This window comes from Nicotiana tabacum, chromosome 19 (assembly GCF_000715075.1).
Source record: "Nicotiana tabacum cultivar K326 chromosome 19, ASM71507v2, whole genome shotgun sequence".
Lineage (NCBI taxonomy): Eukaryota > Viridiplantae > Streptophyta > Magnoliopsida > Solanales > Solanaceae > Nicotiana > Nicotiana tabacum.
Genome location: NC_134098.1, coordinates 109,800,046 through 109,872,134, shown reverse-complemented (window position 1 = coordinate 109,872,134; position 72,089 = coordinate 109,800,046). Strand labels below are relative to the sequence as shown.

General features: G+C 41.6%; 1 non-coding gene and 4 pseudogenes across 1 annotated transcript; 2 read left to right on the top strand and 3 right to left on the bottom strand.

Annotated features, from left to right (window-relative positions):
- Positions 1–9,518: 9,518 nt before the first annotated feature.
- LOC107815811 (large ribosomal subunit protein uL2mz, N-terminal part-like) lies at positions 9,519–10,430 on the bottom strand (annotated as a pseudogene).
- A 20,432-nt stretch (positions 10,431–30,862) lies between these two features.
- Positions 30,863–31,920, top strand: LOC142173826 (ATP synthase protein MI25-like; annotated as a pseudogene).
- A 3,585-nt stretch (positions 31,921–35,505) lies between these two features.
- Positions 35,506–37,367, bottom strand: LOC142174047 (18S ribosomal RNA; annotated as a pseudogene).
- A 15,030-nt stretch (positions 37,368–52,397) lies between these two features.
- On the bottom strand, positions 52,398–52,471 carry TRNAW-CCA (transfer RNA tryptophan (anticodon CCA)). Its single transcript has one exon. It is a non-coding gene; the product is annotated as a tRNA-Trp (tRNA).
- A 14,227-nt stretch (positions 52,472–66,698) lies between these two features.
- Positions 66,699–72,089, top strand: part of LOC142173651 (small ribosomal subunit protein uS4m-like) — a 14,232-nt pseudogene continuing 8,841 nt past the window's right edge.

Sequence of the window (72,089 nt, the reverse complement as noted above, 5' to 3'; positions counted from 1 at the left end):
AATGGGCTTCGTTTTTCACTCGTTCACGTTGATAGCCCCGGTTCAGTTCAAGATGTTGTGAAAGAATTCGTCGAAGTGGTGGAACGAGCATTCATATTAAAAGTTGCTAGGTGAATCCCTATAGTAGATTAGTTCAATCAGCAAGAACCGTATCCGCAGCATTGGAATCAATATTTTGCTTGGCATAGTTGCAGTACGAATTTCCTGGTCTATTTAACTAACTCAAGCTAGCCGAGATCGAGAGCTTTCTTATCGCGCAACTCCTGGATTTAAAATAAGATGTTAGGCCAAGGCATAAACTGCAAGACAAAGATGAGCTATCTGGACTCTTACGTAATTGAGTATAGAAAGAGGAATCGTCTTAAGTGTGGATTGAAGTGCGTGATAGAGATAGATGCTTCAGTAAGTTTACTTTTTTAGGAAAGATAAATTCTTTGTCTTCTAGGGGGGTCAAATCTTAACTTACTGATGTATTATAATATCAACCAGCTGAGAATAAAAGCAAAAGAAGATTTATTGAAAAAGCTAAAGTACTATCGATAGACTTCATGAAACTGGCTTTCACTTGAATCTTTTTCAGTTATAAGGTTTTCTAGTCCTTTATCTTTTGACTCTCAACTCAATGCATCACAAACTGACGAGTCTAAGATAAGTTAGAAGAGCTAATAGAACTTGGCTTACTTCTTACTGAATGTCGTACTTAACTGAGAGTTCCCCCGGTCCTGAGAGAACCCGGAATGTTAGCGATTAGTAAGTCCGAGTCCAGCTAGTCTTGCACTTCACTTTAAGACCGTTCCTTCAAACAAAGGCTTAGTAAGCATAGATTCCCTAGAAAGTGAGATTTCCTCTCTTACCCAAAATACGAATGCTTAGCTAAGACTGAATTTTTCACCTTCTCGTTCATTACATTAGGTTAGGAGATCTAACCAAGCACTCGAAATGCGACATTGACTCAAGAAAGTCAATAAAAGAAAAAGCCAAACCTTAGAGTTCGTTGGCAGTACAGTGCCTATTCCTTATGACTTCTAGGCCTCTTCTAGGCTTTCCGCCTCTAAGAAAACTGAACCCACGGATCTCCCTTTGCTTTGTCTCGAGATCAACTCAATCAATGATAACCACAACAAAATGATTATGGCATGCCAAAGCAAGGTAAGCGATCAATTCTCTTTCCCAAAGTCAAATGCTATTGTACTAAGCCAAAGCTTCATGCCCTTCTTGAATTGCAATCATTGAGTTCAGATTCAGAGTTGACTGAATTGCTTCATCTTAATGAATAGAAGAATTCCCTCTTACGATTGGCTGAGTGGGAACTTCTGCCAATTCCATGACTTGACTGACTTCAGACTAGAATGAACCATCCAACAAATCTTTCGCCCTAATTAAGGTATAACTTGCTTTCTCTCGGGATTCTCTTATATGACCAACCAAGCCAAGGGAAAGGGTAGCCCAGCTATTCGATTCGAGCTATAAAGAAAGGCCCAATTGGACCAAGGATCAGATAGGCAACTGAATTTTAGTTTTAAAAAGGTAAACATTTCACAAGAATGAGGTTCAGTTCAAATCGGGTGGAAGAGAGCAGTTTAGTGGCTTTGGGCAGTCCATTGCATCAAGAGTATAGATATTGAATGGGACCAAGGACCCTTTTAGCAAAGTAGTAATATAGTTAACAAAGAGGTATCGAAGTTACTCCTTTCTTCAGGCTTGGCAAGGGGGAGGGGCGTACAGACCACTCTTTCAGGACCCAAACTTATGGGCTGCGTCGGGCACCCGGTACCTTACTCAACCGAGTATCAACATAATGTTCAAGCTGCCGTGAGATAGGTAGAATACAACATGTAATACCAACTTATACATAAGACATATGGGCCTATAAGGCTCGGTATATATATAACTTCTCTGCCGTAGTAGGCTCGCTCACAGGCACTCGGCCATACTAGGCTCTATATCTCGACCAACTTAGCTCGTTCATAGGCGCTCGGACACAACAGGCTCGGAATATAACTTACCATCTGATCAGAGGTTGCCCAATAGGGGCCTGCCCATCGATTATAGCTCGATGGTAATGAAAATACTGTAATACTGTATATATAGGCTCTCTGCTCTCTGGACTGGAAGAAGATAATACTCAATTAAATATGAAGTCCCGATAAGGAGAACACTATAATTTATGAGACTAGGATAATGTATATAAATTCGGGAGTATGAACTTTTCTTTATGCCTCGTTATCAAACACATGTAATTACGAGATCATGCCCAAATGAAGGAAGGGCTTAGCCTTAACATACTCGGAGTAGGGAAAAATCCGTATGAAATTCTTGGAAAAGGTTGCACCGTACTCCCTTAGAATCGTAAAATCTCACGTTGCTAAGGTGCTAAGAAATCTCGTTGAAATTTTTGTTTCAAGAAATCTTGTTGAAATCTTGTTTGTTTGAGGTTGCTAACGCTGGAATCCTTGTAGGAATTAGTTGAAGATGTTATGAATTCTCACGTTAATAAGTTAGAGACGTCTTCTAAGTAAGTTGAATTTGAAGATCTCCGTTATTAAGTTAAAGAGATCTTATAAGTAAGTTGAATGGGTGTGGGCCTCATTTTATGTGGTGGCTTAACCACATAACCCGTTAATTGCCACCTTATTCTAATGGCTTAAGAGTCATGAATGTTGGGGTGGCTTGCTGCCATGAGGGGGAGGTTTTAATCTCACCCAAATTCTTTAATTAATCACCCAATCAATTCCTTAATTAACTAGGTAATCTCCCATTACCCAATAATCAACCAATTACCCATATAATTAAGAGTTATCTCAACTTACATAAAATACTACTCACTTTTAACATACCTTGTACGCCTTATTGTCATGGCCATGTGGTACCTTGTATGGTACTAGTCCATAAATACCGGGCATTTTAGCTCGGGTCGTATTTTATCCCAAAATGTCAAACTTCCACGAAATTCATTTTCTTCGAGATATTAACTCTTCCGGGAACCAGTAACGCGTAAACCATGTCAAACCAAGACCAATCAATATCCGAACGGAACGGATTCGAACTTCTCCTAGAATAGTTTCCGGTGCGAAATGAAATTCATAGGATATATATGAGTAATTCAAAGGATAAATATAAATATTTGATAGGATTCGATTCATTTTAGTAATGAACAAAACAAATAGGATTGATTATGTATCACAATTTCATCACTACATCGAAGGCTTTTTTGTAAATATATTGATAAGATAGCTTGGTATCCAAACATAAAGAATTATGATCCTTCTTGTGTACATAAGAAATTGGGTGGGTATAGGGCATATAACAAAAAGGGTTTCCTCGATCAGGTTTTGGCTCCTTATACAAGCAGGTTTTGGCTTTTTCTCAATACCCTAATTCTATTGTTGGCTTTGATACCATGAAATAAAATAGAGAAAAAGATCTTTAAGGTAATAAATAAATAAAACCATTTTCAAGAGACAAACTACAGTGAACCCCTTTCCTCCCATTCATTGCCCTATTAAACAAGTCAAAATAAAAAAAGAATCTAATGCTCTAGTCGAAGTGAAGACTTTCAACTCTCATGCTATTTGAAAGAGTTTTGAACCTTGAGTGGAGACTCCATAACGTACACAAAGAGTAAACGATCTATGAAAATCATCCCAATTCAGGTCTTGTTCCGCACTTAAATGGATAACTCAAACCCTTACCTTGACCAGTTTGTAGTGGAAAACCTCAATGACATAATCTTTTATAGTCACTCACTAGAGGTTTGGAACCCTGAGTACAGTGTTCCGGGTGTAGTGGGAAAAGAGGCTTTACATGAAAGAGTACTCAGAAGAAAGTGCTATTTCTTGGCCATTGGATTAGCAAGGGTGTGATTCAGATGGATCAAGAGAAGACCAGGTCTATTGTGGACTGGGAAGTGCCAAAGAAGGAGAGAGCAGGCAGCAGCGGTGAAGTTGGATGCTCAAAGTCATTTTAGATACGTAAAGACATCTCAGGAGGAGTAGAAAGTTTCCACAACCTAGGAGGGTTTATAGGAAGCCAAAAAAACGTGAGCCTTTTTACATACTTCATAAAGGGGGACAGCGCCAGGAGAATATTGAGACGCCATCAGTTTGGAGCGCTATGCCAGCAGAGCTTACTGCAGAGGAGATAAGGCTCAGCAGAGGGGATCTGGTAACAATTATGAATGTGGAGGACTGGTGCATTTTTCTCGTTACTATTCCAATGTTTAGACGGACGAAGGCTGCTAGGGGAGTGCTGAATAGACCAGCTGGAGATGGAAGAGTGAACGTTGTTGAGCCTAGAGCCTGGGAAGCTCTAAAGGTATGTTCAAGTCGGAAACATAGCGGGGGTTCTCAAGCTTAGGAGAGGAGAGAGTTTTGATGTCGTTAGATTGTGTGGCAACATCAACAGAAAGGAGGAGAAGACGGAAGGCTGTATTCAAAAACTATGTCTGAATTGTCCAGTGCAAATATAGTCATTGATGCTCGGAGTTTGGATAGATGGTAGATTAGTTGGGGATAGGGAAGTTAAAGCAAGATGTCTGTTGCGACGTCTTGCTTATAGACATATTACATATCCTACTCATAAGATCTTGGTAATACGAGTAGGGTTCTACCTGCATAAAGAGAACATCGCTTTATTTTTAACGGGAAACGCGGTTATTGCCATTAGAAGACTTTGGTTGGCTAAGGATAAATGGTGTTTGTTGGCATACCATTTCTAGACGTGGGAAAGAGTCCATAGAATGCTATGCCTTGATAGCAATAAAGCCAACTAGCAGAGCCGATTCGGGGATCGGTGGGATGCCGTAGCTTTAAAAGATAGGGGCGGAGGCAATCGGAAAGGCTTTTTAGGAATGAGGCCACCTCCCTACTATGTTGTAAAAGGGAAGTGCAGATCTTTATCTTTCTGCGAGACTCTTCCAAATCCACAAGACCCTGCTTGATTACCCCCTAAGATAAAAGGAGGATATAGAAGCAGACTTAGTTGCAGGTAGGAGCAAGTCTACCCTGCAAAACAGCTTCTCGCTTATCCCCATTTTCAAATGAGGAGATCCGACGTCAAGTGCAAGAATTGCTGTCAAAGGGGTGGGAGAGTCTCAGTCCGTGTTCAACGCCTGCTTGACTAGCTCAAAAGAAAGCAGCTGGAGTGTGTAGATGGTCTTTGAATAAGAGTTGGGTGATTTATTTCCAATAATGCCAACGATGGATGATATTATGGATTATTTTCCTATCGGGAGCGTGTTATTTTTCAAAGCTTACCTTATATTATTAAAGAAAGGGGAAAGAGCTTTTTTTTATAGAAAGAGAGTAAGGGGGGTTTATGGGGCTTTGAAGTAGGGCCACTTATATTGCAAAACTTTCTATACCCGCCTTAATTCCCTCATTCAGGACAGATGGAAGCAGGTTATGGATCTGTTCAAGTTGGTCGATCAATCCCTCCTTTCTTTCCCCTGCCTCCGGACACCTTAGAATAGATTTGATTGGAAGGAGGGTGAGGAACGAACACAGTGGTTTGACTGCTGGGATCCCAATCGGCCTGCATCAGCGGAAAATGGAACTATCGAATCACGGGTGACTCGCTTTATCGGGATGGGAAGAATTGCAACATCGGCATTTCTTTCCTTCCCTAAATCGATCCACTAGTAGGTAGCGGTAGGAGAGATCCATTATGGTGGGATGGACCGTTCTCGAATTCCGGCCGGCATTTCTGTCAATCGGCGGAAGACTCACGCATACTGGGAGGGTACGACTTCAAGGGATGGACTCGATCGAACGGCCAACCACTTGCTATTTTTGTAGGAGATGAAATCCAAAAGACCATTATTAGCGTGTAGTAGATTGGCCCGAGTGCGTAATAGGCCAGTCGAGAAGAAAGAAAATCAATAGATTGAACGGTAGATAAAGGATCAGAGGATGAGAGGGGTAGATCTACCCAATATGGACCGATAACGGATGGTCCCCGCCAACTGCTTATCTCTCTTCCTCGCATTCCATTCATGACCTAACGACTATCCCTCTTTCGGGGAGGGAATCACTTGCTGGATCGAACCCAAGGATAGGTTTGATCGGCCGGGTGTTGGATAGAATGAACATTCAACCGCTTCATCATGACAGCAATGGATGTCCAACATTTCGATCTCTTCTTTCTCAATAAAGGCGGGTAAGGAAAGTCTGAAGGCTAATCCGGCAACTGCTAGCTAGAAGGCAAAAACTGCTTTTGCCAATCAAAGCCCCAAAACTAGTAAGGGCACTCGTTCCCCAGCAAGCCACCCCAACCCTACCGCCAAAGCTTGACTTTACTAAACAAGCAAGAAAGGCTCCTTCTATCTTATTAGTCAAGCGCTAACGAGCAAGAAAACGGATATGCCCTAAGAAGCAACTTCATGCAGCTGTTGCGCCCTTACTTTTTGCTTTAGAAAGATTGGTCGTTAGCTAAGTCATTTTCAATAAGGCTCACGCTAGGCGCTAGGCCCTAAGAATGTTTTCTCGTACCTCTTGATTCAATTCTTTTCCAAGAATGTTGAGCCGGCTCCGAACCCTCGATTCGATTGTTTTCCAAGAATGTTGAGCCGGGTATGTAAGCCATGTATCTGGGAGGAACTTAAATAAAAGAAGGGCTTTCGGTTTTTTGCACCCCGTTTTGGTCTTGCAGCTATTTTTAAAATATATATATAAGAATCCCTTTTTTAGAAGAAAGATTATATATATGTCCAATCTCTAGTGGTGGTGGAACCAACCAAGATGTATGTCGTCCGACCCGACCTCAGACTCTTTCTTCCCGACCTATTTGACTCTCTGGCCATAGTTATTTAGGTGGTATTCCGAGATCAAATTCCTCCCAGGAACACACGAAACAAAGATATTAAGTGGGTAAATATAAATGGAAAAGAGATGTTTCTATTTCATCCAAATTAGAAGCTCTTTCTACATCCATATGATCTACTAAAGTAGATTGGTATTGACCATATAAAAAAAGCAGATCTTGGTCGATGGAGTCACAAGAAGGTAAGAAATCCAACCTGTCCGATGCTTCTTCAGCCAAATACGATATACAAGTGGGAAAAAATGCTTCTTTTTTCCGGTTCCGAAACAACTTGGGCGAAATAGGGTTCTACTGGGAAACCATGGATTTTTTAGTTTTCGCCGTTGGTTACTGGTTGAGCCACTGGAATAGAATGAGATAAGAATCCCTAGAGATCTTTCCCTTCCACTTACTCGTAACAGGATTTTCTTCTGTAGAAGACATCTTCCGAATGGCATAATTGTTCGACACTACGTTCCTCGATCTTCAAAGAAAACTGACTCCTCCTACTACTCCTTCTCCTTTAGGATAGGATCCTCCTTGGTCCTTCTTTCACTAATGGTCTCACCATTTTCTAGTAGTAGTAGTTCATACAAGGGACTCTCCTTTCTATTGCTTGACCTTGCCGTTCACTATCATTTGGTCTCTTTCTTCTATAAAATAAAGCGAAGCAAAGTGCATGGCAAAGAAGCAGCCAACTGACTGCCCCCTTCCAGTCAGCCTTTCTTCGTTGTGTGAATAAGGTCTTAGTCTGTATGGGCATTCTGGGCAGGTTGCAATAAGTCGCTAGTTGAAGGTTTAGACCAATCACAATTCATCACCATCTTGCCCGCTTCCAAGTGATGGCTGGCTATTATATAAGTGTTGACCTAAGCCCTTACGCAGGGGCTCGGCTCCCGAACTATATGTGATCTGTCTCATAAGGCTCTTCCTAATAACTTGAAGCCCCCTCTCTCTAAATAGAAAAATATTCATTTACAAGACAGAAAAGACTTTTTCAAAAAGCCTTCGCCCTCCTATTTAACGGGGCTATTAGAGAAGCAGCTTCGTTCCTTGACTTCTTTTCTCAGTCAAGCTTCCTTGTTCCTTAGTTTAGTCTCGGTCCATAGTTGTTGACTCCATTTCTTATAGCCTAGTTTATATCCACAGCTGACGTGACTCCGTACCGACACCTTTCCCTTTGTATAGTATACGGTTAAGTGACTTCGTAACTTCAACGTACTTTTTTTCTTACTGTAGCATAGGCCTTCGTTGGGCTTTCGTCCCTTTGCCTATAGACAACGTCTTGGCTTCGCTATTGCTCATGACTTGGTATAGAGCCATGTAGTCGTCGGTTTTACCTCCAGAATGCCTATGAGATAATGGTCGGCCTTTCGAATGCCTTTTTCCTGACTTTTCTGAGAAGCCCTTTACGACTATACTATAAAGGACAGGGGGGTGTTCACCTTTGGAAACTTAGCTACTTAAGTCCTTCTCAGAAAGTCAAAGTAAAGGCAAACGACATTCTGTTCTACAGCTACAACACTGAATATTTCTTATTAATATTAAACATCTTAATAGTAGAACTACTTTCGTACTACTAAACAAGGCAACCATCAGTTCCCTTTGTTTGAATACGCACCGCTTATTTTAGATTACATTCAAACCAAAGTAAAACAAGCCTAAGCGGTCACGACATCTTGTTGATATTGATTGGGGAGTTTGATGGAGTTTAGCTGACTGAATCTATAAACCTAGAAAGTCACTGTCACTGGTACCTTTTTATTTAAATTTTACTCTATATGTAGGTATCAGTGGGGCTTGCGTAATGTAGTTGTAGGTAAGGCGGAAGTAGCACTTTTTACTTTAGAAGATCTACTGAAATACCAAAGGCAAACTGGGCTCCCATGCCAAGACGTCTGGCAGAATGCTTGGCCACCTGCACTGGAAGCGAGACTCAAAGGGTGAGCTTATGGTGGTTAACTTCTAGCACTAAATAATAGGCATTAGGCATTATGAGCAGAAAGGAGGCAAGCAAATGATGGCAGGCATTATGGGCCGACTACAAGAAAAGCAAGGCTTCGTAGACTCAGTAAAGTTGCTTATAGAATGCCGACGAATATTTTCCACTTAATTAATAAGTGAAGGGGAGAGGGAAGCGAGGCTTAGCGATCTTCATAAGGCAGACCACTACATAAGCAGCTGGTGGAGAGAGCTTCCCTTCATTCATTACTAAGCCACGGTCCCAGGTCTTTGAGTCTGCCCGCGCTTTTTCAAAGAATCCTGCACCCATGGGCATACGGCCTGGCAGGCCTTCCCTTTCTAATATCTGACTTATATACAAGTCAACATCAGATATTTGGATGTGATCTATACTCCCCGAGGAGCCAGACGGGCATATGGCCTTGCCACTTGACCACTTTTCCCGCGTGACTAGGAATGCTCAGTGACAACCTCTCGATTGTCACCGCCTGACCTCTTTTGCTACCACGGTAGCACAGTGTGCTCAACACCAATCGTGTTCGGGCAAGAAAGCTTAGACTCATTCACATTGGTTCATCATGCTATGCTTTGGGCCTTTTTCTCTTGTAACGTAAAAGGTGGTCGGCCATTCGTCAAGGCCTAGGAATCCACTAGATATATCGGTGGTGGAATTTGATACCTGCATCCGATTAAAGTTTCTTTTTAGTGCTCCCCTAACATAAAGGAAAGCTTTTTCTATGTGGGTCACTTCGCACAAGTCATTTCTTAGGACCAACGGTCCACACGACAGATGCACGATCTACTTTGCACGTTCCATCCTTCAGCCCTTCGCCTATCGACTTGGCAAGCAAGCTACCTCGATCCGTCTTCTGCTTTGATTCGTTACGCTCAGAAGCTCCAACAAGCCCTAAAGTCTCTTGCCGCCTAAAACTCTGCCAAGAGAGCACTGCTTTATGTTTGATCCTATGTACCCATAGAATGCTATGCGTTCTCCATTTTTCGATCTCGCAAAGGGAGAATGTATTTTTTCCTATAACTTTCTCTCTCATTCGCGGAGCAAAGAAAGAGGGCTTTTCCCTATTTACCACTATCCTTGGGAAACAAAAATAGCTACCGAAGGAAAGGGATGCAGTCTCTCCCGTGGCCTTTGGAGAGGAGAGGGCAGAGAAGAAAACGTCCTTCGCGAAAGTTTTTTTGCATCCTGCGTCCTTACTAGTAAAAAGGGGGCTCTTCGACCAAGAAGGCATTCTGGTAGGAAGGTTGACCACTACATAAGTCTCAATCTGTCAAGCAGAGAAGCAGGCTACCTTTCTTTGATCCCCCTTCCCGGGCAGGGAAGAGAATGAAAATGGACTGCAGATGGTAGTCGTGGTGGATTCGAGGATCTTACGTGGCAAAGCGAACTCTTCTATCATGTTGCATTTTCTCTGGCGGACCCCCCCCCCCCCCCCGGTCCATCGTACTGGAGCGATTCGAAAAGAACTATTAGGCTCTTATTCTATCCTTTCTACAATGCCTATAGATGAAGTGTTTCGTTTCAAATCAATTCTTCACTGCAATCGCTTCGATCCACCCACTCGGTGAAAAACCATAATACGCCCTGAGGAATTCCTACCATCAGACTTCCCTATACTCAAAGCGAATTGTATAAGTGCTCTACTTTGTCTCATTGTTTATCTCGTAATCATTCGATTCCGCCCCTAAAGCTAGCTCCTACTCCTCCTCCTTCTCCTTTAGGATAGGATCCTCCTTGGTTCTTTTTACATAACATTGTCGGCCGCCCAAGAGGACTGGCTATCTTTCTCTTTATATGCAATATCTTCCGAATCGGTTAAATACCTATAACAAAAAAAGGCCAAAGCCTGCTGAAGCACTGGAAAAAAGGTTGACCACGATTTCTAACGCTTTTCAAAAACCATTTGCTTGCAACGCCTTGAGTTGATAGATGGATATGGCCACAGGATCCTTTATACTCTTACTAAATTACACTTAAGACTCAACCAATCTTGAAAGTTCCGTGGACAACTGGCATACCTTGAATCTAGCCTGTAATCTGTTCGCACTTCTCTTATCAAATTTCTAGTTAGAGAGGGAGCTAACTGCTACCAAAATGCAACAATTTTCTTATATATGATAGCACCCTCTTCCCTCCTTGTTCAAATAGTTCAAGAGCGATAGGGCGTAGTGAAAGAAGGGAAAGATATCTTTTAAAGATATTCTACCAATAAAGGCAGTTCTCTTATATGGCAATACTAGATTGGCAAGACAAGAAAGAAAGCTTAGAAAGTAGTAAGCTGTCTATGGGGCTTGCCTTACAGGTAATGACTATACCACTTACATATCGAACAGATCTTACTCTCAATTGAGTCATTTCGATATGTCCTAGGAACTTACATAATGCCGAACTTGGATAATCGGTAGAAGATTGATTGGCTAGATCATTTGGTTTACTGTGGAAGATCCCCTTGCTGCACTACGTCCCCAATAAAAATCCATCATCCTTGTGTCGCTTGTTAGCCACACCAGACCAAGAAAAGGAAAACTAATCAACCAAGACACAGTGACGACCTTTGTAACCTCAGGGCCACTTTCTTTCCTACTGCTTGCAGCCATTATCTTCGCTTTTCAGATATGGTGATATTACTTGTATGGGGGGAAGTGCCAGATCTTTATGGATCATAAGAGCTTCAGGTACTTGATGACACAGAAGGAGTTGAACCTTCGCCAGAATGGCAGACTTTTATTCCGGGGACGAGTATGTGTTCCTCGGGACAGTGACATGTGCCATGATATCTTGGAGGAGGTGCATAGCTCACATTTTTTCCTCCACCCAGGGAGCACGAAGATGTACAGGACAATCCGCCCACACTATTGGTGGAAAGGTATGAAGAGGGATGTCGCTGATTATGTGGCTAAATGCTTAGTGTGCCAGCTGGTTAAGCCTGGGCACCAAAGACCAACAGGACCCCTACAGCCAGTCCAGATACCACAGTGGAAGTGCGACGAGATAGCCACGGTTCACTTCAGCCTTGTGGCAGAGCCTACAAAAGGCTTTGGGTAGCAGAGTGAGTCTTAGCACAACCTTCCATCTTTAGACCGATGGCCAGTCTAAGAGGACCATCCAGACATTGGAGGCTATGCGGATGTAATCCCTTGATTTTCGAGGTTGTTGGTACAGTCATCTACCCTTGGATACGTTCGTCTATAACAAGAGTTCTCAGGCGAGTATAGGCATGCCACCTTTTGAGGAACTCTATGGATGCAAGTGCAGGACTCCCCTATGCTGGGATGAAGTAGGGTAGAGATAGATTCTTGGGCCAAAGATTGTACAAGAGACCTCTTCCTTCAGTCCGGTAAGTACATGGTTATGTTGTTTACCTTGCGCCTATCTATTCCTTTAAGCTTATATCTTATACCATTGCAATCAGACTCATTGGATATGTTCCTTTTCTCTTCTACTATCGAGAGTCGTACGGGTGAGGAGGTGAGCTCTAAGCGTATACACATAGATAGATCTGGGTAAGCGACCATCAGCGGTATGGGTAGCAGCTACTATCAGTACGCCAGTCTAAGGCTGTTCGTAGAGGTAGGTCGTAGAGATCTATGAAGGGCTATCTTTAGCATAAATAGCATGGTTAATTATAGAATAGCGTGATGGCCGTAAGAAGATCATAAATAAGGTAAATAGTCTGGAGTGGATGTCTAGATCAGGGTGTCGGCATCACACATATAGCATGTGTGCCGTGAGTGAGATGGGTGGTCGTAGATCAACCCTTAGCTCTACTTTTGAAGTTATCGAACATGATGACTTATCGGCTTGAGGCTTCTTTTCATTTCAAGATGAGTAGAAATTCCATAAGATAAGAAAAGTTCACAGAAGGTTCTTCAATAGTATGCCCGGTTCACGAGGTTCTACCACTGCAGGGCCCAGTTTCCATTCTCCCATTACTCAAGTCGTCCAAGAGACACGACCCCCGCACTGTAAAAAGTTTCCTTCTGGGTTTTAATCTTTTTTCTGTGCATATCTCGATTTTAATAACTTCTAGGTTTATACCAAATCGACCGTAGAGAGAGTTCATTAGTATCTTGTAGATGTATACCATAGCTGCATCATCTTTATCTTTGCTTCTTGTCTTCTAGCAAAGATGTCTGATACAAATCCTTCGAAGGACTATTCTTTTTCTCATACAAGTAGCCCATTAGCGGGAAAATTCTATAACCCACGTTTCGGGCATAAAATAATTCTTCGCTAAAATAGACGCCTATGAATCTACCTATTGGGAAGGTTAAAGCATCATGTCTATCCTTATAAGGTAAGAAGGCTTTCTCTATTGTAGAGAGGACACACTAAAAAAGCCTCAATAAAGCAAAAGAAATTATCCAATTCCGCCTTTTCTAAATTATTATGCCAGACGTCTCGGCTTGGGAGCCCCGTTCACCTGGCTTCGGAAATGTTTTCATTATAAAAGGATATAAGGAGTTTACATCATAATAGTCTAAATTTTAACCATAGGGCTTATAGACATCGGCATGTCCTCCATAATAACCACGCCGAATGAAGCGTTCTTGGTTTCAAGTTGGTATATGGATGGGCCAACTCTTTGGGTCGTAATAGTGCATACGAAAGATTGATAGAGCTAGCGATGACAACGTTATTGTATCAACGATGTCTATTTTTTACAGATTCTAATAAATCTCTTGTGCCTTCTGCATAACGCCACCAAAGATATGAATACCTTGTTTCAAATAAACCAACAATTATTGACCTATCTCCGGAAGATACTCAAATCGTAATCTCTCGGGAGGGAGAAGGTAGGAATCCCTTATACGGAACAATAATTTTTTTTATTTCCACGATAGACTTTTAACTCGTACATTTTATGCTTTCTCATCACCGTTTGGAATGAGTACTTGCCGATCTAAGATGTAAAAGCTCTTGTTACTATAATTCCATCGTATCGTGAAAAGTTATGGATATATACTGTTCGAATTTCTTTTTCATCTGATACAACAACCGCTAAATGCTCTATAAAGTGAAGCATCATACGTTCACTTAAGTTTATGAAATCTGATATTGAGAAATAGTTATACACGAAGCGGGGGTACTTTTGCATTATCGGCCTTTATTAAAATTTCTTTTCCTGCTTTAATGTCAGCTCGTTCGTTATTTTTATGTATCATACCATAATGGATAGTGAATTTAATAGACCAAAATCTGCTATTGTATGCATATTTCATTAACAATATCATTACCGCTAATGAGATAACTTCAATTTCGACAAATTTAAGGTAAGGTTTTTTAAAGCGGAATTATGTTATTCTTATTGACTCAAGGGGGCTATGATATTTTTCCTCAGCGATCAACTTGTAGAGAAATCCAGACTGGAACTATTGATAATTCTACGTTATCTCTAAAGTAAGAAGACCACTTAAAAACCCTCATCGGATAAGAAAAGATATACCAGATAGAGCGCTACCAAGTCCATTTTTGAATGAGAAGGCTAAATCATCACCTTATTTGAGGAAGTAGCCATGGAAGATTGGGTCTGCATGGCTTCCTTGGGTCGAAAGATCTTCCTTCAGCCTTGAAAGTATGTTGCTACTATAGCGCGAAAGAAACCATTTCTCAGTCTTGAGGTTGGTAACCTAGCCCAAAATAATGCTCATGGGAAAAAAGTATGGGGAAATAAAAAGAGACCTTAATTTCTTCGCCCTAAGCGCATGCCAAGAAACTCATTCCACTCATGATTTCCATGACACGAATCTTACTCTAGGGATCAAAATAAAAGGTAAAATATTCCTTACTCCTAATTAAACCCACTAATCATCATATCTTTTTTACCATGTTCAATTTGCAGAATGGGGATATTCGAATCTGGTCCTTCTGACATTTCTGCTTCCCTATGTATAGTAAGAGTTTTTCCAACGAGGAACTTCATTATTGTATAGTTGACTCAACTCGAATGCCCTCTTAGCAATAGCATTGTGGGAATAAGCATTGCAGAATAGAGTCTGCTGTGGGAATAAGCGCTGCAGAATAGGCAGCTATTGACTCCCTCTTGACAACTTGCTTATGTTAGAGCTATTGTGTAACTGTCCTTCTCTACTTTCTCTGCCGATACCGAAGAGGGTAACGAACCTCTTGACTAAGGGCTTGTTTTGTTTACAGAGTGAAAAAAGGAAACTTGTCAACTAGACGTAGCGGAATGTCCAGGGGCAAACCGCTCATTAAGATAGAGTCGGTGTCGGTAGCAGTTCTTGCTTAGCGGGATCAGGTCACCAATCGGTGACATAGTTTAGGAATAAATATCCGTAACACCCATTCCAGTACTTAAACGGACAAAATGGAATAAACAATCAAGACCTGGCTCAAGGCTAACCCCTCCACACTCAGGGTCAGGAACGGGAAAAAGAGATTGAGTAAGACAGGCTCGAGGTCAATTCTTTCTTTTAGGAGAGATCCCACCCCCTTCTTTAGCGCTTGTTTGTTCTATAAGACTTCCTTCTCATTCTCGGTGAAGGAATCAGAGCTGCTATATAATCAACATCTTACTCTTTAACGGCAAGCTCAATGACGAGAAGTGTTCCTCTGGTGGAAAGCAAACCTTCACGGATATGGGAGCTTACTTCGCTATTGCTGGTTTAGTAAGCTAAGCATTTCCATCCTTTATGATTATGAAAAATGAATGGATAGAGAGGAAGGCTCCAGGGTTTGTTTCTCTTGGTGTCAACATAGGAATGGGAACAGTTTGAATGGATGCCTTTTTCCCTTGTTGAATCAGCCAAATCAGTAGCCTTTCTTTTATGCGGTATTGCTTGTTGATGCAAGGAATAAGGGTTGGCTTGATGCCAAGAAAAAGATGGTGGAGGAATAACGGCAACTAAATCATCTGCTGCACAGTAGTACATATTAGGCAAATGGGATTTTTCTTTCCTAGGCTGAGGAGCGTAGTTAGAGGTCTTTAGTGCCTGAATGATTGACTTAGATCTTAAACTAGGGGAAATCCAGCAACCATTTCAACTGGATACAATCAAGAGGTCAAGAGAGGAGGAGCCGATGAAATTCGTTTGGAGTTCTTCCCCGCCGACGTCTAAGCTCTCAAAGACTTGGATTAGTCAACAAGAATGAAATCTAAGAAAGCTGGTAGCTCGAGCGAGGAGCGAAACCTATCCCTATAGCTATAGGCTATATAATATTCTATTTCCTCTGCTTTGAATAGTTAGAATCAAACTCATTGATCATTCATTAAGAGCTCTTGTTGGTAAAGTACGTCTAGATCGAGAGAGAGAATTTGCTTTTCGAGAATCCGCTGGAGTCAGATCAGTAGGGGAGTTCACTCCAGAACTTTCTTAATCGAGAAAGAACCCATACCCTGAACCGGGGAAAGGCGATAACGACCCAGGAAATGGTGAAGTACGTGAATCGACTCCCTCTTCGAGTCCAGACCTTTTAATATAAAATAAAGAATAAGGGACTGACTTCTTTCTTGACAAGGATCCTGAAGAAATCACACATGCTCCAAGGACTTCACGGAATCAGGAGGCACATAGGTGGGTATACCAAGAGAAATGCAGGTAAGCGAGAAGGGAAATTGCATCAACAAAACAAGTTTTTATTTCCAGAAAGATCCCCACGTTGAGGGATGAACCTCGCCAAATGATCTTATGGATCACCCATCCCATCGTTTAGGTTCCATTTGGGAAATATGTATCCCACTGGGTATGGCTCATGGTAAACCTCTATAAGATAAGGAGGATCATAGGGTAGGTAACCTTTTCACCATTCTAAAAGAATGGTACCTTCCCGCAAGCAGGTCTCTTTAAGCACTTCCAAAAGAAAAGAGAGAATTCAATTCATTTTAGCCTCCGAGCGAGGATACTCTAACAAGAATAGCCTAACCAGGCCCTTGAGATAACAGCCCATACCATAGGGTACCCCTATAGAGCCAAAATGAAAGGCCTTCATCATAGGCTAGCATAGCAGACAATAACGAGAAATCCAGGAAGGGGAAGGGGAATGAATGCCAAATCTGAAGCAAACCTGAAAGCTAGTTCCCGTGGAGTGAGTCTAGTGCTTCCCTTTAACCTAGAAGCACTCAGTGAGCCTTCAACAATGTCCTTCCTGGCCTGTTGTTTGAGTTGACCGAAGGCGGCGGGTGGAGAGAACCAAAGACGTTGACGATCGATTCCTTCCAAAGGGAGCTGTTGCCGACCCTTACACCATAAAAAGAAGACCAGTTTCCGATCGGACAAGAGAAGCAACTAGAGTTTACTTTTTTGTTAGACCGACACTCAAGACCCAGTTGCGAGCAATAGCGTCTTACACTTTCCCAAAGACCAATACACAAGTGATTCGCCATAGTCTAATCGATTGAGGAGGACAGCCAATGACCGAGCTTGAGGTGGGAATAAAGAGAATCTTCTATAAAGAATCTTCCTTTTATCTCCGCAGAAGGCCTGATTTATGCTTATTATCAATCCTTGTGGGAGCTTACCCCTATGGCTTTAGCACGCCCTCCCTCTTCTAAGGATAAATACCCATACTATTGAACTAGAGCTCCCCTCTACGAGATGAACTCAACAGAGAAGAGGGGAGGAGCGCATATTTCTTTTATATTAAAAGAAAGAAAGCTTTTTTAGTTTCCTTGCAGCCAGTTACAGGCGAGTCAGAAGCCCTTATAGCAAGTGCTAGCTCTATTTATCCTATTGGGATTGGAGCAAGAGTGGAATGGAAGAAAGAAAGTTGTCCTTAACTTCTCCTTCAACCGCTACCTCCTCCCGACATGAAGGAATGCCCAATAATCCTTCGGGGGCTGGTATGTCCTTTCACTTCTGGTCTAGGGAAGGCCGATCAATGAAAGGACTCTTATACTGTCTGGTGTTGATTCGGAAATTTGCGTCTAGTGGGGAGCTTCGTCATCTCAAAGAATAAGCAAATCTTAATCTTAAAGTGGTGGATCTCCTGATGGAGGCTAGCTGCTTTCTGCTCTCCTTATTAGTTTAGTGCCAACTCCTCTAGGTACAGGTAGGGAGTCTTCTACAACTCGCATTACTGGTCAATGACCTGATTTTGGAAGCAGTTGAGATGCCATTGTTGGGGGAACCCTTCCTTGCATTCTTTTATTGTATTCTCTTCAATCGCCCATGATTGAGACAAAGGTAGATGCGAAGAAATTCGTTTTCTTTCATAGTCTGCTAATTTTCTTCTTCTTGCATCTCGTCGATACGATAGGTTGATTTACCTTACTAGTCATATACCCTAAAGGTTTACTGTGTGGATGGTACTTTTCAATAGATAAGTGAATCAAGCTCAAGTGGTGGTTGACAAAATATCTAATCCTCTTTTTCCCTGTCTGGTGTGGCCTTAGATTTCGCTGTCCCTTTCCTCTTCACGCAATAGCACACTACGAAGCAAGTGGGCTTCGCCGGTAGTAGCCTCCTGGATTAGTCGACTAGATTCTTTCCGGAAAAGCTTACCAATCCTACACTCCTTTCTTCTATGTCTGGTGGAGCTATTCCCAGACATCCTGAGAACTGAGTGAGGACCTTATTAGAGATGCTTTTTGTCACGCCCCGAACCTAGGAGCGAGACAAGCACCTCGTGCCTCACCTAACCTGGCGTACCAAACTGCGACTAAGGGACTCTGAACACATAATGTCATACTTTGGCCATGGGGCCACCTTGCAAGACAATTTGTGAAGCAAAATATAAAACTGAATGGAAACTAGCACTAACTAAATATCAATATAAAGCTAGGCCGACAAGGCCGTCATAGCTACTACAGCTGACAAACCACCAATTTATACAAACCCAACATACTGCACTAACCAACAGGATATGCCTACAAGCCTCTACTGATAGATGTACTGTGATCGGAACAGGGCCCCGACCTACCCATAACATATATACAGATATACATAAGATGTACACAAAACTCTAGACCTGGCAACTCCGAAAGACGTGGAGCTTACCGATCAGGCGGAACTCGGGAAACACCTACTGAGGAGGTCTACCCGTCTGTCTGTCTGAACCTGCACGCATGAAATGCAGCGCCCCAAAAAAGGGACGTCAGTACGAAATAATGTACCGAGTATGTAAGGCAATAAAATAACTGAAATCTGAAACTGAACTGATAATATGATAACTGAAATTAACTGGGAGTCAAAGATGATCTGGAGATATACTTACCTGCTGATACTGACTCAACTCCTTCAATATAGTAAGTAAAATAATTGTACGGCCTTATAAGGCTCGGTATATATAACTGCTCTGCCATAGTAGGCTCGCTTATAGGCGCTCGGCCATACTAGGCTATGTATCTCGACCATGCTAGGCTCACTCATAGGCGCTCGGCCACAGTAGGCTCGGTATATAACTTTCCATTTGATCAGAGGTTGCCCAATAGGGGCCTGCCCATCGATTATAGCTCGATGGTAATGAAAATACTGTAATACTGTATATATAGGCTTGCTGCTCTCTTGACTGGAAGAAGACAATACTAAAATTGAATATAGAGTCTCGATAAGGAATAATATTGTAACTTATGAGACTAGAATAGTGTGAATAAATTCATGAATATGAACTTCTCTTTTTGTCTCATTACTAACACATGTAGCTACGAGATCATGCCAAAATGAAGGAAGGCTTAGCCTTAACATACCTTATCACAATCTTTCCAATCACCAAGTTGAACTCACCTCTTCGCACCTTAATCTACAAGAATGATAATAATACTATCGTTAAGTTACGAAAGGTACAACTATCGCACAACGAACGACAAACCTATTTTGTATTAAAACGGGCAGCATCTCCCCTATAATATGCCCTTCCTCCAACTTCAAGATAACACCAACAATACAATAACAGAACAATAACAACATATATACATCATTTTCCAGCCCTATATACACCATCAAATACTACAAAACAGCCCAACACACCCCAATCTCTTCGTACACAAAACGACCACCGTAGTAGTGTCAAACGACCCGAAAATGTTATGACGAACGACCAGCCAACCACCCTACATTTATATGGTGTTTATAAACCCCCTTCCTCCTCCAAAACTCCACAAAATAGTAATAAAACACGCAGCCCAACAGCAACACAAAACAGTCCACAAAACAGTCCGCTACAAGTGAATAACTCGAACTCACGGCTTCCGATCACCGTCCCGTGAGTTCTTACAAGTATAGAACGACTTACCATGAATTTACAGCAGAAAAAATGGATGAAAGAGAGCAGTAAACTCACCTTATTTGTTGGATAACTCAGCTCCTATCTTGGTTCTTCAAACTCTAAGTTTTTACCTCCAATTGGAACTTGAAAGGGAGAGAAAATCAATTAGGGTTTGTGGGAAATTTTTGGGAGGATTCTTTGCAGAGCTTATGTCTGGTTATTATGCTCTATTTTAAGTCTAATATATGAAGAAAATAGGCCCTTAAAAGGCCTCTTTGGACGACCCGAAATGGCCCATTTTTGGGCTTTCATTTAAGCAAGTAGGTGACACACCTACTTGTCACCTAGCAGCTTGCGCAGTATCGCAAAAATGCACATATCTCTCTACTCCGATGTCGTATTGAAAAATGGTTTAATGCTTTGGAAAATAGACTCATAGATATTTAATTTGATGGGTGGAACACACCATAACTCTAAGTATATTGGGAAAAAATTGCAGTTACATTTGACCCAAAGTTTCAGTAAAACTTATGAATGTAACTTGTGATGACTTTCATCGACTTTTGTTCCACAACTCTCTTGACTTAAAAACATTACACACGGATGTAATACGACTAATATAAATCATAACATAATCTCTTTATCATGTTAATCACCCTAGTCTCACCCCAAAGGTACATGTTATAACATTCCCAACTTGTCGACTTTCGATGAAACATTGTTTTATTTAATTGCTTTAGCTTCTGAACTGTCCAACCCTCTTTGTACTTGTTGTTCATGATCTTCAATATTTGTAACCTCAGAGGTAACATGATTAACTTACTTTATATACTTTTAAATATTATCTCATTTTTTGTCCTACATTAGTTTGCTTACGACGCATTTTTACGTACGAAAATATAGGGTGTAACATCACTCCCCCTTGGGAACATTCGTCCTCGAATGTTTACTCTTGGAGACTTTGGAAACTTTTTCCAGAGTATCCTTCGTACACTAGGTTAAAACCAACCTGCACGTAGCCAGAAACATACTATGCATGCCACACATGGCCAATCTTTATAAATAGCAGCAATTTGCCTCACCGACCGTAAATCATAAATATTGAAAGTGAAAAATAAAAGCTTACCTGATGACCTGCTAGCCTACATAGAGCTATGTTGTAGCGTCCCATCTCGAATCATATCTTCATTTTGAAATAGGTGGGGGTATTTAGACTTCATTTCTTCCTCCGATTCCCACGTCATCTCTTCTACATTCTTGCTCCTCCATAAAACCTTTACGGAAGCTACCTCCTTATTTCGTAGATTGCGGATTTGTCGGTCTAGGATGGCAACTGGAATTTCCTCGTATGACAAGTCCTCTATAATCTGTACATCCTCCGTGGGCACCACTCGGGTAGGATCGCCAATGCACTTCCGTAGCATAGATACGTGAAAAACCGGATGGACAGACTCCAATTCTGAGGGCAACTCTAACTCATAAGCTAGTTGGCCCACTCTCCGAATGATCCTATAAGGCCCAATATACCGTGGGCTAAGCTTTCCTTTCTTGCCAAACCTCATCACGCCCTTCATAGGTGATACCTTTAAGAATACCCAGTCATTAATCCTGAACTCTAAGTCTCGTCACCGCACGTCAGAATATGACTTCTGACGACTCTGAGCTGTCAACAGTCGCTCCCGGATAACCTTTACTTTCTCTATGGCCTACTGAACCAGGTCTGGCCCATGTAACCCAGATTCTCCAACATCAAACCACCCTATAGGAGATCTGCACTTACGCCCATACAAAGCCTCGTACGGAGCCATCTGGATACTGGAGTGGTAACTGTTATTATATGCAAACTCGATAAGAGGTAGATGTTCATCCCAACTTCTTTTAAAATCCAACACACATACTCGTAACATATCCTCAAGCGTCTGAATTGTGCGCTCGGCTTGTCCATCAGTCTGTGGATGAAAAGCTGTGCTGAGATTCACCTGAGTCCCTAGACCTCTCTGAAATGACCTCCAAAAATGTGCTGTAAACTGAGCCCCACGGTCAGATATAATAGAAACTGGTACTCCGTGTAGCCGCACTATCTCCTTAATATATAACTTTGCATAATCTTCTGCTGTATATGTAGATCTGACCGGTAGGAAGTGAGCTGATTTCGTGAGCCTATCGACTATCACCCATATGGAATCGAACTTACGATTAGAACGAGGTAAACCCATGATAAAGTCCATGTTTATCGCCTCCCATTTCCATGTCGGGATCTCTATAGTCTGCATTAGCCCTCCGGGCTTCTGGTGTTCTACCTTCACTTGCTGGCAACTAGTACATTGGGCGACAAACTCAGCAATGTTCTTCTTCATATCATTCCACCAGTACATATCCTTAATGTCATGATACATCTTCGTCGATCCAGGGTGGATGGAATACCATGAATAATGTGCCTCTGACATAATCCTGTCTCGTAGCCCTGCTACATCTGGAACACACAAACGACCCTTGTATCTGAGAACCCCATCTTCATTGAGCTCTAACAATGGCTTCTTCTGCTGCGGAACTTGCTCTCTCAACTCGACCAACTCTGGGTCCTCGTACTGCCTTTCCTTGACTTCAGCTATGAGGGATGATTTTGCAGTGTTTTGGATTACAACTCCACCATCCTCAGAATCTACTAACCGAACCCCCAACGAAGCCAATTGATGAATCTCTCTAGCTAATTGTCTTTTCTCGGGCTCTACATGTGCTAAGCTACCCATAGATCGGCGACTTAAGGCATCTGCTACAACATTAGCTTTCCCTGGATGGTAGAGAATGTTAACATCGTAATCTTTCAATAACTCAAGCCATCGCCTCTGTCGCAAATTCAACTCTTTCTGCTTGAAAATATATTGTAGGCTTTTATGATCAGTAAATATATCAACATGAACACCATATAAATAATGCCGCCATATCTTAAGTGCATGGACAACCACAGCTAACTCGAGGTCGTGGGTCGGATAATTCCTCTCGTGCTTCCTCAACTGCCTTGAAGCATATGCAATTACCTTCCCATGTTGCATCAGGACACATCCTAACCCGACACCTGATGCATCACAATACACGGCATAACCCTCTAGACCCTCTGGAAGTGTTAGAACTGGAGCTGAGGTCAACTTGTTCTTAAGCTCTTGGAAACTCCGCTCACAAGCCTCTGTCCATTGAAACTTAGTTTCTTTCTGTGTCAACTTCGTCAATGGTGCCGAAAGGGAAGAAAAACCCTCTACGAACCTCTGATAGTATCCTGCTAAGCCTAGAAAGCTACGAATCTCTGTCGGAGTGGTAGGTCTAGGCCAAGATTTCACGGCCTCAATCTTCTGAGTGTCCACCTTTATCCCTTCATCTGATACAATATGCCCCAAGAATGCTACAGACTTCAACCAGAACTCACATTTAGAAAACTTAGCATACAACTTACGATCACGGAGGGTTTGGAGTACCGCTCGTAGGTGGTCCGCATGCTCATCCTCTGAACGGGAATAAACCAGAATATCATCAATAAATACTATCACGAACAGATCTAAAAATGGCCGGAATAGGCTATTCATCAAGTCCATAAATACAGCGGGTGCATTAGTCAACCCGAAGGACATGACAAGGAACTCGAAGTGGCCATATCGAGTCCTGAAGGCTGTCTTCGGAATATCTTTTTCCCGAACTCTGACCTGGTGGTACCCCGACCTCAAATCAATCTTGGAAAAGCATCTAGCTCCCTGCGACTGATCAAACAAGTCATCGATCCTTGGAAGTGGATACTTATTCTTAATAGTTACCTTGTTCAACTACCTATAATCGATACACATCCTCAGCGAGCCGTCTTTCTTCCGCACAAATAGTACCGGTGCACCCCAAGGTGAGGTACTGGGCCTAATGTAACCTTTCTCCAGCAAATCTTTTAACTGCTCCTTCAACTCCTTCAATTCGGCAGGTGCCATTCTATACGGAGGGACGGATATTGGTTGAGTTCCTGGAAGCAAATCGATGCTAAAATCAATCTCTCGCTCTGGAGGAATACCTGGAAGCTCATCTGGAAACACATCTGCATACTCTTTGACTATGGGAATAGACTGAAGTGTAGGTATCTCAGCATCTGCATCTCTAACTCGCACAATATGATAAATGCACCCTTTTGCGATCATTTTCCTCGCCTTCAGATAGGAAATAAACCTACCTCTGGGTGTTGGTGTATTACCTACCCATTCAAGGACTGGCTCACCCGGAAAATGAAATTTGGCTACCTTTGCTCGGCAATCAACTGTGGAATAGCAAGCTGCCAACCAGTCCATGCCCATGATAGCATCAAAGTCCATCATCTCTAGCTCAACTAGGTCAGCTGAGGTCTGACGACTACAAATTGTCACCGTACAACCTCGGTAAACTCGTCTAGCAATAATCGATTCTCCGACCGGTGTAGATACCGCAAAAGAATCACTTAGTATTTCAGGCACTATACCAAACTTCCTCGCGACAAATGGGGTAATATATGATAAAGTAGATCCTGGGTCTATCAAAGCATAAGCATCGTGAGAGCAAATGGTTAATGTACCTGTCACAACGTCTGGTGAAGACTCCTGGTCCTGTCGACCCGCTAAAGCATAGATACGGTTCTGATTACCACTTGAACTGGAACCTCTACCTCTACCTCGACCTCTACCAGCTGAAGACTGAGACTCGCGCCTTGAAGGATGCACGGACATAGATGATCCTGTTGTTGAACTCGCTGGTTGTGCCATTCCCCCAGAATCTCTATTTGGGCAATCTCGCATCATATGCCCCGGACGCCCACATGTATAACAAGCATCAGAACCTACTCGGCATTGACCCAAGTGTCCTCTACCACAGATGTCACACCGCGGAGGAAATGACCATGTCTGCGCAAAACCTCGTTGTCGCTGCAAACCCGACGCCCGTGAGCTCTCACCTGGTCCTGACTGAGTATAGCGGTCATACCCGTAACCCTGTAACTGAGGTGGCGGAGGCCTAGGTGGCCGTCCGAAGTACTGGGTCCTATAACTACCCTGAGATTGCTCCTGAGACCTGGGAAATCTCATCCTCTTACGTTGCCCTTGCTCAGCCCTCTCTGTACCCTGCTGCCGACGCCTACCCCTTTCTATATTCTGGGCGAATGCCTGAATCCGGGAGATATCCATACTATCCTGCAATGCAGCGGTGGCACATGCCTCGGTTAACTCTGGGGCTAACCCTGCTATAAACCTGTGAATCCTGTCCCGCATAGTAGAAACTATGGATGGTGCATATCTGGCCAATGAGTCAAAACGGAGACTATACTCTCGAACACTCATATTACCCTGCTTGAGGGCTAGAAACTGATCAACTCGAGCCTGTCGGATCTCCCGCGGTAAGTACTGGTCAAGGAAAGCATCTGAAAAATTCTCCCAAATAGCTGGAGGTGTATCACGTCCCCTGGACCTCTCCCATCCCTCATACCAAAGGATGGCTATATCTCGGAGTCGAAAAGCTGCTAGCTCAACTGCCTCTTTCTCCGTGGCATGCATAACACGAAAGATCCTATGAAGCTGATCTATGAAATCATGCGGGTCCTCCCTCTGATCTGTCCCCGTGAACTCTGGGGGACTCAAAGCAATAAACTCTCGGACCCTTGAACTCCCAGACCCCTCAGAAGTTCCTGCACTAGCTGATGCCCTAGCATGTTGCTGGGTAGCTACCAACTGTGTCAACAAATGCACCGCACTCCTTAAGTCCCGATCTAATGGAAGTGGAGGGGGAACTGGATGTGTGGTTTCCCTAGGAATCTCCGTAGTTGGTGGAGGAGCCTGTAATGGCTGAGTAGGGGTCTCCCCTTGAGCCTCAGACTGGGCCCCATCTACTGGGGGTACCCTGTTGGTCCCCTCACCTACTACTGTATCTCTCATCTGGCTAGCCGTAGTCTTCCTAGTCACCGTCATCTGTGCATGCAAACACCAACACATAAGTTTAATTCAAATTTCCTATAACTCAGTTCTATAGCACGATTTAGATTTCAAAGAAGGGTAACCAACTCCTAAATGCCCTGTAGTTCCTTGCTTATATAATGTGGTGCACAACACATCTATAAACAAGACCCTACTAGACACGGCTTGTAGACTCCCTAGGACAGAACTGCTCTGATACCAAGTTTGTCACGCCCCGAACCTAGGAGCGAGACAAGCACCCCGTGCCTCACCTAACCTGGCGTACCAAACTGCGACTAAGGGACTCTGAACACATAATGTCATACTTTGGCCATGGGGCCACCTTGCAAGACAATTTGTGAAGCAAAATATAAAACTGAATGGAAACTAGCACTAACTAAATATCAATATAAAGCTAGGCCGACAAGGCCGTCATAGCTACTACAGCTGACAAACCACCAATTCATACAAACCCAACATACTGCACTAACCAACAGGATATGCCTACAAGCCTCTACTGATAGATGTACTGTGATCGGAACAGGGCCCCGACCTACCCATAACATATATACAGATATACATAAGATGTACACAAAACTCTAGACCTGGCAACTCCGAAAGACGTGGAGCTTACCGATCAGGCGGAACTCGGGAAACACCTACTGAGGAGGTCTACCCGTCTGTCTGTCTGAACCTGCACGCATGAAATGCAGCGCCCCCAAAAAGGGACGTCAGTACGAAATAATGTACCGAGTATGTAAGGCAATAAAATAACTGAAATCTGAAACTGAACTGATAATATGATAACTGAAATTAACTGGGAGTCAAAGATGATCTGGAGATATACTTACCTGCTGATACTGACTCAACTCCTTCAATATAGTAAGTAAAATAATTGTACGGCCTTATAAGGCTCGGTATATATAACTGCTCTGCCATAGTAGGCTCGCTTATAGGCGCTCGGCCATACTAGGCTATGTATCTCGACCATGCTGGGCTCGCTCATAGGCGCTCGGCCACAGTAGGCTCGGTATATAACTTTCCATCTGATCAGAGGTTGCCCAATAGGGCCTGCCCATCGATTATAGCTCGATGGTAATGAAAATACTGTAATACTGTATATATAGGCTTGCTGCTCTCTTGACTGGAAGAAGACAATACTAAAATTGAATATAGAGTCTCGATAAGGAATAATATTGTAACTTATGAGACTAGAATAGTGTGAATAAATTCATGAATATGAACTTCTCTTTTGTCTCATTACTAACACATGTAGCTACGAGATCATGCCAAAATGAAGGAAGGCTTAGCCTTAACATACCTTATCACAATCTTTCCAATCACCAAGTTGAACTCACCTCTTCGCACCTTAATCTACAAGAATGATAATAATACTATCGTTAAGTTACGAAAGGTACAACTATCGCACAACGAATGACAAACCTATTTTGTATTAAAACGAGCAGCATCTCCCCTATAATATGCCCTTCCTCCAACTTCAAGATAACACCAACAATACAATAACAGAACAATAACAACATATATACATCATTTTCCAGCCCTATATACACCATCAAATACTACAAAACAGCCCAACACACCCCAATCTCTTCGTACACAAAACGACCACCGTAGTAGTGTCAAACGACCCGAAAATGTTATGACGAACGACCAGCCAACCACCCTACATTTATATGGTGTTTATAAACCCCCTTCCTCCTCCAAAACTCCACAAAATAGTAATAAAACACGCAGCCCAACAGCAACACAAAACAGTCCACAAAACAGTCCGCTACAAGTGAATAACTCGAACTCACGGCTTCCGATCACCGTCCCGTGAGTTCTTACAAGTATAGAACGACTTACCATGAATTTACAGCAGAAAAAATGGATGAAAGAGAGCAGTAAACTCACCTTATTTGTTGGATAACTCAGCTCCTATCTTGGTTCTTCAAACTCTAAGTTTTACCTCCAATTGGAACTTGAAAGGGAGAGAAAATCAATTAGGGTTTGTGGGAAATTTTTGGGAGGATTCTTTGCAGAGCTTATGTCTGGTTATTATGCTCTATTTTAAGTCTAATATATGAAGAAAATAGGCCCTTAAAAGGCCTCTTTGGACGACCCGAAATGGCCCATTTTTGGGCTTTCATTTAAGCAAGTAGGTGACACACCTACTTGTCACCTAGCAGCTTGCGCAGTATCGCAAAAATGCACATATCTCTCTACTCCGATGTCGTATTGACAAATGGTTTAATGCTTTGGAAAATAGACTCATAGATCTTTAATTTGATGGGTGGAACACACCATAACTCTAAGTATATTGGGAGAAAATTGCAGTTACATTTGACCCAAAGTTTCAGTAAAACTTATGAATGTAACTTGTGATGACTTTCATCGACTTTTGTTCCACAACTCGCTTGACTTAAAAACATAACACACGGATGTAATACGACTAATATAAATCATAACATAATCTCTTTATCATGTTAATCACCCTAGTCTCACCCCAAAGGTACATGTTATAACATTCCCAACTTGTAGACTTTCGATGAAACATTGTTTTATTTAATTGCTTTAGCTTCTGAACTGTCCAACCCTCTTTGTACTTGTTGTTCATGATCTTCAATATTTGTAACCTCAGAGGTAACATGATTAACTTACTTTATATACTTTTAAATATTATCTCATTTTTTGTCCTACATTAGTTTGCTTACGACGCATTTTTACGTACGAAAATATAGGGTGTAACACTTTTTTCCTTCCAAAGCAGAATAATCACTCCTCTAGCTTATTACACTCGATCTACATCCTACCTAACTCAATGTTGCTTTTCTTCTTAGACACATAAGGTTTTTGCTGTCGTATTGCGGGTTTTTCACTTTGTTCAGTTACATTAGGGTTTTATACAACTCTGCCTTGGTGATTAAGTTCCGCTTTAGTTGGTGTGAAATGAGCGGATTCTTGGATAAGAGGTCTTGTCGGTATGGAACCTACCCTTCCGGAGTGACGGATTGTCATCCTATAGCCGAGTGTTTTTAATTTAGTTTAGAGTCGAGTGATGAAGCTCATGATTCTGTCGTTAGTGAGAAGCAAGTAAACTCTATAGCCCTAAACTAAAGGAGCAGGTCCAGTTCATTCAGCTTGAGGGATAAATTACATGGTTGACCTGTCAGTCCATCAAATGTCGTAGTTTATCCTTAAGAGCAGGAGGTTCCTTGTGTGAAACATAGATGTTGAAGCACGCACCTTTTCTTTATTTTACGCTATGGGTAAGGAGCCAACCCCAGTTCTCTTTAGGAGCCAACCCCTGAGTCTAATGCCTTAACGTCCCTATTAAGTGCCTCTCACAATGGACTCGACACCAATGGGGCGGGATTGGTAATCTTCTAGCTTACTCTGCTGGAACTATTGTGACTTCGATGCTACTAAGCTAATAAGATCGGGAGAAAAAGTTCTTACAGAAAGTTCATTTTATTTGATAAGTAATCAAGGAGCTATGTATATAGCACTTAGATGAGGCTTAGTGAAAAACTAAAGAGAACATATTCAAGTTAAGTTTGCCCAGGGGTAATCCAGCTACAAATGAAAGAGTAAAGAGCATTATCATCATTCCACTTCTAATTAGATGTGTTAGGCACAGTGAGATTTGCCAATCCTCTTAGAAATAAATTGAAAAATAAAATCAAGACTGCTTAGTGCTTGGTCCCAGATAGCACCTCCTGATGAACTACCCAGCTAGGCACGATCGCAGACAGACACAAATGGGGCGCCGCTTGCCTTAGTGAGCTCGAAAAAGGGGATGCTTTTGCACAAGAACAAAGGTTGAGTCATAGGGGATTGCTTCAGAATGGCCCACATACCATTCCGAGGGGTCCTCTCTCTTCCTCGTTCTATTTCTTACTTATGGATTGCCTTAAGAAAAGCATCATTTCCTTCCTTTTGCTATATTCAAAACAATTCTACCGACCAAGCTAGTTCACCTCTAAAATTACATATATAAGTGTCTTCTTTACTCCTCCTCTAGTAAAGAAAGGGCATCCTCATACCAATAGAGCCTAGCCAGAGAGAGGACATTCCCCATGTTACGGTTCAGAAAGATCTCCCGAAGTAGGCCACCGGGAGGTAAGATAGGCATATGCTTGTCTAACTCAAGACATATAGATATAGAAAGTGTTCAGCGAGTTTGAGGAATCGTAAGTCTCTTAGTGCAACTCCGAATAGCTATGTGATGGTTGTCGCAATAGTAGAATTCTGTTATTGTTTGATTTTTGGTTGTCTGATCACACTCGAAATATCATGAATATCCTTCGTCGTCTCTCTTCGATTTTTCATAGATTTTTCAAGAGTTTGGCAGTACTTTTCATTTCTCTATTTCTTATGAACCTTTTCTTTACTTGGATCATTCCATTTCTCGATTCCCTCGATTGGCCACTTTCTTTAATGGAGGACATTCCTCTTTACGGCAGAGACGCTGGAAGGGGTGTTAGTTCTTCGACCGAACCAAGTCTTCCCGCGGCTGAAGAAGATCCAGGGGATCAGTCCGAGATCGAAAGAGCCTTGGATAAACATGAATTGGCCAAGACTAAAGAACAAAAAGATCGCTTGGATGGACAGATTAGCCCTCTGATTGAATCGGAGAAGGCACGACTAGTTAGAAGATTATGGCACCGCAACTTGAGTGAACTTCCATTACCAAGTGAGATGGTCAAAATTATTATTAACCGCTTCGCCAGCAAAGCTGCCTATAATGCCAACAAACCCAATGTTCCCAGGGCAAATTTACGGAACTTGAGGGTTTGGTTGACACGAGCACAACAATCGGTGGAGCAGTATTGGAAGGGAAACATGAGTATATAAAATCATATTTCTTCAATAATTGAATGATATTTCAAGTAGAAGAGCTAACGTATTGTTTCATATTTAAATTTCTTTTACATTCCACGTTCCCTAAATGGATCCTATCAAATATTTCACATTTTCTATGATTATCTCTATTTCAGGTATTCGGGGAATCCTCCTTAATAGATGAAATATTCCTATTATATCAATGCCAATTGAATCAATGTTATTAGCTGTGAATTCGAACTTTTTGGTATTTTCTGTTTCTTCGGATGATATGATGGGTCAATCATTTGTTTCATTGGTTCCAATGGTGGCAGATGCGGAATCTGATATCGGGTTAGCTATTTTCGTTATTACTTTCCGAGTCCGAAGGACTATTGCTGTAGAATCTATTAATAGCATTCAAGGTTAAAGATGACTCCTAGGGAGTTACCAAAATACGAAGTTCTCTTCTCCTTTCTTTCTCTTCTTTCTTTTTGATACTTGGTTGGCAGGGTCACGACCTTTCTCATTGGGCGAGCGCATCCGATTCTAAAGTCCTTTCTTATTCTTAAACGGCTTCTCGTTCAGTTGCTGAAAGATAGAGATCGGGATTTCTAAATGAAATTGACTTCCACGAAAATACAGGCTAGAAAGATGCTATTGGATGCTATTTTATCTATTTGTACATCAAGTTCGAAGAAGATCTCAAATTATAACGATGAAATGATAGTAGCTCTGTGTATTATAGGCTTTATCATATTCAGTCGGAAGAGTTTAGGTAATACTTTCAAAGTGACTCTCGACGGGAGAATCCTGGCTATTCAAAAAGAATCGCTGCAATTCCCCAATCTTAACGAAGTAGTTCCTCCAGAATCTAATGAACAACAACGATTACTTAGGATTAGCATGCGAATTTGTGGCACCGTAGTAGAATCATTATCAATGGCACGCTGTGCGCCTAAGTGCAAAAAGATAGTGCATGCTTTGTTATGCCAAAACCTAAATGTTAAGTCAGCAACACTTCCAAATGCCACTTCTTCTCGTCACATCCATCTTCAGGACGATATAGCCATAAAGATGCGCGTCTTAGTGGGGAAAAGATTTTGCCCCCGGTGTAGCTCGAAAGTAGAAAGAGTCGAATTAATTCGAGAGAGCTTGGTGGTTTTAAGAATGGTTCGGGTGTGGTATTCTCTTAAGAAGAAAGAACTAGAATAGAATCTAATTCATGTTCATGTTAACAGAAGAGCGGATCCAATACCATGATGCTTGAGAGAAAAGGCTAGCCTTGTATATACGCTATTTCTGTTTATGTTAGAGGTGCCCAAAGCTAGAAGCAAGATTTTGGGTAAGTAAGATGGATGGATTTGGAAGCAAGTAAAAGAACTAGTTGCATAGATATAGATATAGAGAAAGTCCTTTCTCTTCAAAGGATGATATAAGGGTTTTGAGATCAGTTTTGATATCGAACAAGTTTTCGACCCGAAACACTCCACAAAGCTGTCGTAGGTGGTTACAACGAGGCCCACGACTTTCTTGATCACCTCATTATTCAACCATGGGTTAAGATGTGGCTAACGTCTCTCCGATGGTAGCGTATATTATGCTGGAGGTATCTCAAGCCTCCTCTTGTACCAATGTCTTCATTTTAGTGTTTAAGGAATCAGGTAATGAAATTCCGGTATGGACTTTTGTTGTTGTTACGACAGGCGGAGAGCAGTGCCCTATTGGTCTAATTCCTGCTTCCCTTTAGTATCGGTAAAGGGGCTGGTAAGCGCTTCCAAAATAGATTCCTTAATCTTCCCCGGACACCGAACAAAGGGAACCCTGGCTTCACTTGTCATAGTAAGCCCACCCCTATATAAGCTTTCCCTATCGCTCTGATGAACCTCTTTCCGCCTGTTCTCTAGAGTTGAAGAACAGATTCTTGCCTATCCCTTATTTGTCCATTAAGTCCATTTTCCACTAAAGGCAGCATAAAAAGCACCTAAATTATAATACGTAAGAGGAAGGACGACTAAGCAACTATGCTACAATTGACACCCCAAACTATAAACTACAACTGGAAATCCAACTTTAGGTGGTCATTATAATCAGAAACTCAATCTCTGGAGAATTTTATTGACCTCGCATATAACATGGGGAATCTAGTTAGCACCCATATTTAAGAATGAAAGAATAAACACTTGACTGGACGGTATTCACGAGTAGATGACAAGCATGAGTGAAGAAGGTTCTTATGCTACCATTTTTTTGTGGTAAAGAAGATGTTCTTGTTCTTCCATTCCCCAAACCCACTTCAACTTTCAAGATTAGGTTGGTGTTCCAATAGGCGAGAGGTGTAAGCACCACGAGGTATGATGCCAGATAGTACTAAAGACAATGAAAAAATTTAGAAAATGAGAGATATAAAAAAATAAGTAAAAGCAGAATGAAAGACGGTCCTATATTGACAAGGATGAGCTTTTTCACGAAGAAAGCTTCGCGCCCAACTGCTTGTATATCGATCGAAAAGAAGCAGCTGCAATTGCTATCAGTAGTTCTTCCTTCCTATCCCATCTATCTGTAAGAGTTGCATGATTCGCCACCATATTTAATAAGACATGACTAAGTTCGGGTAGATCTGCGTCCCATTTCACGGATGCATCGCATTGAAAATTGACTTGTCAGATTAACCACTTAGACGGATAGTTGCCCGTAATCCATTTCATTGGTAACTAAAATAGATCTAAACGGATTGCGTGGTACCCGGACCGAAGAAATTGAAAAATGAATTGAAAAGAATATCAATATAAGGCCCAGATGTAACTTGTGCGGAGCAAGCCTACACTGGCCTGCAACTGCTTTCTCATTGGCTCCATTAGGGTTCGTAGTCTCATCCTGAAAAGGTTTTTTCTTTCTCCGGATATACACTCAACTTTCCCTGCTATCATATCAACAATTCAGTCAATATCAGTAGTGGAGGAAGAAGAGTAGTACCATTTTTTCAGTTAGTCTTTAGAGTTTAATAATTCAACTAGTGGTCTTCTTGCCTAAAAAAAGGTGTCAACCCAACATGGGCAATGATAGACAAACTAAAGAATTCGAAGTGTGCTTGCTTTGTGCACCGGCACAGCATAATTTGAAGTTGCTCGGCGTACTAGCCCTATAACGGAGTCATACCTAACCACACTCTCTTAGTATAAAGCGTAGCAGGACCGTTGGCCCGATTTGACTCCCCACCCAACTGCCCTAGCGTATGTTTCTGAATCAACTGCATCGTAAGCTGCTATAGCTCTTGCCTACTACCTTAGAAATGGAAAAGAAACTCTATCCTCAACCCTTCCAATCCTTATTTCATGGTGGCAACTTCACCCCGTGCATCCTTTGGTTGTCAGCCCCGCCTAGAGGGAGGCGCTAAGGAAAGGGTGTAGCATTAAATCTGCCTCACCTATCAGAGGTTTTCCACCCTTCTGTTGAGCACCAATTGGTAATCAAATCTGACATCTAAAACAGAAGTGAGCACAGGTGAGAGTACCCCACTTTCTCGCATTCCTCTCCCCACGAGTAGAACACCAGAGATGCACAACTTGTTGTCCTTGTCTAACGAACGACGACGTTTGATTCTTCACTTCAAGCAGTAGAGTCTCTGCCTAAACCTACCTGTATAAAAGAAAAATAATGGATCACTAGGTCCCGAGCAATTCTACCTCTTTCCATTATCCAACGCTCATCCGTCCCCTTTCTCTAACTCTTTAAAGCTTTCAATAAAGCCTTCTTAGCTGTGGAAGAAGCAACCGGTCTGTTGGAAAGTTCCTGCATAAGTTGTTGGATCCTAATAAAAAAGCTTTTCTGGGGACGCGCTGTTCAAGTCGAGTTTCTTTATTGTCCCTTTCAAGACATCCCTTTTAACTTCCCTATTTCCAAAGGAATAAAGAAAGGTCGAAAGCTCTCTTTTGGGGGCCTCTTTTGTTGGGATCGGAGGCCCCCATTGCAAGGCTAGATCCAGACCCCCCATAGCTTGTTCAGCATGAGGAATGGCTGGCGGAGCATCAGGATCTCATTGATCCATTCTCAAGATCTCAGGTCCCCCTACCAACTCGCTCCCGGTGACATTAGGCACTACCTCATTTGGATTGGAAATAATATAACTGTCCATAAAACAAATCATTGTTGTGTTTTTTGGTATCGTCGAATAAAATGCAAACGAAATGACTTACTAGCCACAGTATAGCCCCGTCACAACCTACACTCACAAACGATAGTTGTTTCGAAATTGAAAAATAAAAATTACGAGGATGTAATGATACGTATTTTGTTAAGTTTTTGGATAATAGAGACAAAGGAAAAAGAATGACAAAACAAAAACTACAAAGGAAAAATAATATAATCTCACTCATTTTCATGTAAGATTTACTTAGCTCGCTCCTTGCTCGTGGAGCATAAAGAAAAGCGTTATCGGATTTCCATCGATGACTTAAGCCTCTTTCTTACGGGCCTTTAAAGACCGGCCATTATCGGACTCTTCTTATGCTTTTTTTTCACCGGGCTTGGACCATGTCTCCCGAACAATCTCAGTACATATGGCACAAGACGATTCCACATATCGAGATAGAAATGGGATCGGGTTTTTTCACGTCTTACCATAGTGACCGCTTTGTCTTGATTTCCGATTGACGAACAAGAAGGAAAACGGAAAAATTCTATTTTTGACTCGCCCCTGGCTACGTGTCCTTTGGACCCTTCGCCCGCCCTCCACCAGTGGAAGCAAGCTAGCCCCCTATGTTGGAAAGTTGGGGGAAGAGTGCATTTCCATCGCGAAAGATTCAATCCAGCCACAGGTTCCCCTACGGCTACCTTGTTACGACTTCACCCCAGTCGAAGACCCCACCGTGGTATGCGCCAATAAGACCACCAAAGGCCTTTGTGGCACTAGTGTGCCACAGAAGTCATGGGTGATCATTGGTCCGATGCTTCGGGCGAAACCAATTCCCAGGGTGTGATGGGAGGTGTGTACAGGGCTCGGGTACATATTCACTGCGGCATGCTGATCTGCGATTACTAGCTATTCCAACTTCATGTTCCTGAGTTATAGAGAACAATCCGAACTGAGGCAATCTTTCCAGATTCACTCCGCCTTACAGCCTTGCTTCCCATTGTAATTGGCATTGCATCACATGTGTGACCCAACCCATAAGGGCCATGCGGACTTGACGTCATCCCCACCTTCCTCCAGTATATCAATGGCAATCCTTCATGAGTGCGTCACGCACCTTTTTGTTTGTTTTAGAGCCTTTTGTTTGGGCGGGGCATACTAAACCCACTATGTACCACACCACCGGGTGGCTCGCTTGAATGCCGAGTCTTTCTCTGCCGTCAACTCGATGTCGTCGTCACCAACAAGATAAGGCCAAAAACATGACTTCACTAACCAAGCGATAAAGGACCTTTCTATGTAGAAATAGAAAGTGCTTCGAAAGGCGTCGACTACCTTCTTACTGACAGTACAGCTAGGTGTTGGCACTCAATTAGTAGCGCTAGCACGTCACTTGGCTCACTTTGGTTGCAAAGACTTTCTCCTTAGGCGCATGTATCAGCAACACAAAATGAGGGTTTCTCTCACGACACGAGCTGACGACAGCCATGCAGCACCTGTATGAAAGTCAGCACCATCTCGTTAAGGACAGGTTTTCTTGTTTATATGTCAAGGGATGGTAAGGTTTTGCATGTTGTATCGAATTAAAACACATGCTCCACCACTTGTGCAGGCCCCCATCAATTCTTTTGAGTTTCGGTCTTGCGACTGTAGTCCCCGGGTGGAGTGTTTCACGCGTTAGCTGGACCCCTGATATGTGTAGACTAAGGGAGAACACTCATCGTTTATGGCATGGACTACCAGGGTATCTAATCGTGTTTGATCCCCATGCATTCGCACCTCAGTATCGGTAGGGACCTAGAGAGCTGCCTTTGCTTTTGGCGTTCCTTCGTAGATCTCCGGATTTCACCCCTACAAATGAAATTCCACTATCCTCTGGTTTTGAGAGCATTCCGACCGTTTTTGGCGGCTTTCACTTTTAACCTGATTTACCGTGTACGTGCCCTTTACGCCCAGTAATTACGAAGAACACCTAACCCCTCCCCCCTCCCCCGTCTTACCGCAGCGGCTGGCACAGAGTTAGTCGGGGCTTCTTCCTCGAGTCCTGTCATGATCGCGCACTCGACGAAAGAGATTTACAAAAGGCATTGCCCTTCTTCACTCACACGATATTGCTGGATCGGGCTTTCGCCCAGTGTCCAAGATTCCCCACTGCTGCCCCCCATCCCCCCCCCTCCCCGGTCAGAGTCTGGGTCGTGTCTCAATCCCAGTGTGGCTGATCATCCTAAAAGACCAGCTAAGCATCATTGGCTTGGTCACCCTTTACCTGACCAACTACCTAATACTACAAAGTCTCATCAAACAGCGCTTTTTAGCTTTCTTTAGGATTTGGCCCGAACTGTTCGGTAGATTCCCACGCGTTAGGCACCCATTCTCCACTTTGTTCTCAACTTTTCTCACCTCTTGGGCGATACAAGCTACTTGTAGCTAGGAGCCTCTTTTCCTTCTGCCCAGCTCCCCGAAAACACGTTCGACTTGCATGTGTTAAGCATATAGCTAGCGTTTCTTCTGAGCTAGGATCAAACTCTTCTTTTGAGTATGATTGGGCCCTACAGTGATAGAACCTAGTGAACCGGGCGTACTATTTCCCAACCTTCTATGAACTTTTCTTCTCTTATGATTTTTGTTACTTTCTTTTTGATAGTATTGGTTTCGTTTAGAGTATCAGTCTAGTCACTCAACTAATCCACTCTTGGAGTACGTTTGGTATAGTAGTAGTCTGGTAGTTGAGACTTCGCCTCTTCTTCTTCAGTAAAGCTGAGCCCAACTATTATATTGATTATGCCAAACATAGCTTTAGAGGCTCTTACTAGATAGGGCAGCAGAATAGAAGTCTCACTACTAGCTTCCAGTCTTAAGTAGGCAGCGGTGGTCAGGAATGAATGTTATACTAAACTATCCGCCAATTCATTAGGACAACACTTGCTTAGTCTTTTTTCTAGCTTGATTGCGAAGCATGGTTTGGAAAGGTCTGCTAAAAGATCATATATATCAACATTCAAACCTATTCCTTTATGGCTGGCCCTAGTACTTAATGTCAGTTCCCTCCACATACATATGAAAAGTAAGCTAGCCGTATTAGCTCATCAACTCGCCTTAACGCACCCTGCACTATATAGGTGCGGACCTGCATATGGTATCACTTGCCTAATCGCTGCCAAAAGCAGAAGCTTCAATATTGACAGACTTATTGTCTCCTTTCTTATCTTTAAAAAGGGAAAATAAGAGAGGGATCACTCCTCGGGCAGTCGCTAACCATTGTGCATTCCATTCTGCTTACACCATTTCTTTGTGAATGCTTTGTTTTGCTCTTTGTCGTGCTACTTCTGCTAGCAACGAGCTTCGGATTCTCCTTAAGGCACCGTGTTGAGTAGGGATTTGAATAGAAACACTATTTACTCCTCTCCCCAGGCTCACTCCGCTCTATGCCCAAAGCTTTAACTCAATCACTTGGACAGAGGGATTTGACCTACCAACTTTAGGCTCGGGTGCAAGAACGGTATCCATTACCTGCTTCCCCCTCCCAATAATACATGTTTATCAACCACCCACTTACTACAAGAATTTATCATGATGAGAATCAAAGCAGTCTTGTGAATGCCCAGTTCTCCTATCTTCTTCTGGTCCTTCATATAACTCAAAACTAGGTTTCTTCTGTATATAAACTATATCTTTCTCTTCCTCAGAGATTGAATTGAAAGTCAGATGAATGTGATGAATGGTTATATGCTTAACACATTCAAGTCGAATATAGTATGAATGCTTTCTGTTATAAAGGAAGGAGCGAGGACTCCATTGCGGCATTAAGTAAGGAGTTGGAGGAAATCAAGGCGCATCCACTTCGTCATCTCAGTCTCTTTTTGTGCAAAGAGGTAGAAAACATTCCGCCCTTCTAGCCTCGAGTAGTGGATAATGTATCATTGATAGTAGTGCTATTGATCACTACTCTGGTATGAGTACCATTTTCTCTTCACTTAACCCAACAACATCATTGGGTAAGCTAAAGCTTGCTGATGGCTCTACTACTCCCATTGTTGGGAGTGGTACTGTGAAAGAAAACCATCTCGTCCTTACCCTTGAATTATCTTTTTGATGTTCCGTCTTTTAATCCCTTGTCTGTGAGCTCTTTAACAAAAAAAGCCTGAACACCAATATAAGTTTCGTCTCTGATCGATGTCTTTTTCAGGACCCGAGGACGGGGGGATCCTCGAGAGTGGACGTGAGGACAAGGGGCTCTACAAAAATTCCTTGAGACTTCTGCTCTTATGTCTTCCACATAGGCCTTGAATGCTTCTTCTTATAATGATGTCGAGTTATGGCATCGTAGATTAGGGCATGTTCATGTGTCAAAGGTTCGAGTCTTAGTTCCTAGTTTATTTGAATCAGGTGTGTCTGACTTGCAGTCTTATGTATGTAAGAGGGCTAAGCATATTCTAATGTAATATTCCTATAGTGAGAGTCATTGTAGTGTACTATTTGAGTTAGTTTACTCTGATGTACAGGGGCCTACCTCTTATATTTCTTTATCGGGTTATAATTATTTTGTGACTTTTTTGGATTCCTTCTCTCGTCTTACTATTGTTTATCAATAAATATCTAAGGATGAGATTAGTTTTATCCTTCCTTTGTATCAAAAGTCTGTTAAAACTCCATACAATGCTTCTATAAAAAGACTTAAGTCATATAATGGTAGAAAGTATATCTCCTAGAAACCGTTGCTGGTGTATTTGAAAAAGCAAGGTATTGAGTCTCTAATGACATGCCAATACACCCCACAACAAAATGGGGTTGCAGAATTGAAAACGATACATTTATTGGAAGTTATTAGGGCACCTTCCTTTGAGATGAATCTTCAAAAGTCTTTATGGTCTGAAGCAGTGTTAACCTAGGTTTACCTGATTAGTAGGGATACTTTCCGTAGTATTGAAAGGGACCTGTACAAGTGTTAAATCCTAATGCTACAAACTTAATTCTTCTACCTAATTTCTAAATGTATCAAAGTCCTAGGTAGTCAAGAAAAGTGGGATGCTATATTTCTAGGATTGGGATTCGTAAATTTGTTAATAGATTCTTGATCTATATCTTCCATTTTTGGGTGTGTGTTATGTCTATGTAACCGGGACCTCTCATGATAAATTGGATCCTAGAGCTGTGAGATGTGTCTTCACTGGTTATCCGACATCACAAAATTCTTTGATCCCATTACAAAAAGAAAGTATGTCTCTATGGATGTTACTTGATTTTCAAATCAACCCGATTTTCATGACCCAACCAAGAAAACCTTGAGTCATCAACAAGAAGAACCTGAGTCAAGTGATCAGCCGTGTTTTATAATCCCTATGTCATCTGCCCATAGAGAAAACAATGCTACTACTCCTCCAGGGGAAGATGCGGTCAAGACCAATTAGTGGAAGACATACTGACCTGACGGGCTAGTAAGACCTGCCCGCTTTATTGAGCATTTTCATTCACTGAAGCAACTTGAACAAAATAAAAGTAAAAGAAAGAAATTAATTGACTTCGAAAAGGAGGTCAATTAAATGAGTACTAACTCTCTTCTATTACTTTCTTGTACTAGGTTAACAAGAGATGGCCCTCTTTATTCACTACAATCCCGGAACAGAACAATCTTGTGTCATAAGAAAAGCTATTATGAAAATCGAATTTTTCTTTTTTTTTTTATTGGATTCATCCTGAACATCCCATTAATGATGGGGAAATCTGTTCGGAAAGAGATATTTATGAAATAATAAAAGCGGCATTATCCCTAAACTTTAAGAACACACAAAGAAATCATGCAACATAACTTATTAACATCATCTACAAGAACCATCCCTTCTTCAATGTTTATTGATACTAGTTGGTCGGTTCCCGTTCGCCTTCCCGCCTCCTCTTTGAACGCGTCCTCGACAACGTAGCGGTTCTTCAGTCTCCGCTTTTGGGGGTGGGAGTTCTTAGTCTATGGGGTTTCCTTTTCCTCAACCAATTCGGTTGTGTCATCCCTAAGATTGGTTTAACATTTTGTTATGAGCTGGCTGGATTAAAGGTCAGCACCTTCGACCGACCCTAGGGCCTATTCAACCCCTACTGAATTTATTCTATTGAAGCGTAATGTAAAAAGCTCCTTCTCGTCTTGCATTTCTTTGGTTTGGAAGTTCTAGAATGTTGTCGGTGGATTTCTATAACAAAGGAAAGCCTCCTACCCTAATACTATGCCATTTGATTGAAACAAGTTCCTTGCTGCTCACCACTACTCGAGGCCAAGGACGGGGTCGAACCGTCATTCTAGGATCTGCAGTCCGATACATTTCCATTATGTTACCTAGCCAAACCCGCTACCTAACGTGGCAAAGTCAAACAATTGTTCTTCCTTCGCCGCTCCTTCTTTTTCTACATATGCGGTGGTGGCAGAGAATAGGGGTCTACTTCTTTCTCCTTTTCCTTGCTCAATATTCCTTTTCTGATTGAAAGTAGCAAGCCACTCTACTACTAGTACAGAGGCCAGATAGAAGGTTGCTCATCCAGCCCAGCGGATCCATTGTTTATGCGGCAGTGCAATGCAGCTGAAAAAGGGAAGCCACTTTTTATTAGTAAGGTATAGGTTGGTTGGGGAAAACTCCAAAATTAGGGTTCCAAAAAGCTTACCTTATATTATATAAAGGATTGAGAAAGGGGCACCCCTACTATACCCTTAAACTATAAGCTAGCGCGCAACGGTTGAAAAGCCGTTGTTGTGTTCTGCTTACAGGCTCGAAAATGTCCCTTTCGCCTCTCCTCCCTGTCTTAGCTCTGATTGATTAGCTTCTTCCTTCACGCAATCTACGGTCTAACGACCCCCATGTTGTGTTGTATTTTGTGATCTTCTGCTTCAGTTTGCATTTTTCGGATAGCCAGGACCTGATCTTGATTTCTGATTTAAATCTCAGCGTAAGGTTTGGGGCGGCCCATCTGATTAGTTCAGCTATCACTGATGGAAACCCTAGCAGTTGTTCGGCTGCGTACTCCCCGTCTGCCTAGATCACACTCCCAAAGCAAATTTTTCTTTCTTCTTTAATTTGCCTTTCCTGCATCTTTCTTTCTATCCATATGTCAGCTTCACTTAGATAGATCTTTGTCGGGGGAGATTGGTGCCCCTTGAGGTATGCCCTTCCGGTGGGTTGTTCCTTTATCTATCTTTTCCATCCAGTACCCGCACTGCATGAGAAAATCTTCGTCTTCGATCTCTCTTCGCAACGCCTTTTAAGGGCTAAGACTTTTATTCAAGTCATTGATCTCATATCTATAAGCAGGGGGGTCTGCATTCACTATTAAGCCTACGCCCGTCCATTCCTTTCAAGGTTGATCCTTCCTTTAGACTTGTTACCTTGTTCGACCGAACTCATTGGTTCCGCTCTCTATTCGGTCGTAACCCAGTTCGAGAACCTTCTCTCATAGATTCCCTTCACCAAGTCATCGCCAACAATCAGGTCTTATCCCTTAGTGTCAAAGGGTGAGTTCTTTTCTTGTCTTGGCCATAAAATTTCTTTATTCTCATTGGAGAACGACTCTCCCGCGGCATGGTTTTACACATAGGGCCAACTGCTTTCTTTAACTCGCTTTCCCTTAGTCTGTCTAGTGCCTTTCGGTTGGGTTCTGCCCTTGGGGTTAGGTTAGATTGCTTGGGTTTTGTTTTCTAGTATCAAATGCAGTCAACGTGTCAGTCATTCTACCACCATTACACTTGTCAATCTTTTGCTCGTTTTCCTTTTCTCTTCCAATTCTCCCTCTCTACTATATTTGACAGGGGCATAAAATACCATTCTATCAATAACAATAAAAAGGTAGCAATTCTGTTTTAAATGGTTTGAGCTTGGAAGAAACACGCTATCTATCGATATGCTAGAACAGACTGCTATTGACTGCTTCGCCTATCTATTATATTATGGCCGACTTGGAGACATCAGTGGAAGACCATCATCTCTATCCGGGTACGATCATAGCTTCATTCATTTGTTGAACCTTGCGGATCACTATTAGCATTGAGGTCAATCACCACACTACCTCTATCATACATACGACATTAGACGAAGTGAGAGTGCATGGTCAACATACATCTAAAGTGCCTATGTTCTGCTTGCAACCAATACAACCATAACCTAACTTGCACGAGCTTCAACAAATAAAGTCGTTGGTAGTCCCGAGGGGGCAACATCCTCCTATAATAGTTAGCAGTACTGAACAAGCGAGTCATCGGTCCGAGGAAAGAAAAGGACCGCCTTTGAAAAAAAAAGACACTCGCTAGGCCATCAGAACAAAGGCGATTATGTTCATGCTTTAGAGGATCTGGCTAATTCTATATACAACTATCTAATTTTCTTCTATTATATATAAAGGCATAAGGGCGAAGGCCTATTTAGCGCCTTGGAAAAGGTAACCGGTTAGGTTGACTTTGTAAAGGTTACTAACGATCGGGTGAAGAATGAAAAATGTTTGCTAAAGCCCACGGGATAAGGTTTGCATATGCGATCATGAATCAAACAAGATGGAAACATTCAGCTATCGACAAACAAAGCCGGAACGTTGACCGCAAATGAAGGATGGCCAGGCCCCGGTTCCCAGGGTTAGGGTATTCCCTACTACGATCCTACTGAGATCAGAACTAAACTAGTTGATTCTCTTTGGCTGGCTGGCTTGTTGCAACCTTCGCATTTCCTGCCGAGATCCCATGTCTCTAAGAGGGCCATCTTGGTCACCCACGACCTTGGTTTTTTAGAGAATCTCGCTCCTGTGTCGTAGGACTTTTCCCTCGGCAGTCCACCGGGTGGGTTTGTTTCTCCTTCCAGTTTCGAGTGTCTTCTTGGATAGTTATAGTGGCCCATAGGCGCGAGATGTACCTTGTGGGGGGGGTCCCCTGTACATAGTCCTTTCAGGTAGTGGTCGTTTAGTCCATGGTCTATTGGATGGTCAGTGCAAGGCCAGAAATTTGAACACATTGATTCCGCTCGTTCTCGTCCTTCGCTTGAATGCCTGTCCCTCAGTGTGGTCAGTACTCCATACTGTCAGGCAGCGAAGCTTACACTCGTTTACTAATTATGACAGTTCACCGGGGCCTCTTTCCTCCTCCCTTTTTTGCTCGCTCATAGGGGTCGGGACACCCTCAAAGAGGGAGAGAGTCGACTAAGTATCTTAGCCATTGGCGGGAATTTCGCCCACATCCGATCCCCAATTCTTGTTCACCCCGGATGATCGTGTTGGGTGAATTGTGACCTCGTAAGATCGTGTCGGGTGAGCAACAGTCGCTTCCTCACAGTACTTACTTATGGGCTAACAAATCACACTTTGTCCATGTATACTAAAAAGAGACTCCCGAGAGCCAGAAGTATTAAAGGAATGTGCGCATCATGACATCGAAAGATGTCTCGCCCGAATGAATTAGTTGGTACTAGAAATGTTAGAAAAAGTGAACGAAAGAAGTAATACGAAGTGAAAAGGACAGAGACACTTCTCAACCAGCAAGCAAAGTTCGCACTGATGGTATACTTAGTGTAAGCGAGCTCTAAGATCACATCTTTAGAATAAAATCCGGTTAGAAAAGGAAATCCAATTAGAGATAAGCTGCCCATGAGCATCATGGCATAGGTAAAAGGAAATGAGGAGGCAAGCCCCTCATCTTCTGCATATCTTGCTCATCCGACATGGCATGAATCATCGAACCTGCACTCAAGAATAGTAAACACGTGATTCATTAAGTGAAAGACGTGAACCGAATAGTTAGAGATTCCGCAAGCAAAGATCATATAGCCTAATTGGCTTTAAGTTGAATAAGCTATGACCCTCTTTAGATCATTCTGTAATATTCCAGTGGTTTCCACAAGGAATGATGTCGTAGCTCGTGCAAAAGTAATAACAATCAAAGCTGTAGGTGGGTATTCAAATAAAGGGGAGCACCTTGCTATCATGAAAATGCCATCTGTTACCATAGTAGTTACATAAATCAAAGCGGATACTGGAGTGGGACCCTCCATAGCATCAGGTGACCAAGTATGCGATCCTATCTGTGCAGATTTCCCAATAGCACCAATAAAAAGTAAAATACAAATAAGAGTCATGGCATTCAATCTCATATTGGAAGAAACCCAAAAATTTTTGGGGGCACTAGCACGAGCAAAGAAGGTTGAAAAGTCTACTGTTTGAAATAGAGTAGAACAACCAAAACTCCCAGGAGCTAATCCAAAATCACCTACTCGAGTGACAAGCATAGCTTTTATAGCTGCTTTATATGCCTGATGTCGTGTAAACTAGAAATGAATTAACAAATATGAAGCAAGACCTACTCCCTCCCATCCCAGGAATAATTGAAGAGAGTTATCTCCAGTCACCAACATTGCCATAAAAAAAGTAGGAATGGATAAATAACACATAAATCGAGGGCTGTGCGGATCCTCAGACATATATGAAATGGAATAAAGAGGGACCAAGCTACTTATGAATGTAACCACAATTAACATCACTACGGTCAAGCTATCGAACACAGGGTCAGAAGTGAATTATGAGTCGGACCAATCTGCGAATCGAGCGAGCTCCCCTTGCATGCAATAATGTGGTGGTAAACCTCTCATTCTAATTCAGTTCTCTCCAAACCATGCAGGAAAGCTTCCCATCACACGGTTCACCAACTAGATCTTCCGCGGGAACCATATGTCCGAACAGGCCTGGAAAAAAAAAGGTCAGGTCTCGCTTTCATTTGCCACTCGAGTGTACGGCATTTGCCATGCTTAGGCCCCTTTTTCCCTTACCTAATGAAAGAGTCCACCGCCTGCCTTAGTAGCCTCATATAAGGCATGCAGGACTGCCCCTTTAGTAGGTGATTCACTACCGAAGCTAAGAAATGACTGGATCAATCAAATGAGGTACTACGAGCACTCTGCCCCATGCATCTAACCAGCTCACGTGGGTCACCGGTTCCACCGACTAGACCAAAATAGTGATTCAGTCGATACAGAGGTGCTCTTGAAGTGGGGGGTGTGTTGTCCCTATTGGGCAGGGCCCTTCCCCATAAGGCCCCACCGCCAGGGCATAAGCGCCCTCTTACTACCCATATGTGAGGCGTTGTCTTAGCCTTCCCTGACCAGGATCGCTTCAACACCTGTAGCATCTGTAATCGGCCTTCTCAACTGTATATTGATCGAGTGGTTACGTCCATTAAGTCCCCCCTTATTCCCGATATGCTATGGTACTCCGGAGTGGGTAGGAACCGGTCTAGTCCGTATCGCCGCGTAGCAACAGCTGCATCTCGATTTGATCAATTTAATCGAAAATTCATTTGGTGACTACACGGTCGCCAAAGAAGCCCCAAGAAGCATCAAACATTTCCGATGAGATCCATGGAGCAATTCTTAGATAGCAAGCACTAGCTCCCGGTGCGACTTCATAATAAGCAATCAAAGAGAAGATCGAAGAGAATGAAATGCAAATATTGGTTATTATAAAGGTTCCTTCTTTTCCTAGAAAACGTGTGAAACAACCTGCTACAATATTACCGAGCAGGGGTAAAAATATGATAAGTAGATATATAATATCAAGTGTGATCAGACAACCAAAAATCAGACAATGATAGAGCGGCTTGTGATTGAGTGATAGATTGATCGACGACGGAACAAGGAACGAAACTTTACGAAAGCTTTTTTGTAGACGTTCACTTGCATTACATCATCTTCAACCAACATCCACCCGAGAAGCCCATGGGATCTACTCTACAGATACCATTAAATCCCAGTTTCTGAGATACCACATCAGCCCTATCACCACTAATCCTAGGTTATCAGGGGACGCTAGGCATCAGAATTCAAAAAGTTCTCTTTTTTTGGTCAGCGGATTTTGCTTATCAAGTTCTTCTTTGATCTGCCGCTGTGAGAACACGACAATATTCATCTTTTTGTGGTTAATGTTCTCAATGGTGAATCGATCATTCAATATCCTTTTCCTTCTGTGACGGAATGGAAGAAAAGTAATGAAACATGTGATGGCTATTGAATAACCTCCTTTTACTTTCTCAATAATAAAGCCTTTGACCTTTATATTCGTTCGCCAAATCTTGTTCAGTTCCATCCAAGCTCAGTTTTGTCTGAATCTTCGTGGATGAAGTATAAGTCATTAAACCTGGCAGTTGCTCACTCTTTGATCAGTGATTCACCGGCCACTAGATAGATGAAGAATCTCCCTAAAATATGCTCTTTGATCAATGATTCAATGGCCATTTCTTCCCTTAAGATAAAAACTTCAGATTGTAAGGCGTTTCCACTACATAAGGAAAAACTGGAATTAGATATTGGAAATGATCGACTCAAATAGATGCTCATCATAAGCATTTTTTCCTCCTCTTCGTGTTCTATTGATTAGAAGCATCCAGCAGCGCCACGCAAGTAGAAAGAGTGTTGCTACTAAGATAAGTTGCTGTTGGGGAACTCGGTATAAGCAATTTTTCTCTTCCGCCTTTCTAGGCATCACAATAGCTCCCCCTTTTCTTTTTCAATTCATTCTTTTCACTCTACTTAGATAAGGCAATCATAACTCTCGACAGAATATAAAAGTGGACCACAGGCCCGTGTAAACACATCAACGAACTCATGTGGACACTCCTCATCCCAAGGACAATCTCTCAAATACCCATGTTGATGTTGTTGACCCATTTTTCTTTTCTTTGCTGATTCCTCTCAATGTAATTTTCCAAGTTGCATTAAGTTACTTACGGATGTATGCATGCGGTGCGGTAACACTTTGGGGTGAACACCCATCCGAACAAGTAGGGTCAATAGTTCAGCATTTAGGCTGTAACATTTAGCAACAAATAAATATTTAACCCAACAAGTGCTCTCCGAACCAAGCTAGATAGTCTCCTATCACTAGGCTCACCAACCAACCTGGACTTTTTTTTTATTATTCCTATCGGATATCAACACAAACTATAAGGATTGTTTCCAGCCATGAGTTCCCTTATGACATAAGCACTATTGGGTAGGGTGGGACATTCCATCAAACCCTTTGAGAAGGGGACCAATCTCGTATTTGATGGTTGGCGTGGCGATAGGCTTCGTTTCTACGACTGCCTTCCCAACCATTGAAAGCCTTAGCGAGAAAGGTAAGGGGCGCACAAACAAAGAATGTCATTGTGCGGGGATGCGATTCGCCAAGCTGGGAAAGGAAAGCCGTCGGACCCTACCGAAGTACCAAAGGCTTTGAAGGCTTACACCTCCCTATTACGGTACCTAAAAAAAGGCTTTCAGTAGTTCCCTTAGAGTCTAATTTGAAGCGCTATTAGTTGTAGTTGTTGCCAAACAAAACCTTTCATCCTTTTCACTCCGGATTCTGATCTATGTGATGACCGGGCGGTACAAAGTAAACCTCTTCCATAGAAGCAGGTAGTAACCTAACCTTTAAAAATTTTTTTAAGGGGGGACCCTCTGATCTATTAATGGAAAGATCTCCATGTGTGGCGTGATAAGGAATCCTAGAAAAGATCAATTGAGACTCCCTCCACGGTCCCACGAAGATCTCTATGTACTTGTCCAGGACAAGTGAGATCTTCAGTCTGCGTGCCTGAGAGCAACTCAAACAAAGAAGAGTCTGGTCCGGTCTGAATTTAGGCATGACCCGCCAATCTGCTCCTAGGTTCGGAAATGGTGCCGGACGAGGGCGCCGCTATGCCCCATAATCAATCGAATGGTCCTTCAACCTTCGTTTGATTCCGACGGTCAGCATAGATCTCATGAGACCCGCCCACTATTACTACGTAAAAAGCCCTGCCCTTTCCTTCGCTACTAGGAAAGTAAGCAACTTCTATTAGTGCTAGACCTTGAGTCGAATTGATCGTGTCATGTGCAACCTCTATTAATTATGGTTCATTAATGACCATTGATTTAGACTCCTTCCCCCTTCTCAACATACAAAAAGATCAAGGGGGGCCTGAAAGCCCCCAAAGAACCGAAACGGAATTCGATTCACTCTACATTCTCTCATAAGTAAATAAAGCTCGCCCTAGGTTGGGTCTTTCCCGATTGTTCTATTCCCAGCATGAGTAAGATGCCCATAAGAGGTATTCCAGCGCGCGGATGATCCGTTGAGAGTTTGTCTTGGTAGGGAACTGTACAATCTTTTCCCCTATTGTATTGAATCAATAAGAAAAGAGGTCAGTGCTATGGCCCCCTATTGTTTGATCCAATATTGGCCGGGGATGAGCCCCCACCTCCATAGATCCTTGGTGTGACCTCCCGTTGTTGTCCTTGCTTTTAAGAAAGCGGAGTGGAGCCAATTTCTCGTACTTGCTCAGTGTGCCCCCTTTCTTCGCGTGCCCCGCCCAGTTCACTGGGCAGTTGGCTTACTAAGCACTTGCCCGCTACTTCTGCCGCCTACTTGGCGGGTTAAATGCTCATTATCCTGACTTTTCTCTCTGCTGGGGCCCTCTCATTGCTATAGCCATAAGCTATGGCAACTCCAGCTTGGAACCACAGGGGCCCTCCCCGCGAGGCAAGAGTGGGCTCAGCGGTCATCCTCCATTCAAATTATGTTAGGGGTTTTTTCACTTTTGCCATATCTAGAGAGATACTACAAGTCCTCCATCCCAGATTCCATCACCGCGGCCATCTGGTTCACCGGTACTACCAAAAAGTCTCATGCTTACGTTACTGTTATTGATGGTTTGATTATCTTGTACCACGAGGACCCCAATCGTGCTTTTGGTTTCCATTCCAATCATCATATTGATGATAAATCTCCTCGTGCTATGCCATAAGAACTTGGAGTCCGTATCATGGGGAAGGTGTAGTATAAGTACAACCGACCCCATGTACTGGTAAGTAGTGACGAGGTTAAGGCGGGTCACTTACATTACCTGCACGCAATATTAGTAACAACAACAATAATAGAAATAAATCAGGTAAGTCATTTATAATAATTGAAGTCAACTCAGCAGTTATAACCAATTATCATTTCTATTAATTCTGGTGCAGCGTGCAACCCGCTCACACAATATATATACATACATACATACATATATATATATATATATATATATATATGTATGTATGTATGTATGTCGACGTTTTAATAAGTCTGTTGCGGCGTGCAACCCGATCCCCCAATATGAACTTTTCATAAGTATGTTGCGGCGTGCAACCCGATCCTCCAATATGGACTTTTCATAAGTCTGTTGCGGCGTGCAACCCGATCCTCCAATATGGACTTTTCATAAGTCTGTTGCGGCGTGCAACCCGATCCTCCAACATATTCATTTACCAATTCTTATAGGAGAAATTTCACCAATAAATGCAACAATTAATATAAAATTATAAGACAACAACCATACAATAATTATAATTTAATTATGAAACAAACAATGACAAATAGCAGATTATTATGGAAATCAAGGAGAAAATAGGCAGGGTAATATGCTAAATGTCAAATAACAATTAAAACACATAATTCAAATAGCATGTAACAATTAATGCAGGAATTCGAGAATTTATATTTGACAAAGAATAGGAGAGAAACAGTTATTATAATCATAAATTTATGATTTTTCAAGTAAGCAGGCAAACAATTAATTTGACGACGTATAGACACTCGTCACCTCGCCTATACGTCATTCACATGCAATTCACATAACAATTTAATTAAGGGTTCTATTCTCTCAAGTCAAGGTTAACCACGGCACTCACCTCGCTTTGCAAATTCCAATCAATTACTCAACCACACTTTTCCTTTTAAATTTGTCTTCGAAAGCTTCAAATACATTCACAAATAATTCAATATACTCAATACGAATCATAGGAATTAATTCCATATGAATTTACTAATTTTTTTGATAAAAATCAAAAATTCATTAAAATATTCGACAATGGGACCCCACGTATCAAACCCCGAAAAAACTCACGAAATACGAACACTTGTTCTGCTACAAATTCAACCATACAAAAATTATCCATTTGCGATATCAAATGGACCTTCAAATCTAAATTCAACCATAAATTCACGGATTCGTGATATAAAGGAGTAGGCAGATATAAATATAATCAATATAGGATAAGGAACACTTACCCCAATGTTTTCCTATGAACATGGCCCAAAAAATCGCCTTACCCGAGCTACAAATGGAAAAGAGTTGAAAATGTGTCGAAACCCCATTTCCAGAACTTAAGTTCTGTTTCTCGGATTTTTACCCTTCGCGAACGCGGTCAGTGCCTCGCGTTCGCAAAGCACAAATTTGTGTTGTCCAATATTTACTCTTCGCGAACGCAATGCCTGCCAGGCTTGGCCTACGCGAATGCGAGATGTCCTTCGCGAACGCAAAGGCTAATTTTCCTGGCCAGCCTCTTTTCCTTCGAGAACGCGAGGCTTCGATCGTGAACGCGAAGCTTCACACCTCAAGCCTTCGCGAACGTGACACCCTTTTCGCGAACGCGAAGAGTAATTTTTATTTGCCTCTAGTTTCTTCTTCGCGAACGCGAGGCCCCTCTCGCAAACGCGAAGAAGGATACCAGAAGCAGATTTCTGCAGTTTTTCCCAAGTCCAAAAATGATCCGTTAACCACCCGAAACCAACCCGAGCCCTCGGGGCTCCAAAACAAACATACACGCAAGTCCTAAAACATCATACAAACTTGCTCGCATGATCAAATTGCCAAAATAATACCAAGAACTACGAATCGGATACCCAATCAAAGGAAATTTCCAAGAAAACTTTAAAACTTATATTTTTACAACCATACATCTAAATCATGTCAAATAGATTCTGATTCTCACCAAATTCGGCAGAAAAGTTATAAATATTATAGTGGACCAACAGCGGGCTCCGAAACCCAAATACGCACCCGAGGTCAATAAATCCAACATCAGTAATTTCTTAAAAATTATTAAGCTTTTAAGCTTTTAATTTTTCTTCAAAATTCCTTATCTCGAGCTAGGGACCTTGGAATTCAATTCTGGGCATACGCCCAAGTCCCAAATCACGATATAGACCTACCGGAATTGTCAAAATACTGATCCGGGTTTGTTTTCTCAAAATGTTGACTAGAGTCAACTCTGTTGAATTTTTAAAGCTCTATTTCACATTTTAATCCATTTTTCACATAAAAACTTTCTGAAAAATTTTACGTACTGCACACACAAATCGAGGGATGATAAATGGTGCTTTTCGAAGTCTTAAAACACAGAATTACTTATTAAATTTAAAGATGATATTTTGGGTCATCACATTTTCATTGAGATTCATGCCAATTCAGATTAATATTTAGGTATAGATATTACCTCTTTTTTTTCTCCTTTCAAACAAAGAAAAATGATTGAAGTTTTTCTATTTGGAATCGTGTTAGGTCTAATTCCTACTACTTTGGTTGGAATATTCCTAACTGCATATTTACAATACAGGCGTGGTGATCAGTTGGACCTTTGATTAATTAACATCTCTTTTTCTTTTGATTGACCTCCTCCTTTCTTTAATTCACAGGCACAGGAGGTCAAATTTCGATTGTTGTGAATGTTACTGAATGAATCTATTTCATTCTAATTCGATCTAAGAAGAAACAAATCACGCTCTGTAGGATTTAAACCTACGACATCTGGTTTTGGAGACCCACGTTCTACCGAACTGAACTAAGAGCGCTTTCTTATCACAGTAGATAAGACTGTAAAGAAAAAGAATTCTTTTTGTACCCCCAATATATCTTGCATGCATATACTCTCATAAAATAAAAATCTGTATGTCCAATTTGAATCGATCTCAATGGATCCCTCGTTACTGCCCAGAAGAGAAGAATAGTTAGGGATGACAAGATTTGAACCCGTGACATTTTTTACCCAAAACAAAGGCGCTACCAGACTGCGGTACATCCCTTTTAATTGGTCTACAACAGTGTCATTGTAGAGAATCCCTTCCCACCACTCTCACCGTAGGTCGAGCCTCCTTTTCAGTCGCCTTCTACATCGTTATTGTTTCCATAGATATCTAATTTATCTTGACATTTATTATTTTTTGGTCTTTATTGATTTATATACTCATCATCATCCCGTCGCTCCTACCAATGCTTACTTACAACTAAGCAAAACAAAGGGTTCTAAATAAGAAGCCCTTTGAATAAGCGAGGCTTTCCGGATAGAAAGATTTTCATGCAACAAAGATCCCAATTCCGTGTATCCGGTTAAGGAAGCCCTGCTCGCCAGCCTCCACCTAGACAAAAAAGGTGAGCGCCTTGCATGAAATATTTCTTTACTAAGTAAGATAAGGCAATAAGCAAGGGTGTAGCAGCTGCACGAAGTTGCGTCTTAGCGCATCTGTTTTCTTGCTCGTTAGCGCTGTTTTTTCATTTTTGAAAGAAGCGGCGGAGCTTGAAGAAGCGAAGCGAGCCTAGAGTAGAAGCCTATGGCATTTTTCAGGCCCCTTAGATATGTTATTAGTCAAGCGCTAGCGCCTCTTTAGAGTAAGTCTTTTCTGTTATCAATGAAACCGAAAGAAAAAAAATCAGTGTGTTTCGTATAGATTGAGACTTGTAGCTTGATTCTTTACTCATTCCATATTGGGAAGAATTGCAGGAAATCGTTCAATAACACTTCTTCCTATTTCTTTCTCAATGATATACGACGATCAAGACAATTCCCGTGAAACTCTTTCATTTCATAGAAGTGAATTCTTATTCTTACGAAGCAAATAAAATTTCCTATTGATTTGTCCCCTAGTCTGGACCTATTCTGATTCTGAATTATCCGTCGATATGTCGTACCCAAGGACTATCAAAATCGAAATAGAGAAATTCTTGGGTAATCTCAATGGGTTTAGAAACCACACGTTTCTCTGGATCATCATAGCGTACTTCCACATATCCACTCACAAGAAAGTCTTTTCGTAATGGATGACCCTCAAAACGATAATCTGATGATATATGGTGTAGATCCGGATCTTTGATGGAAGAAACACCAAACATATCCCAAACTTCTCACTCCCACCGGCCGGCTAATGAAAATAGAATGACTACAGGAGATATTCGTGTTACTTCGTCTGCACTGCTTTGTACACGAATGCGTGAGTTATACCGAATACTCATTAAATTATAGACCACTTCAAATCTTTGTATTCGAGATGGATAAACAACTCCGCAAAAATCGATTGAAACTTGAACCTTTGTATAGGTATGCAATTTCATAAAGCACAACAATTGAAATAGGTAGTCCGTATTGGTATCAGATCTATTCCTATGTTCCAATCTTTCCATTATTTTGACCCATTTCTTGGGTAAAGTCTCCCAACTATAATTAAAAATGAATTGCTTATCCATAAAGAGAAAGAAAGTTTTATTCTAGTTTCGCTTCTTGATCTTCCAATTCAGAAAGACTTGTCGGAAATCGCCGGTTGGGTTGGTCAGACCAAGAAAGGCATGGGACTTTTGGGCATTGCTTGGGCTGAGTGTTGTATGGCTATCTAGTTATTTACAAGCACCCTCACTGCACACTTTCTATATATCTGTCTCTATCCAATCAAAGACATATGTGCCATAGAGAATCAGGCTCGGCAAAAATGAGACTAGGGACCATGCTCCCCGCTTTCTTCCTGTGGTTACTTTTAGAACATAAGCCAAGGAACTCAAAACCACAACACAAGCACCATTTATTTACTAGTTTTGGAGTTTTCGCCCTTTGCTTCTGGTTTTGATGAAGGTAAACAGTCAAAAATGTTCCCCGTAGAACGCGAGCATTGAGGCTTTCATGGAAACAAAGGGAGAGGCCCAGCTGGTGCTTTATTCTGTGTTAGCCATGTGAGAGTCTTGCTTGACTATAAATAGATTAGTATATTAAGTAATGAACTACTAAAACCTATATTCCCGTTTTTGTGCTTCAAGGATGGGGCAGTATGGAAAGTAAAAATGTGGAACATAATAGAAATTACTACTAGTTGGACCAAAAAATGATTTTTTCAAGTGATTGTGTGATAACTTTTTCTTCTTCTCAATTATTCAAGATATTACGTGAATTAATATATTACTGAATCTAATGAGTTAAACATATATTAAATTAAAAAGAAAAAGTTTTCTAGTTTGATAAGGTAACTGTTCGCTTTAAAATCGAAAATGGATTCGATACAATTCAACAGAATCTAAGAAATGATCAAAATAGAAATGATTTTATAATTTGATTCTATGAAAATTCAAGTTTCATTTTTGAATGAAGTTAGACGATACAATTCTTATTAGTTTAATAGTTTACCCAAGAGTTACTCAATTAATTAGTTGATTGGAATTGCGGGATGGATAGATGTTACAAATGATGAATCAAATTCTTTTATATGTCTGTCACTTTATCTTTGTTAGTGCTATCTGCCTATAATGATAGACGAATCAAAAACTTTTCATTCAACTTTTTCTTTCAATTGAAATTTAGATTTTTGACTATCCTCCTATTTTGAAAAAATGGAAACTTAGGTAAGTGCTTACTAAACATATGTATAAAAACAACATCTTTCATTTAATTTAGCCCCTTCATGCTTACTATAACTAGTTATTTCGCTTTTCTATTAGCGGCTTTAATAGAACCTCACCTCTATTTATTAGTCTGAGCAAGATACGACTTATTTAAACTGAATATTTAAAATGAACAATTCATAAAAAGAAATCTTTCTGCGGGATTACATGTATTCTATATTTACTTGCATTACCAATTGCCAATTCTTGGTCATTGTCATTGAGATTTATGCCAATTCGGATTAATATTTCGGTATAAATATTACCTCTCTTTTTTCTCCTTTCAAACAAAGAAAAATGATTGAAGTTTTTCTATTTGGAATCGTGTTAGGTCTAATTCCTATTATTTTGGTTGGATTATTCCTATCTGCATATTTACAAAACAGGCGTGGTGATCAGTTGGACCTTTGATTAATTAACATCTCCTTTTTTTTGATTGACCTCCTCCCTTCTTTAATTCACAGGCACAGGAGGTCAAATTCCGATAGTTGTGAAAGTTTCTGAACGAATCTATTTCATTCTAATTCGATCTAAGAATAAAAAAATCATGCTCTGTAGGATTTGAACCTACGGCATCGGGTTTTGGAGACACACGTTCTATCGAACTGAACTAAGAGCGCATTCTTATAACAGTAGATATGACTGTAGAGAAAAGGAATTCTTTTTGTACCCCCAATACATCTTGCATGCATATACTCTCATAAAATGAAAATCTGTGTATCCAATTTGAATCGATCTCAATGGATCCCTCGTTACTGCACAGAGGAGAAGAATAGGTAGGGATGACAGGATTTGAACCCATGACATTTTTTACCCAAAACAAAGGTGCTACCAAACTGCGCTACATCCCTTTTAATTGGTCTACAATAGTGTCATTGTAGAGAATCCCTGCCCACCACTCTCCCTGTAGGTCGAGCCTCATTTTCAGTCACCCTCTACATCGTTATTTTTTCCTTAGATGTCTAATTTATTTTGCCATTTATTATTTTTTAGTCTTTATTGATTTATATACTCATCATCATCCCGCCGCTCCGACAACACTTACTTACAACTAAGCAAAACAAAGGGTTCTAAATAAGAAGCCCTTTGAATAAGCGAGGCTTTCCCGATAGAAAGATTTTTATGCAACAAAGATCCCAATTCCATGTATCCGGTTAAGGAAGCCCTGCTCGCCAGCTTCCACCCAGACAAAAAAGGCGAGCGCCTTGTGTGAAATATTTCTTTACTAAGTAAGATAAGGCAATAAGCAAGGGTGTAGCAGCTGCACGAAGTTGCGCCTTAGCGCATCTATTTTCTTGCTCGTTAGCGCTGTTTTTTGATTTTTGAAAGAAGCGGCGGAGCTTGAAGAAGTGAAGCGAGCCTAGAGTAGAAGCCTCTGGCATTTTTTCAGGCCCCTTTGATATGTTATTAGTCAAGCGCTAGCGCCCCTTTAGAGTAAGTCTTTTCTATTATCAATGAAACTGAAAGAATAAAAACCAGTGTGTTTCGTATAGATTGAGACTTGTAGCTTGATTTTTTACTCATTTCATTCTGTGAATAATTGCAGGAAATCGTTCAATAATACTTCTTCCTATTTCTTTCTCAATTATATACGACAATCAAGATAATTCCCGTGAAACTCTTTCATTTCATAGAAGTGAATTCTTATTCTTACGAAGCAAAATAAAATTTCCTATTGATTTGTCCCCTAGTCTGGACCTATTCTGATTCTGAATTATCCATCGATCTGCTATACCCAAGTACTAGCAAAATCAAAATAGCAAAATTCTTGTGTCATCTCAATGGGTTTAGAAACCACACGTTTCCCTGGATCATCATAGCGTACTTCCACATATCCACTCATAGGAAGGTCTTTTCGTAATGGATGACCCTCGAAACCATAATCTGTTGATATACGGCATAGATCCAGATGATTGATGGAAGAAATACCAAACATATCCCAAACGTCTTGCTCCCACCGGCCGGCTGATGGAAATAGAATGACTACGGGAGATATTCGTGTTACTTCATCTGCACTGCTTTGTATATGAATGCGTGAGTTATACCGAATACTCAGTAAATTGTAGACCACTTCAAATCATTGTTTTCGATATGGATAATCAACTCCGCAAATATCGATCGAAACTTGAACCCTTGTATTGGTATGCAATTTCAGAAAGCACAACAATTGAAATAGGTAGTCCGTGTTGGTATCAGATCTATTCCCATGTTCCGATCTTTCCATTTTTTTGATCCATTTCTTGGGTAAAGTCTCCCAACAATAATTGAAAATGAATTGCTTATCCATAAAGAGAAAGAAAGTTTTCTTCTAGTTCCGCTTCTTGATCTTCCAATTCAGAAAGACTTGTCGGAAATCGCCGGTTGGGTTGGTCAGACCAAGAAAGGCATGGGACTTTTGGGCATTGCTTGGGCTGAGTGTTGTATGACTATCTAGTGATTTACAAGCATCCTCACTGCACACTTTCTATATACCTGTCTCTATCCAGTCAAAGACATTTCTGCCATAGAGAATAAGGCTCGGCAAAAACGAGACTAGGGACCATGCTCCCCGCATTCTTCCTGTGGTTACTATTAGAACATAAGCCAAGGAACTCAAAACCACAACACAAGCACCATTTATTTACTAGTTTTGGAGTTTTCGCCCTTTGCTTCCGATTTTGATGAAGGTAAACAGTCCAAAATGTTCGTCGTAAAACGCTGGTGCTTTATTCTGTGTTAGCCAGGTGAGAGGAATGCTCGACTATAAATAGATTAGTATATTAAGTAAGGAACTACAAAAACCTATATTCCCATTTTTGGGCTACAAGTATGGGGCAGTATGGAAAGAAACAATGTGGAACATAATAGAAATTACTACTAGTTGGACGAAAAAAAAGATTTTTTCAAGCGATTGTGTGATAACTTTTTCTTCTTCTCAATCATTCAAGATATTATGTGAATTAATATATTACTGAATCTAATGAGTTAAACATATATTGAATTAAAAAGAAAATTTTTTCTAGTTTGATAAGGTAACTGTTCTCTTTAAAATTGAAAATGGATTTGATACAATTCAACAGAATCTAAGAAATGATTTTAGAATTTGATTCTATAAAAATTCAAGTTTTATTTTTGAATGAAGTTAGACGATACAATTCTTATTAGTTTAATAATTTACCCAAGAGTTACTCAATGAATCAGTTGATTGGAATTGCGGGATGGATAGATGTTACAGATAATGAATCAAATTCTTTTATATGTCTGTATCTTTATCTTTGTTAGTGCTATCTGCCTATAATGATAGATGAATCCAAAATTTTTCATTCAACTTCTTCTTTCAATTGAAATTTAGATTTTTGTCTATCCTCCTATTTTCAAAAAATGGAAACTTAGGTAAGTGATTTCTAAACATATGTATAAGAACAACATCTTTCATTTAATTTAGCCCTTTCATGCTTAGTATAACTAGTTATTTCGCTTTTCTATTAGCGGCTTTAATAGAACCTCAGCTCTATTTATTAGTCTGAGCAAGATACGACTTATTCAAACTGAATATTTAAAATGAACAATTGATAAAAATAAATCTTTCTTTGGGATTACAAGTATTCTATATTTACTTACGTTACCAATTGTCAATCCTTGGTCATTGTCATTGAGATTCATGTCAATTTGGATTAATATTTAGGTATTGATATTACCTCCTTTTTTTCTCCTTTCAAAAAAAGAAAAATGATTAAAGTTTTTCTATTGGAATCGTGTTAGGTCTAATTCTTATTACTTTAGTTGGATTATTCCTATCTGCATATTTACAATATAGGCGTGGTGATCCGTTGGACCTTCGATTAATTAACATCTCTTTTTTTTGATTGACCTCCTCCTTTCTTTAATTCACAGGCACAAGAGGTCAAATTCCGATTGTTGTGAAAGTTACTTAATGAATCTATTTCATTCTAATTCGATCTAAGAAGAAACAAATCACGCTCTGTAGGATTTGAACCTACGACATCGGGTTTTGGAGACACACGTTCTACCGAACTGAACTAAGAGAACTTTCTTATCACAGTAGACACGACTGTAGAGAAAAGGAATTCTTTTTGTACCCCCCAATACATCTTGCATGCATATACTCTCATAAAATGAAAATATGTGTGTCCAATTTGAATCGATCTCAATGGATCCCTCGTTACTGCCCAGAGGAGTAGAATAGGTAGAGATGACAGGATTTGAACCCATGACATTTTTTACCCAAAACAAAGGCGCTACCAAATTGCGCTACATCCCTTTTAATTGGTCTACAACAGTGTCATTGTAGAGAATCCCTGCCCACCACTCTCCCTATAGGTCGAGCCTGTTTTTCAGTCGCCCTCTACATCATTATTTTTTCCATAGATATCTAATTTATCTTGCCATTTATTATTTTTTGGTCTTTATTGATTTATATACTCCTCATCATCCCACCGCTCCTACCAACGCTTACTTACAACTAAGCAAAAAAAAGGGTTCTAAATAAGAAGCCCTTTAAATAAGCGAGGCTTTCCCGATAGAAAGTTTTGCATGCAACAGTGATCCCAATTTCATGTATCCGGTTAAGCAATCCCTGCCTGCCAGTTTCTTCCCTGACAAAAAATGTGAGCACCTAGTGTGAAAGGTTTATTTACTAAGTAAAATAAGGCAATAAGCAAGGGTGTAGCAGTTGCACGAAGTTGCGCCTTAGCGCATTTGTTTTCTTGCTCGTTAGCGCTGTTTTTTGATTTTTGAAAGAAGCGGCATAGCTTGAAGAAGAAAATCGAGCCTAGAGTAGCAGCCTCTTACATTTTTTCATGCTCCTTTGATATGTTATTAGTCAAGCGCTAGCGCCTCTTTAGAGTAAGTCTTTTCTGTTATCAATGAAGTCGAAAGAAAAAAAAGTGTGTTTCGTATAGATTTAGACTTGTAGCTTGATTCTTTTCTCATTCCATACTGGGAAGAATTGCAGGAAGTCATTCGATAACACTTCTTCCTATTTCTTTCTCAATGATATACGACGATCAAGACAATTCTCGTGAAACTCTTTTATTTCATAGAAGTGAATTCTTATTCTTATGAAGAAAATAGAATTCCCTATTGATTTGTCCCCTAGTCTAGACCTATTCTAATTCTGAATTATCCGTTGATATGCTGTTCCCAAGGACTAGCAAAATATAAATAACGAAATTCATGGGTCATCTCAATGGGTTTAGAAGCCACACGTTTCTATGGATCATCATAGCGCACTTCCACATATCCACTCACCGGAAGGTCTTTTCGTAATGGATGACCCTCGAAACCATAATCTATAGATATACGGCGTAGATCCGGATGATTGATGGAAGAAACACCAAACATATCCCAAACTTCTCGCTCCCACCGGCTGGCTGATGGAAATAGACTGACTACAGGAGATATTCGTGTTACTTCGTCTGCACTGCTTTGTACACGAATGCCTGCGTTATACCGAATACTCAGTAAATTATAGACCACTTCAAATCTTTGTTTTCAATACGGATAATCAACTCCGCAAATATCGATCGAAACTTGAACCTTTGTATATGTATGCTATTTCAGAAAGCACAATAATTGAAATAGGTAGTCCGTATTGGTATCAGATCTATTCCCATGTTCCGATCTTTCTATTTTTTTGACCCGTTTCTTAGGTAAAGTCTCCCAACTATAATTGAAAATGAATTGGTTATCCATAAAGAGAAAGAAATTTTTCTTCTAGTTCCGCTTCTTGCTCTTCCAATTCAGAAAGACTTGTCGGAAATCGCCGGTTGGGTTGGTCAGACCAAGAAAGGCATGAGACTTTTGGACATTGCTTTGGCTGAGTATTGCATGGCTACCTAGTGATTTACAAGCACCCTCACTGCACACTTTATATATATTTGTCTCCATCCAATCAAAGCCACCCATGCCATAGAGAATCAGGATTTGCAAAAACGAGACTAGGGACCATGCTCCCCGCTTTCTTCCTATGGTTACTATTAGAACACAAGCCAAGGAACTCAAAACCACAACACAAGCACCCTTTATTTACTAGTTTGGGAGTTTTTGCCCTTTGTTTCCGACTTTGATGAAGGTAAACAGTCAAAAATGTTCCCCGTAGAAAGCGAGCATTGAGGCTTTCATCAAAACTAAGAGAGAGGCTCAACTGGTGCTTTTTTCTATGTTAGCCAGGTGAAAGGCTTGATTGACTATAAATACATTAGTGTATTAAGTAAGGAACTACTAAAACATCTATTCACATTTTTGGGCTATAAGACTCTTATCTTCCAGCGAGCTAGGTGCATAAGTTTTTTTAACTCCAAAAATGATTCCTCCCCCAGCAAAAAGTGGTCCGCATACTGAACTTGACTTGTTGTGATAGGGGTACCGCCTTTTCATTCCCACCAAGGAGCCATAGATTTACTTAGATAGGGCTTGACTGCCTTACCGTATATTATATTAGTAAAGGAACTGTAGGCTTGACTTTACTAATATAATATCAAGTAAAGTGGCATGTATCCATTTTTTGTAAAGAAAGAGGGCTACATCACGAGCCGCTACTAATAACTGAAAAGGTTCACAGCAAGTTCAGTCTATATTGACAAAGGGAACGTTTATGCCGGAGGGGTTTGTCTGCATGGAAAAAGTATTCACTATTGCTTACAGCGCCCTCATTCACTCATCTTGCTTCTTCGGAACTGTTCTGCGGACACGTGGAGTCGAACGTCTCTCTACAATGTGGCGTAGGTAGACTGATTATTGTAGGTGACTGTCTCTAGTGGTTTAGAAAGAGTTCTGTTACTACCAACTTCTTTCTTTGTAGTTTAGTAGATTTACATGCTCTAGTCGATCTAAAGTAGGTTTATGTTCAGCAACAAAAAGAGGTGAGGTTCTGCTTTCTTACATAAGAATATTTACAAGGGGGAAGCCTCAAAAGGCATACGAGTGCGCCTCTCGTAGACGAATACCGACTCAGTCCATTGCTACTGCGCGGGAGTCTCAGCCGGTCGGTGCCGGGTCGGCCCCTATGGCACTATTCACCTTGGGAGTGGTTCGGCCATCAAGCTACTTTGTCGGGTAGGGGACCAGACTGGTGACTGTTGTGGTTGTTGTCTGCAAGGTATGTGACACCCTACAAGTTGAATAGTTCTTAGCCAGGAGATTTTCCTTTGGATACTTACAACGCTCATTGAACGGTTCAAGTAGAAGTGAATAGGTAAGAAGTAGAAATCCCATATCAATCCATCTCCATATGAGACAATATGAGCAAAAGACATGAATCCCTAAATCCCGCAGAAAAGAACTCACTCCGGAGGGAGTGAGGGAGGTATTCAAAAAGAGGAGCCGCAGGTTCTTTCTTTCCTTGTAGGAAAGGTCTTGGTTTGGTATGTCATTAGAGAAAACTTGTTATGGTTATGCGGCTATATAGAAAAGGCGGGTGGGGCTTCAGGTGGCTTTTTTATGAATAGTTTCAATTAAAATTTCATCGATTGTAGCTAGTGATTGCCTGGGTCGATGTGTGATCACCAAAGGTGAAGTAACCCTTCATATTCTCTCTCCGCCCATGCCGAATACCTCCGGCCGGTTCCACTAGCTAAGGCCAGGAGCTGGTTTGGGGAATCACAGCGCCTTACCTATTCGGGTAGGACTTGATTCGGAAATGGAATGATTGATATAATCGATATTTCATAGAAGAATGGCTGACACCATAAAATCCTTTCACACCCGCACATCTGGCTGAATATATAAGGAAGTTCACACACCCTAGAAAAATCCATCTTGTATCCCTGACTTTCCAGCTTGATCGCTTGTCTTATTTATAGTTTTCTTAGCGGGTGGTTTATGTCTGGTCCTTTCGGGTCGCCTGACCTGGGTTGATGGTGATTAGTAACGGCTTGTCTGGAGTCCAGCGGCTCTCTATGGCTTCGATGTACTATTACCTGCCACCAAAACATCGTGAAGGATTCAATGAACATCTTGAAACATAGTAACACAGGACAATTCACTGAATCGTTATTGGCTCTACCGGAGGAGTCTGAAATCAACGTGTAACTGCTTGGGCATTGAGTGTTTTGCTGCTTGAGGAAGTATGTGAGAGGATCGATGTTGAGCAGAAGTGGGGTTAAAGCAGCTAACAATGCATTCCCCATGTACTTAGTAGGGCTTGAAAGGCTGGTCAGTTTGTTTTCCTTTCCTGTCTATTATTTTCAATCCAAGCTGAAATAGAAAAAGCCGCAAGCACCACTAGGCCCGGTCTTCGGTTGAACGTCAGTAGGGTTCGATATTCATTCCTTACTCAAATAGAAAGGTGACAGTCTCAATATAGCGGCAGGGTCCAAAACAAGCCTTTGATGATCCATGGTGTTTTTGTTTTGGTTACAATAAGTGCTTGTTTGCTCGCTTGCAGCGCCTCGACTCGAGTTTCCGCTGTAGGATTGAGTGAGGTGATGAGAGCTGAAGCCAAGGTTCCTTGCTACACTCCATAGATGTTCGTAGGTGTGTTTAAATTCAGCCTCTCGTTAGGTCTTCACTGAAGGATTGTCCACCTTCTCAATCCTCTCTACCATACCCTTAGAAAGTTACAACGGATGACTTCCATTACTAAATGGAAGAACTTTTCAAACTAGTTGATAGTTGTTCCTTGGTTGCACCCCACAATGGGTTCTAATTTACTAAATCACATGTTTCTGTTTTCGAAACATCACATCTAGAGTTTTTTGGGGGAGAATCACTCAACGCGGGGCCCGTGTGAGGTCAGCTGATGGTCGAGAGCTCGTTTCCCCTTATACGCTCTAAAAAAAGGGTATGTCCGATTTTTGGACCCTGTGTTGAGTAAGGGTTCCAAACCTTCCAAGAGTGATAGGTATGTGTTATTTCTTAGCACTCTCTTTCTATATTATGCCAACCTAAAAAGAGAGATAGAAAGTGGATTTCAGGTTCGATAGTCTCGAGAAGGTATTAGCCACCGGTGACCATACTTTCATAAAAGCACCATTGGGCAGTGGTTCCTCTCCTTCCTCTTGAACCTAGAACAAAAAATTGTTCTCTCCATCAGCTCGACTAAAAGTTCCGAATGGAAAAACTAAACTGAACTTGATTGAAGACGAAGGAAGCGAGTGCCGAAAAAACCGCTTTCTTAAGACTACTATGAATGAAAAGAACGGAATTCCTTTTCTTGACTTGGCCTGCGCGCATTATACCTAACCTTTTAACATGATTTCAATCTCAACAAATAAATGAAACCATAATTCTTTGATCGCTTGCAGCGCCTCTTAGTATTTTAAGTTAGCCTGCCTTATGAAGATCTCTCGGGTGTCTACGGCAGATCCGATCAGTCTCGTGATGAAGAGAAGTCTTTTTCGATTTTGGTTGTGCGGTAAACTACTCGGGGCTCACCATGGTTTAGTAAAAGGGAGGGGATATTTTTTATTCATCAGGGGGTTCATTCATTATGAACTAAAAAGTGGTTGGCAGATTAGTGAGGTCTTAAAAACGTCATAGAATTCATATCGGCCATTCCATTTTTGCTTTCAGCAAGTAGGCGATGGTATCTATGCTTTCTATCTTTCAATCGGATACCAATTTCTTGGATGCGTTTGAAAGCCTCGAGATGAATTGCAGAATAAAATCTTTCTATGTTTGCCTTGTGTCTCCGAAACAAACGGTCCATTTCTTGATGGGCAAATGACGGGGATTGAACCCGTGCATGGTGGATACCTAATTCACTGCCTTGATCCACTTGGCTACATCCGCCCCTACCCCCGCATAGGTTGAAGTCTCTATCTACGATCAGATCCTTTCTGAACTCCCCTATGACCGCTTATCAAAGAGAAGCTTTTTCCTATACTATAGTGGCAAGTCTATTGTTGTCTTTCAAAATTAGGGGAAACAAATCTTCAATAAGTAGAAGCTTCTTGGAAAAAGCTTCAAACAAAGAGGCTGGGTTGTTCACTTCATTGATTTGACTTCACTTTACTTAAGATTAAAGATAGGGGCCGGGCGGGCAGTGAAGGCTCATTTAGTAGACAGCGAGCGAGCTGCAAGCACCTACTCCTATCAAAATGAGAAGCAGCAAGCGGAACTTGAACTTGAAGAAGCGAGCCTCTATCAGAGAAAGCCATTGCGCGCTAGCCCCTTGTCTTGTATAGGGTGGAAAACCTGCGCACCCCTAAACTACAAGCTTTCTTTGAAGCCCCTACAACATGGGATATTTGAAGAATCCCCTTTCTACAAACCTTTCTATAATATAAGAGAAGCTCTTCGAGCTTTCTTCGCATGCTTGAGCGCATCCCCTTTCTATTAGTAAGGTTGTCAAATTTCCTTTAGTTCCTTTATGACTATAATATAAATAATAGGGGGTAGGGGGTGCTAACGAGCAAGAAACTAATACTTCGCGCAGCTGCTACGCTCTTACTTCTTGCCTTATCTTTTACTAAGAAACTAATCTAAATAGAAGCCCTTCTTTCTCAAAGTCAACTTTCTCCCTTCTTGCTTTAGTGAAATAAAGGGCGCTAACGCGACCTTACTTCAGTTGGCTTTGCCCTATCTATTCATCTATTTTCTCAAATGGATATTTTGGGATCTCTCTTGTTCATAGATCTTGAAACCAGATCAATATCCATTTCTCAATAGATCTATTTATCGATAGAAAGATATAGATCTCTATATGGATCTATCTCAATATCTAAATATGGAAGAACTAACACAATAAGGGCGTAACCAACGGAAGGTTCTCACCCTATCCCAGACATTGTTCTCCGACGATGTCCCCTGGGCGAAAGGAGCCAGTATTCTCTTTCTTTCTTCAACCGTTCTGATCATGACAAGTGGCTCATTTCGTCATCCTATCTATGCAATTTTTTGTCTTCGTTCGTGATCATGTTGGGCAAAAGCTAGCTGTAGAGGAGCGGCTATGAAACGGCGATTCCCCATTTTCCATTGAAGTAGGGAGGGCCTCCTTCCCCACCATTCCGACCTATTATTAATAGGGATTTTACTGATGCTGAAGATAGCTTGCTTACCAAGCCGCCCACTTAAGAAGCTAGTCGCCAGGAAATAAGCGAGGAGGAAGCGAAGCTGTCTACGAAGCTTTGTTTCTCCCCCTGTAGCTGTAATACTCGGCTTGTCGCTACTTTGATTCAAAAGGTAACCGACGGTTCCCGATTTTCTCTGCTTGCCGCAACCGTAACCACTTGTAAAAATAGTGATACGCTCTAAAAAAGTAAAGAGGAAGCTTCCATTCTAGAAGCTACCGATTCCCGCCTCCCTCAGGGTGTGAAGTTCCCTTCCCTTTTCTAAAATGCCTGAGTGGTCTGCACAGCAAACGTACAAAGTGAAGTGCAGTTTGGCTTACCCTCTTCTTCGCATTTGGGTTGGGTTGACCCAGAAGTACAGTAAGAAGGAATGGAAGCATTGGAGAGTCGTCTGCAATTCACACTTGGGCAAAGACGACTGACTTTGGAAGCGCAAGACGAACCTATTTCTGCTATTCCAGGTTCTTATTGAGCGTAGCGAAATCAAGGTTGATGATAAAGTCAACGAAGTTTCCATGGTTTTGTACCTTTGCGTAGTCTCGGTCCACAGTGGAAGGCTCCGCACCTGAGCCTCGTTAGACTCGGCTGAAGTGTAAGGTGTAAGGGAAGAAAATAGAAGAGATGAAGTCCGTCCCTTAGCCTAGTCTATATCCACAACTGACGCAACTCTGTACCAACTCCTCACTACTACTTTCAGTTTTCTTTTATTTTAAAATTAATTAACGGCTAAGCGATTTAATAACCTGAGCTTTCCTTACCCAGCTCACCTTACTTCGTAACCTTAGCCTCCCTTTCTTTATAGTTTTCTACTTCGACTAAGTGACTTCGTAACCTCAACTTACTTTTTTATTACTGTAGCATAGGCCTTCACCACTTCAAACGGGCCCGTCGCCCCTCTTTTTTTTGAATTAGAAAGAGCGGGGTCTTACTTATTCAGGGGGGATGAAAGACAAATAAAGGGATCAGGGGGCTTTATGATTGGAAAAAGAGAAGGGGCATGGTTGTTGTGTCACTGGGTCGATGGGGGAACCCGTAGGAAGGGGGGATGACCCACAAAATTCACATCAGAAATCGCCAACATGAAGACAAACGAAATCTTATATTGCGTATAGAAACAAAACGAACCACTTCTATTATCGGAGCTGAGGTATATGAAGAATGGCTTTTTGGTCCCTTTCGTCCAGTAGTTAGGACATCGTCTTTTTATGTCGAAGACACGGGTTTGATTCCCATAAGGGATAGGTACTCATTCCCGGCCGCATTTAGTTAGTGTTCATTGCAGAGTGATCACTCGCTATCTGGCTAGAAAAGATAGCCCGGAAGCTTCCTCTCTCCCAGCAAGCAAGACAAGATCACCACTTCTCTCAGTAATGGAATTTCTTTACTTCGTAACCTTAGACTTAGATGTCCTTTCATAGATTCTCGAACCTCCGATAGACAGAATCTCCATGCATGCGTTCTTTCTCTCCTCCCCTCAGCCATACATCCCTTTTTTGCTTTTGGCCATTTTTGTTAGGCATTGAACCCCACCCCACGGAGCAGTGCTGAGTGGTGTCCTCCCCTCCCTAATACCTAAAAAAAAGTTCTGCCTATAGAGCCTAAAGCTTAAACCATGGCATGGCGCAGTAAGTTTTCCTAGTCTCTCGCCCAGTCTTCGCCTTCTTCAGTGGCCAAGTTGAAGCATTCAACGTAGGTCTACCACCTTTTTTTACAAGGTTGAGCTTGTTCAATTGAAGCTAATACTATGCTTCCCTTCCCCCATTCAAGAGAAAGCGAGGACTTTCTTTTAGCTACCGGCCCAAACAAAAGAGATTAGCCTCATGATCGATCGATTGATCGGATCGAAGTACGAAAGGGTTGATTGATTTCTGAGATCAGCCCAAGACTAAGGCAGAGGAATTAGCTGCTGCAGGATTGGACTTCTATCTATCTCACCACGCTCCCCTACTCCTATAAAGGCCGGCGTAAGGAATGCTCTGCTCATCTTTCTTACGGCTCATTACCGCAGCGCTTGTTCACCCCTTCCACTTCTTCCATTAAAAAAAGGAAGTCTTTCCTTGGTAACTATCATCTTGAAGTGAAGCGAAGGCATTACTGAAGAAAATAAATGGCGGGTCGGTCAATTGCATTAGGTAGGAGATGCAGGACCTGTCTTAACTGCAAGTGCATTCGTTATTCAATTCCATCCTAAATCCCACAAAATTTGGATTCCAAAGTGTGTATCTCTTCTTTACTTTTAAGTGATAAGGGGGTGACAAAAAGTATGCTTGCTTCTCTATGTTGTTGTCCCATCAATGAGCGTAGATTTATATCCAAGCCTACCCTTTTGTGCTTTTCAATCTGTATCATATTCTTAAGGTATAGGTTTCTTTGATCACATATCGACATGTGATCCGTCCTTTCTCCCCCTTTCGTCATAAGGCGTGGTCTGACTATGAGAAAACAAAATTCCTGTGTTTAGGTCCCTACTAAGCATAATTCATAAACTATGCAAAGGCTCTTTGAATACTTTTGAAAATGCTTTTAGCAAACAAAGCAAAAACAATTCTTAACGCCCTTATGAGGTAGTGATGAGTTAAACTACTCGTGTTGGGATGAAAGTCAGCCAGGTAAACTGATTCCATTCTGCTACTAGGGTTCCAAACCTTCCCCTGCGCTCTAGAATCTATAAATACCTTTTCAACTCAAGAAATTCTAAAGCTATTTAGAGTTTGTATTTCTAACTAAGTCGGAAGGAGGGCTTTGGGCAAAGAGTAACTCAAAAGTATTTACTTAAGTCCCAGTACTGAAAGACGTAACTTCGAGAGTGGATTTCGATGGAAAGAATTCATTTACTTCATGCAAATTGCTTATGTAAGAACTAGTAGAAAGAAAGGAATTAAAAAAATAAACAAATAAAGCAGCATTGACATTGAATGAGAATGCTTGAATGGGAATCATCTTAGAAACTGACTATTGACATGAGTCTAAGCCGCCAGGAGAGGAGAGACCATTTTCTTGAGAGAGGAACGAGCAAGTGATAGATTGGGAAAAACAATTGGTAGGCCTTCTGAGCGGTCATTTAGGGGCCTCGTTAGCGACCCATCAATCTTCCCTAAGCTGTCAGAGTCTGATAGAAGCGAGCAAGAGATAGAGGAATCCTCGCTCACAAATGTTAATTGAAAAAGCAAGCCCGAATTCTTTTTAATTAGGCTCTATAGTCTGGTCCCTGTCCCTAGTAAGGTCTGATTGTTATTCGTTAGTCTTGTTTTTACCACGAAAAGGTGAACGTTGCAAAAGTGCTTATTTTTTTGGGAAGAATAGGACTTCTGACTCCAAGCCTACCCTACCCAAAAATAAAGTTTCAGCTATTGATGTAGCCTCTTGTCGATACTACTAATCTTCTCGCTACCTACTAGAAAAATCCCATCAAGATAGATTGAATCGATGACCTATACTTAAACTAAAGGCACAAGGGAATAGCGAGCACAAAACAGAGGAAATGCACATGGGTCTCCTTGAAGAACGAAGTCTAGGGTAAAAAAGAAGGGTAGAGTGGGCACACTTTTGCTGTACTTGGATTGGCATGGTTGTCCCCCTTTGCTGTTAAGGCTCGGCCTTTGACTCCGATTGCCTCGACTTTTCATGTCAAGCGTACAAGTCTAGTTTAGTGAGATTTACTTCTAAAGATTGGAATTCTTTTTCATCTCCCATGTCAAAGTCGACGTCTTAACCTGACTTCCTGAGCTCGGTTGATTCTTAAAGCAGTTGCTCTGGATCGAGAGATGGATGCTTACCTTATTATTATGAAAAGGAGAAAGAGCTCTTTTTATAAATGTTAAGGTGAGTAGGGGGGTGTTGCTGGCTTGCTGGCTAGTTCATACAATCAAGGAAAAATGCCTTTGCCTTATTTTTTCAAAATGAAAAAGTAAACTACCTTAGTAAGCTAGCTTTGGTTGCTAAGCAAGCCGAGCACTATGCTAGGACGTGGATCGATCATGACGAGAATGTACTGTTCCGTAATGTAATGTTAATGTAAAAGAAGAGGCAGAGTCCAGTTCCCCTCCCTCCTCGACCAGACGAAGGAGATATGAATTCCATTTTGGTGGGTCAGGGCTTGGCTTGACCCTGTGTTCTCCCGGGTCAGCGGCGAGAACTTGAAAGTGAATCATTCAGTGGTGGGGTGTTCATAGAACAAAAGGCCTCGCCCAAGGAGTGGCAGATTTGGATGGAGTCTCTCTTTGATGCTGGGGAGATGAGATCCATAGATATTGATAGAGTCTCGCTGATAGAGAAAGAGTACGCGCGCTAGCATGCTATGGCTTACGTAGTTGATCGAATCAGGTAGCCCTTCCTTCGGGCAACCAACCAATCCTGGCACATCCAATTCTATTCCGATCAACAACTTGGAGGTATGGGTGAGTGGCTTAAGGCATTGGTTTGCTAAATCGACATACAAGAAGATTGTATCATGGGTTCGAATCCCATTTACTCTGGTACGGAAATTAAAGGGGCGTGTGAAATTACGTGAGAGAAAGAACCTCTTGGTGGATTCCAGTCCCCCGGAGGATAGAATAACATTTCTCAGTTACTAGGAGCAGAGAGCCCGTTGCACCTTATTTTTCTTTGACCGGCCTATCTTCTTTCTATAAAAAAGCTCCCTTCGGCCGTCCAATCCCTGGACGACTCTCGGTTCTTGAGCATGTTGGGGGATTAGGCGACAGTTGAAAGAGCTGCTCAAAAGCTTGACGAACAAGCAAAAAAGCCTATCTATTCTATTTTCTTAGTTTAGTAAAGGGCTTTTCCCTTACTAGTCAAGTGGTAAGGTAGGGCGCTATTCGATGAAGAAAGAAGACTTTAGGAAAGTGGTTCAGGTAGCTCAGCTGGTTAGAGCAAAGGACTGAAAATCCTTATGTCAGTGATTGGAATCCACTTCTAAGAAGGCGAAAGGTCCAAACCGTAGCCGAGAGCAAGCCGGATTTAGAAATGAAAGTGAAAGAGTAAGCAATAAAATGTGAGCGCTCCTGCACTATACGGATGGCGTTTTGGCGGTAGGGTTGGGGTGGCTTGCTTGAGGAAGATTAAAAAAAATAGCTGATTACACGGATTGGTTCTCACATCCCTGTGCCCAAAAGGATAGGCGAGTTCGGATTGAATGTTCATCGATCGGGTGGATCTATATGCTTCGGGGTGGTGAGACGAGTGTGGCGCAATCTGGTCAGCGCATTTTTTTTGGGTACAGAGGGCCATAGGTTCGAATCCTTTCACCTTGATGTTCATCCGTTGCGGCGTGCAGCCCGGTCCCATATACTCATCAAGCCAAAGGGCCCGGGTTCACTAATCACATGAATACTGATATCAAGCATAGTAGAGTGCACACGTATAACTGATGGAAAATGTATAGAAATTATAAAACATGGATGAAAGCAAGCACAACTAGGGTGCAATGATCAAATCAACATCACGAGGGACATCTTGCCCACATCACCATAAGGCCTGAACGGAATTACGACATGCGTGGAGAATAATCATACAACCTCACGGCCCATCACAGCATAAGAGAGTAGCACATAACATAGGCCAGGGGCACAAATAATATCCATTATGCCCGGTAACATAACTGTGATATCAACTACACAAGAGTACCCAAACCTGATCCAATACAAAGTACACATTCCTGTTGATCTTTCAAATATCCCCATATCCTTACAAAAGTCTATAGCAACTTATCGATAATGTATGCTATCAGTTATCCCATTGCCAACGTTGTTTCACAATCCAC